Source organism: Hyaena hyaena, unplaced genomic scaffold, assembly GCF_003009895.1.
Source record: "Hyaena hyaena isolate Hyena2069 unplaced genomic scaffold, ASM300989v1 scaffold_144, whole genome shotgun sequence".
In the NCBI taxonomy this organism is placed as follows: domain Eukaryota; kingdom Metazoa; phylum Chordata; class Mammalia; order Carnivora; family Hyaenidae; genus Hyaena; species Hyaena hyaena.
In genome coordinates, this window is record NW_024080776.1 from 847,663 (window position 1) to 915,129 (window position 67,467).

General features: G+C 45.1%; 1 protein-coding gene across 1 annotated transcript; it reads left to right on the forward strand.

Annotated features, from left to right (window-relative positions):
- Positions 1-23,035: 23,035 nt before the first annotated feature.
- Positions 23,036-53,326, forward strand: RIMKLA (ribosomal modification protein rimK like family member A). Its single transcript, XM_039238721.1, has 5 exons — positions 23,036-23,329; positions 39,393-39,623; positions 44,558-44,644; positions 49,788-49,991; positions 51,311-53,326. The coding sequence occupies exons 1-5, from the start codon at positions 23,167-23,169 to the stop codon at positions 51,610-51,612; spliced, it is 987 nt and encodes a 328-aa protein (XP_039094652.1). The 5' UTR covers positions 23,036-23,166; the 3' UTR covers positions 51,613-53,326.
- The last annotated feature ends 14,141 nt before the right edge of the window (positions 53,327-67,467 follow it).

Sequence of the window (67,467 nt, forward strand, 5' to 3'; positions counted from 1 at the left end):
CACAATATCCTCAGTCTTTCTGTTGGAGTCCCATGGCTCTTCCAGGCAATTCTCTCGGGCAAGATTTAATAGGGTTTAAGCCAACTCTCCTTCCAAAGAGATCTTCCACTAACTCTTGGAGTGCAGGCCACTTGATATAATCATTTCCCCTTCTCCTCTGTGGTTTGAGCAGCTAGCCAGCCCATCTTTGCTCTTCCCATGTTCCAGGCGGGAGGCAGACACTGACCTACTACCTGAAGGAGTTACAGATCAACGTCTCCAGGTGGTCCCATTGAAATGGTTCCCTCTTGAGAATGGGAAAATATCCCCTAACCCTGCTCACTGAAAGAGGCGAGGAGAGATACAGCATAGCTGTCTTCAGAAAAGTCCCCTTTACAAAGTTTTACAGCAACCTTTATACCCTGGAGGGCGAGAGGGTTGAGAATGTGCAACTAGTTGTTTTTTTTTTTTAAGGGTATTTATTTTGAGAGAGGGTGGGCAGACAGATAGGGAGAGAGAAAATCTCAGGCAGGCTCCCCACCATCAGCGTAGAGCCCGATAGGGGCTCAAACTGCTGAACACTGAGATCCTGACCTGAGCTGAAATCAAGAGTCAGATGCTTAACCAACTGAGCCACCCAGGCAGCCCTGTGCAGCTAGTTTTAACCATTTACTTTGAAACTCCTATAAGATGGCTTGCTGACAACTTTGTTATCTTATATCTACTGCCTTAGGGTTTCTAGCTGAAACTTCCAATTTAAAATCCTATTACACTTACATTTGTGAGCTAAATGCTACTTGGATGTGATGGATTATTATTTTTACTATCCTAATGGATTAAATTTGTCAATGTTTTATTTAATATTATGGAATCTATGTTCATAAGTGTAATTAACTATACTTGTGCTTTTTCCGTACTGACCTTGTGAGTCTCATGCAGCAGGATAGAAATTTGCATACTATGACTCAGATGTGCCAAAGAAAATAATATTCATTATTTTCTACAATTAATTCTATCTTAGACTCAAGCCTCTATTCCTGCTAATAGCTTGGGAAAAAAACTTTTAATTATGTTTATATCTCTATAAGTTCAAATTGAGTTTAGTCAATTCAGAATTCTACTCCCTGCTGGCTGTTTCACCCCCTCACGACAGCAGGGGAGGGACCCCACGCTGTCCTGTGGCCTTCCCGGATCCCATTGTCACAGCCTGCTGAGGAAAAGCTAGTCCTACCTTATCCTTTGCTATATTGTCCTGAGATTCATCGTCTCTGCATTCTGCACCACCCCGTGCCAATGTCAGGCATGGAGAGAATCCAAATTATTAAGAAGGGGAAAATGCATCAGGAGGCATTTTCGAAACATTTTAACTAGCTTACTTATCTTTAAATCCAAGACATTTATTGTTCTTATGCTTTTGTGGCTAAATCAAGAATCCAATCACACAGACTAGTTCCCAGTTACATTGGTGGGGAAGCAGGCTGAGCATTCCTTCCAAGAGCTTTGCTCAGCTTCTCAGAATCCTCTCAGGAAACCTATGCTAATAACTATTATTTATGATAGCTCTGTCAGGTGCCTTACATGTATTATTTTTTTAATGTTCATTTTATTTATTTTTGAGAGAGAGACACAGTGTGAGCAGGGGAGGGGCAGAGAGAGGGAGACACGGACTCTGAAGCAGGCTCCAGGCTCTGAGCTATCAGCACAGAGCCCGACGCAGGGCTTGAACTCACGAACCATGAGATCATGACCTGAGGCAAAGTCTGATGCTTAACTGACTTGAGCCACCCAGGAACCCCTTACTTATATTGTTTTTAATTCTTGCTATAACCCAGTGGAGTAGATAATGCCACTGCCAGTTTACAGAAAATAAACTGAGGCACAGAGCGGTGGCTGTATTAGTTAGGATACAGGCTAAGCTGCTGTAACAAAGAGATAACAAAAGACAGTGGCTTGAACAAGTTGGAGGTTTATTTCTCTCTCACAAAACACAACAGAGGCAGGCAGAAAGTCCAGGGTGCAGGTGGCTCGGCTTCACTCAGTTATCCAGGGATCCGATACCTTCCTTCTGTCTCATTACTCCTCCACTGAATCATCCATTGTGCTGTCCTCATCTGCTTGGTAAAAGCTGGCTCTCACCACTACCCATGCATGTCCCAGCCTGTGGGAGGGAGGAAGAGAGGATGAAGGACAGGTAGTTCCTTTAAGGAAACTGCACACAAACACTTCAGCTCATGTCTCATTGTCCAGAAAGATCATAGTCACATGGCCAAAACTAACTGCAAGAAAGGCTGAAAACTAGAGGCTCTACTCATGCCTAGGTAAAACTAGTGTAGATAGATGTGGTAGTGATTCTATTACTAGAAGAAGGGAATCATGGGGGGTGCCTGGGTGGCTCAGTCAGTTGAGCGTCTGACTTCAGCTCCAGTCATGATCTCACAGTTGGTGGGTTGGAGCCCAGCATCAGGCCCTATGCTGAACGCTTGTTCAGAGCCTGGAAGCTGCTTCGGACTCTGTGTCTTTTTCTCTCTCTGCCCCTCCCCCACTTGCTCTCTGTCTCACTCTGTCTCTCAAAATTAAATAAATGTAAAAAAAAATTTTTTTTTATTTAAAGAAAGGAATCTAGGACACTGGGGATTGTTTAGACATCTCTGCACAGAATCTAATATGATTCCCTCCTTCCAAATTCGGAGCACTGTGTGCAGATGAAAAACTACAGTTCCCATTTGCCCTGCAGATAGGAGCCGCCAATTAGATATAAACAGAAGTCACTGTGTGGGCTTTCTGGAAAACTCTTTATTGTCCTTCTTCCCTTCACCCATCCTGCTGCTTAGAAAGCAGATGAGGTGACTAGAGCTTCAAATGCCATATTGGACCATGAGTGACCTGGAACTTGCTAAAGATGGTGGGGCATGCAGAAAAGAAACACCTAGAAACTTAATGATCTAGGAGCCATCATACCACTTAGCTCTGCACTTCTTTATTTTGAAGGAGAAATCAGCCTCTTTCACATTTCAGTTGCTTTATGACCTACATGCAATCAAATGTAATTCTTTACTGATTCAAATTATTCATTTAAGCAATGTATTCACAGTCACGCAGTTAGAAAGGTGTTTGTACTGAGATTTACCTGGCTCCAAAGCCCATATTCTTGCCCCTGCAGGATTAAATTAGTCTTTTACAAGGCAAAAATGGTATTCTTTTGTTAAGATCCTAGAATGCCATGAAGAAATAGTGGTAGGCTCCATCGTATTTAGGGAAAGGTATTTATCCTTTACATCTTGAGTCCTTTATGTGATATAGCATTTTGGCTAGCAAGATATTTCTCTGTTAGGTGTATGCAACATAAAATTACAGGAAAGCACCATGAGCTATCGAGCCAGACATGATTTGTTATTCTTATCTTTGACTTTTTCTATTAATTTTAATTGGCTTCCTATTCATTCCTTTTGTTGTCGGCTAGGATGTGCTGACAGGCAAGCGGTAGGAGGCACCAGTGTTAAAAGGAAGATTAATGGGGAACATTTTTGAAATGTATAACAATCTATTCATCACTGTAACTTTTTTTCCATTTGGAAAAAAATCCATAATTATTTAACTTTTAATTCTAATATATTGGGTCCACCTTATGGGACACATCGTTGGAGATTCTCTGATCTACATGATTGACAGATGAGCCTTATACTGCCAGGATGGAAAACACATAGATAAGAAACAGGCTGTGAGGGTGCCCGGGTGGCTCAGATGGTTAAGCGTCCAACTTCGGCTCAGGTCATGATCTCACGGTCATGGGTTTGAGCCCTGCGTCGGGCTCTGTGCTGACAGCTAGCTCAGAGCCTGGAGCCTGTTTCAGATTCTGTGTCTCCCTCTCTCTCTGACCCTCCCCTGCTCACGCTGTCTCTCTCTCTCTCAGAAATAAATAAATCGTTAAAAAAAAAAAAAGAAAGAAACAGGTTGTGAGAGTCACTATGGCCCTATGAGCCTGGATAAAGGCTTTATTCTTTCTTGACTGGAGAGCATTTGGTTAAAGCAGGAAATCAACTATATGGACTGTTTAACCCACATGTTCTAAATTGCTATTGGGGACGATACCACTAGAATTAGGAAAATTTTGCTACTTTTGGGGGGCAAAATACCAAAAAGTTGACATAAGTTGTTTAGAAGGGTTTATTAGATAATATTATTATTATCTCCTTTTGGGAAAAGGAGAGATGATTGCCAGAGGCTGTCAAAAATGTTTAGATTTAGAATGTCCTGTGCACTATAAAGGAAACAGGTAAGACTGTGATTTACCAGCAAGCGTCACTTTTTCATTGTAAGGGTTTGTGGTAGTTTGGAGGGAAGAATGACCCTCCAAAGATGCTCAAGTTCTAATTTCCAAAACCTGTGAGTCTGTCACCTTACATAGCAGAAGGGGTTTTGCAGATGTGTTTAAATGAAAGGTTTCTTTTTTTAAAATTTTGGGTTTTTTGTTTATTTTTGAGAAAGAGAGAGAGAGAGAGCAAACAGGGGAGGGACAGAGAGAGAGGGAGACACAGAATCTGAAGCAGGCTCCAGGCTCTGAGCTGTCAGTACAGAGACTGATGCGGGGCTCGAACTTACAAACTGTGAGATCATGACCTGAACTGAAGTTGAATGCTCAACCGACTGAGCCACGTAGGCGCCCCTAAATGAAAGTTTTCAAAATAAGAACATTTTATTTTATTTCCTTTTATTTATTTATTTATTTTGAGAGAGAGAGAGAGTGAACATGAGCAGCAGGAGGGGCAGAGAGAGAGGGAGGGAATCCCAAGGAGGTTCTGCGCTGTCAGCACAGAGTGCAATGCAGGGTTCGATCCCATGAACCGTGAGAACATGGCCTGAGCTGAAATCAAGAGTTGGAAGCTTAACCTACTGAGCCACCCAGGTGCCCCATAAAATAAGAATATTTTAAAGGTTGCAGAAGTCATGATGCCATGCTGGAAGGAGCCAGGAGGCAAGGAATGTGGATTGCTGCCAGAAGCTGAAAAGGGGACTGATTCTCCCTCGAATCTCCAGAAGGAGTGCAGCTCAGTCAACACTTGATGTTGGCCCCCAAGGCCCATCTCTGACCTCCAGAACTGTAAGATAATAAATTTGTGAGGAGCCTGGCTGGCTCAGTCAGTGCAGCATGAGAATCTTGATCGCAGGGCTGTGAGTTAGAGCCCCACATTGGGCATAGAGATGACTTAAAATAATAATAATAACAACAGCAACACCCACGTGCGCCTCAAATGAGTTCATTTTATATTCAAATATGCAAATCAGGATAAACTCTGGGTCCTTGGAGAAATGGCTGATTCTAGGAATGGGACAGGAAATATTCAAGATGAGCCTGAAGCATCTTGTAGTGCCAGAGAGTAATGGAGTGCTAGAAGACAAAATAACATAAAAAACAATAAGACAGTGATGGGGATCTGTCAAAGAGGCACAGGAAGCGCCTGAAAGGGCTCCTAATGGCCAATTTAAGCAACAAAATAAGCAAATTAGTATTGGGTTTTAACCCAATGTACAGAATAAATATCCATGAAAATTCAATGTGATTCTCTCCTAAATTCTGAGCTCGTGACCAGAAAAAAACAAAACAAAACAAAACTATATTTCCATTTCTTTCACAGATAGAAATAGCAATTGAATATAAGAAGTCACTGGGTGATAATGATTGAATAAATCAGTAAATGGGGGAGAAGAGACAAATGCCCTGTGCAAAAACATCCAAATAATTTATGTAGATACTCTGCCCTTAAGGAGGTGGAACAGAGGGGCACCTGGGTGGCTCAGTCAGTTAAGCGTCCAACTCTTGATATTAGCTTAGGTCATGATCTTATGGTTGTGAGATCAAGCCCTGTTTTGGGCTCTGTGCTGAGAGTGGAGCCTGGTTGGGATTCTCTCTCTCTCTCTCCCTCTCTCTCTCTCTCTCTCTTTCTCTCTTTGCTCCTCTCCTACTCATTCTCTCTCTGTGTCCCTCTTGTGCTCATTCCCTCTCTCTCTCTCTGCCCCTCCCCTGCTCGTTCTCTCTCTCTCTCAAAATAAATAAACTTAAAAAAAAAAGAGGTGGAAACATAATTGCCACCCTTGAAGTATGAGCTGCAGAGTGACATCTATCCAAAGAGTACAGTGGGGGGAGGAGGGGGGGAGTAATTTTACAGTAGAGGAGCCTGACAAACAGTACCTCAACCAGGTGATCAAGGTCAACATCAGTAGTAACAAGGCATAGTGATAGTATGTGTCCTTGACATAATATGGTAACAAACGGCATCTGTTAAAAAGAAAACCATAAGCCCAAAAAGGCATCACTTCGACCAACTCACCAAACCTGGGCTTCATACCTACCTAAATGCAGTTTCAACCTCCCCCAGGAACGTAGTCTTAACAGGTCAGTCAAGAATTTTCTGGGTTGCCTGGCTGGCTCAGTCAGGGGAGCAAGTAACTCTTATTATTGAGGTCATGGGTTCAAGCCCCATGTTGGGTGTAGAGCTTACTTTAAAAAAATGTTATTTTCTGATAAGCACCAGTGAGGTCATCTGTCACATGGGCCCTCTCCATTTTACCAACCCCTCAATCAGGGCCCCCTCTCCCATCCCCTGCAAAGGAAGAGGGAAGACTCCCTGCTCTTTCTGCTAAGGGACAGTGACCCAACCTGAAACAATCTTTTCTTTCTTTTGCTAGTAACTTCCTTGCCCCACCCTCCTTCCTCTAACAATCTTCTATTTTATACAACTCTTCCACCTCCTACTTGCTAGGTGGGGTGCTGCCCAACTCATGAATCACTTAATAAAGTGAATTAGATCTTCAAAGTCACTCACTTGAATTTTGTTTTTAAAAAAACAAATAATAAACAAGCGGAAGACTCAAAGATTATATGTTCTCCAAGCAATCCTCCCTAAATATTGCTTCTCTGAGCCAAACTGATAACAATGGAAAGCATTTTGATTCCTAACAAGTGGCGGGACGGAAGCTATTCTGCTCACAGCTAAATACAGACCCAGCTGGGAGCGGCACTGAACTTGCTTGTGAAAACTGAAGGGCTGGGCAGGGGCCTGGGGCCAGAGCCTCACAGAGGTGAGCAGAGCAAAGACGTGGCAGGGACAGGAATCTCCGTAGAAAATGGTTTTGGATCCATTCCAACACACGGCTATCTAGATGATGGAGGCCCCAAAGTTCTCCTCCAGTTAGTACTGACACGGGTCAGGTCCCAGAAGACACTGAGGGCAGGTGTGGCCATGCTCCCATCTCTGTCACTAAAAAACAAAGAAAATAAAACTCCCTTTGGGCAACTAAAAAATAAGTAAATAAAATTGGTTTTTTAACAAACCTTACCTCTTGTGGTCTTCCTCCCAAAAGGCAATAATCTTTGATTTTATAATAATAATAATAATAATAATAATAATAATGTATCAATATTTTCATATGTTCATATGTTTTCATTGTTCATACATTCACTATAACAAATATGCCATAGTAATATAAAACATTACTAATAGGGCAAACTGAACACGCCGGATATGGGAAATATCTTTACTATCTTTGTAAAATCTACATTTTTCTGTAAATCTTAAAGTTTTAAATTATAAAGCCTACTTAAAAAGAAGTAAGAATGTGGGGCACCGCGGTGGCTCAGCTGGTTAAGTGTCTGACTCTTGATTTCTGCTCAGGTCATGATCTCTTGGTTCATGGGATCGAGCCCCGAGTTGGGCTCTGCACTGACAGCATGGAGCCTGCTTGGGATTCTCTCTCACCCTCTCTCTCTCTGCCCCTCCCCTTCATGCTATCTCTCTCTCTCTCTCTCTCTCAAAATAAATAAATATTTTTTAAAAAGAAGAATGAATCTCAGTTTCTGATGTAGCATCTGTAGGGCTAACAGACCAACAATAAGCTAGTCCTTAATTTTGTGTCATGTTGAATCTGATATGTTTTGGAAGATGTCCTAACATCCTACTATACTGTCCGATTTTTCCTAGATCAAAACCTCCAGAATCACAACAGGAATTCAGCATCTAGCAAGTAATTATGCAATTCCTCAATAAGTAATTATTCAATTCAACTATCACCACACCCTATAGGAGCCTGATTATCCTAAATAAAGGAAGAAGGTACTCTGGACACAGAGCTGGAAGAAAGCAGGATGAACCTACTATTTCCTGCTAATTCTTTATCCCCTGCACCCTAATGAACAGTGTTCTGCTGGGTATTATGAACACTTAATTTGTTTGGTCCCAAGGGGTAGGTTAGATGCGCTGTTTCACTGCTGAAACGTTAGGCCTCCCTATGAGACTAGAAAAAGGCCTAGGACTTTGTTAATGGGAAGAGTGGCTGGTGGAACAGTGCTTCCTCTCGATTTTAAACACCCCTTCCATTTGGCAGGTGCAACACTATTAGCATAATACTGGGGAGAAGAGTACGTTATCGAATTGGTAAGTTTGAAAATTTTAATGTGTATTTATTTTTGAGACAGAGAGACAGAGCACGAGCAGGGGAGGTGCAGAAAGAGAGGGAGACACAGAATTTGAAACAGGCTCCAGGCTCTGAGCTGTCAGCACAGAGCCCCACATGGTATTCAAACCCATGAACTGCGATATCATGACCTGAGCTGAAGTCGGACACTCAACCAACTAAGCCACCCAGGTTCCCTCTGATTGGTAAGTTTAAAAGAAGAACCTGAGGCTGGGCAATCAGTTCCTAGACCTGTTTGAAAGCAGAAACAACACTATAGCTATTTTTTTTTTTTTTTTAGAGAAAGAGAGAGAGAGAGAACAGTCACGCATGCAAGTGGGGGAGGGGCAGAGGGGAAGAAAAAGAATCTCAAGCAGGTTCTATGCCCAGAGCAGAGCATGACATGGGGCTCGATCTCACCACCATGAGATCATAACCTGAGCCAAACTCAAAAGTGGATGCTTCACCTACTGAGTCACCTAGGTGTCCCAATAGTTGTATTATTATATTATTAATTTAGCTCCATGTTGTTTTGTTCCCTACTTAATCATGTGTTATGCATCTCTTAAGCCCTGCACACAACTAATCATTAACTGTGCCCTTTCAACTCTACCACTTGTTTGCCCATTGATTATAAGAATCTGGCGGGAAACAGATATTAACATTTGTCTTAAAACTATCTGATGTAGCAGGTCCTGAACAGCACCTCATTGTCTAGAAGCATGTATACCTCCAGACTGTTTCAAGCCCTGCCTCCACTTAAGATTTCAAGAAACGTTTCACCCTCCTCTCATGAATTCACCTTCTTCTCCAAACATACATAAGCTGTCCCTAGGCTCGGCAGGGCAAAGCAGCTTTTAGCAATGACCCTCTGACTCCTCATCGGACTGCCCTTCTGGTAACAAAGCTTTCTCTGCCTCAAGACCTTGGCTTTACGGCACATCATTTACGGCACATCACGTGCACAGACAAGTTTGAGTTCAGTGACAAAACTAGGTAGGTATGCACAGCAGAACCCCTTTCCTATCTCCTTCCTTCGAGAAGTGGGTCCGGCCACCGTTAGCAGGCTCTGTGCTCTGCTCCTTCACACTGTGTATTTTATACATGCCCTTCCCTTACAGAGGAGCCCTACAGAAATTCAGTGATTTCTCTGACCAGGTGGTGAGTCCATCTAACTCTAGGTTTCAGCATTAAGAAGACAGTTTGACCCTCACATCTAAGCCACATTCTCTAGTGTCATAGAAACTAAAATAGAGTATTTTGGCCTTCATCTACCAGCTCTTGCCTTGTTTACCAAGTGGTTCAGAACCTAGATGGAAAAGGGAAGTGTTAACCGTTACCCCTATAAGCCCTAAGCTTTGGAGTAATACTCCCCAGGGAAGTCAAGGCCATAGTGTATTGTGCTCAACTAAAAGCAAGTGAATGCCATAGGATGCCTTGATTCCAGGACTCTTGTGTTGGGACACAGGAATTGTACATAGCCTGGGACTCTTTTGCAAATGGTGGCATTCAGAAGGACTTCCTGAGTGTCTCACATGTCTTGTCTGCAATCTGTGGGGATGTGATACCTATTTCCAGACCGAGACTGAGCCTTGTCTCCTATAAGCCACGGCCCTCTCTCCTGTCTTGTAGACAACTAAGGGGGCATTTGGAACCTAAGTTGGGCCATCACCAAAGTACAGATCATATCTTAGGAACGTGAACAATACCATAGATCAAGCAAGGCCAAGGGGTAGCCAGTAACCTTTGGGTCACATTTGGGTACATCTAGAATGGCTACAACAACATAATTCTTCATGCTAGTGTTAACCACTGGTCTGTTATGTTGTGTACAGCCTCAGCCTCTATAGGTACCAGAAGAACTTAACTGTGTGAGTAGATCTTTTTGGATATATTTCTCTACAGTTACAATAGACAAAAGAAAAAAGGGCAAACCACAGAGAACATTTAGATGTATCTTATCTTTTTTTATTATTTTTTTAAATGTTTGTTTACTTTTGAAAGACAGAGCACAAGTGGGGGAGGGGCAGAGAGAGTGAGACAGAATCTGAAGCAGGCTCCAGGCTCCAAGCTGTCAGCACAGAACCTGATGCAGGGCTCGAACTCATGAACTGTGAGATCATGACATGAGCCAAAGTCAGACAGTTAACCGACTGAGACACCCAGGCACCCCTAGATGTATCTTAATCTCACACCTAGATCAAAGGGAACATTTAGTGAACTCAGGACTAAGTAGTTTCCCAGGACTGTCTGTCACGGCCCCTGTGCCCAGCCTTCACACAGCTCCCTGGAAAACAAAGGCAGACTTTGGAGCCGACTCTCTGACCTTCACCAGCATGGGCTTGTTTCCTCTGGTAGTTGGCTTAGTTCAATTCATTTACTCCTGGCTCCTGGTATTTGTCTATGAGTTTCTCGAATATCTAGTGACTATGGAATGAGACTATGGAATTACAGCATTGTAATTTATTTTATTTTATTTTATTTTTCAAAGACTTTAAGCAATCTCTGTACCCAAGGTGGGGCTCAAACTCACAACCCCAAGGTCGTGAGCCACACACTCCTCCACCAACTGTGCCAGCCAGGCGCCCTGAAAGCATAGTATCATACAGCTGGCTTTAGAGGTTATTTAATTTAAATAATGGGTTATCTAATTTAAAATTCTTCATCTTGCAGGTAAGGCTAGTGAGGGTTAAGTGACTTTTTTAAAATTCTATTTTTAAAAAAGGTGCGGTTTTTAAAATGTTTATTTATTTTTTGAGAGAGAGATAGAATGTGAGCAGGGGAGGGGCAGAGAGAGGGGGAGACACAGAATCTGAAGTAGGCTCCAGGCTCTGAGCTGTTAGCTCAGAGCCCGATGTGGGGCTCGAACTCAAGAACTGCAAGACCATGACCTAAGCCAAAGTCAGATACTTAACTGACTAAGCCACCCAGGAGCTCCGTTAGGTGACTTTTCTAACATCCCATTGCTGGCTAGATAGCAGTGCTAGCTTGCAGGACAAGAAGTTGGGTCTCCTAACTAATTCAGTAGTTTTTTTCCTATGACCTGTGCTGCCTCCCATGTAACCCATCTCTTTTTCTGCTGTATATAGTACACTCTCTTCTACTGGACATGACTAAATGACCTGATGCTTTAGCTGGTATCAAGATTTTAAAAATAATACAATCTGGAGGCTTAGGCAAGACGTGACAAAAGAAATACCGCACAGTGTGTTGTCCGATTCCCCGGCAAGAAGAGACAGAGTCAATTACTATTAGTGTTTCCAAGTAATGGGTGTGACTCATGCAACCTTTGCTTTTCACCGAGGGTTCAGTTCAGTAGGTACAAGACTGCTCTCCGTTGGCAAATCGGTTTGAAAATGAATTATTCACAGCTGTTTCACTCTCGTTTGTTTTTTTTTTCTTTCATCTGAGCAGTCAAATAGAAGCTCCTGTGCTTCAGGCCATCTATTTTATGTCCTTACCTTCTCTAGATTAGTTTCTTCCAACTCCCTTTGATGGATTCAGTAACCACCTCAGGACACACCCCTTCCACACCTCCCTCCTCCCCCGCTCCTATCATTGGCTAGAACCCCATCCGATTTAGTTTCATGGAGGATAACACAAAACTAACAGAATGACTGAGTGGCAGAGCAGGAAGCAGTCCTGAATCTTCAATTTTACGCCCTTCTGCCAAAAAATAAAGGCCTAGGGCAGCAGGAGGAGAGACACAGATTGCAAAATGTATACACACGTTTGACCAGCTTTGAGTCACCACTCCACAGGGCACCCCAGATGGCAACAGGTGCCACATTCTCCTCTATCCCTACTGGAGCGAGTGGCCACCGGGATGGAAGTGGGATCTGGGTATTGCTGGGATATAATGAGATGACACCTCTTCTAGTTTTCTGTTGCATTCTGTTTTGCCCAATTGTGAAGGAGCCTTCCAGGAAAAGAACTCAAGCCATAGCCACACTGTGCATGTAGATACGTCTGAAGGGCCGGGGGAGAGGAGGCAGGGGGAGGCAAATTGCAGGCAGGACTCCAGATTCCCAGGAGAGCACTCATCACAAAAGAAAGGGTGCAGGATCAGGGACCACATGCAGCATCGGGGCTACAGGTTTGGTTAGTACAGTAGTTCTGGCACCAACACGGTGGCTATTACCTAAACTTGTCAAACCCAGTCTCTCACCATTGGTGTCTTCTCTATGTTCTGGGGAACAGGAAAGGGCCAGGTTTAAGCTGCACATAACACTGAAAAGGCCTACCTTGGTACATCAGAGAGCCATCACAATCTAACAGCGTGACTTAAATGTGAGCATGGCTTACTCTGACATGGTGTGGTGGTCAGTACCTCCATGAGATGGTTCTCACAGCTATTTTCGTTTAAGTATTTTTATTTATTTTTGAGAGAGAGAGAGAGAGTGAGAGAGCGAGCAAGCAGGGAAGGAGGGAAAGAGAGAATCCCAAGCAGATGCAGAATTTGAACTCACAAACCATGAGATCATGGACCTGAGCCGAAATCAAGAGTCAGATGCTTAACTGACTGAGCCACCCAGGCTTCCCATGACAGATTTTCTTAGATTTTATTTTTATCTTGATAAGAAACGTACCAGTTTCAGCAAACACACAACCCCAAATGCTTCATAATATGCACAGCTCATGTCTGTGTGCTTTTGACAGCTCTGTCATATTTGTGATGGTTTTTCCTTATTTGTTTGCTCTGCATATTGAGAGGGCATATGAGGCTGTTATAGTTGGATGACAAGGTGGGATGTGCCTCTGCTCCCCGCTGCTCCCCCCATGTTCTGTTTAACATAGTGGCATTTCTTTCACACACTGGCAAACAAGAGAGGGAGCTGTTCCTCTGCTTTTCAGAGGAAACAATAGGAGCTGTGCTCCTGGTAGCCTTCAGCTGCCTAGGGGCAGTCACAGCTCCCAGGGACATGGCTCAGGACCCTGGTACAAAGAGAAAAAGAGCTTCTTCCTCCTGGAGAACACAGGTGGCTGGGTGGGTAACTCAACCTTAGTGAACTTCATTTCATGCTAGACTTTGGTCCCCATGTGTGCCCTTACTGGGTGCCATTGTACGCTGCTCAGCCTATACAACTGGACCTAACGGCACAATTCTCTGGACTGGCCCCTGTCAGATAATCTGGGAAACTCATGGGCACATCTCCAAATAGAGTACTAAGAGGAGGTGCAGGAAAGAAACACAGCACAAGGATTGGCCTGAGCAGCAGAGTGGCCCGCCATGGTCCAGCTAAGTGGTATCAACAATGTAAGTGGCAGGCAACCCAAGAGAACCCAGGAGCAGGAACCCACACAGAGAAGGCAAGCAGTGATCAGTGTGGAGCATTAAGAGCAGAAACATCAAAAGTATGACATGCAGCCTGGGCTGTTTGGTGGAAACACTGGAGATACTTAGTGGGGACTTTCAGTTGTTAGAAAGGAGAGTGTGGTGGACAGTTCTTATTTTATCTGCCCAGCCCATACAAATCATGTGAGTCTGGTGAGGTGCCAATTATCCCTCCCCACTTCACAGCCACAGGGCCCACCCAACCAAAGGGTAGGCCCATAGCCTTGGCTATGATTAGCCCAGGGTAGGCCAATCAGGTTATTCCTGGGGATTTTTTTTTCCATTTAAAGGAAGAAGAAAAGGCATCTGGCCTTCCATATAGAGTGTTAAGAATGTGCATGGGGGCCCTCTTCTCTGCCATGTCGAGGAAGGTATCTCTTGTAGAAGAGAATGGGTCAATGTAAGAAAGAAGCAGAGCAAGAGTGAGAGAAAGGAAGGGACAAGGATTGAAAGGTTGAGAAAGACCAATTTGGAAAATATGTCTTGGTTCCCTAGATCTAGCTGTGACCGAAGTCCACTCCTAGCCTTCCAAGGGTTGTGGGCCGCCAGCATGTCCCCTTTTTGCTTATGCTAGCTTAAACTGAATTTCTGTCACTTGTGAATTGTCAAATGTACATGCAGGTGTAACTCTTTAAAAAATTTTTTAAACGTTCATTTATTCATTTTGAGAAAGAAAGATTGCGCGTACACATATACACACACACACACACACACACACACACACACACACGTGCACTCAAGAGCCACGGGGAGAGGCAGAGAAAGAGGGAGAGAATCCCACGCAGGCTCCATGCTGTTGGTTCGAACTCATGAACCATGAGATCATGAACTGGGCCAAAATCAAGAGTCAGATGCTTAACTGACTGAGCCACCCAAGCACCCCCCTATCTCTTAACTCTTAAGCGACCTTTTAGAGTTGGGAACCTTCAGCTCGTTACGAACTGCCAATGCATCTTCATATCCTCACGGACGCGAGTTACCTGTGTCTCAGTTCCCTGGATATTGCCAAGGTCTTTGGATGATTTGACCAAACTCCTGACTTTTTATGGTTAAACTTCCTTGCTTCTGACTCATTGCTTTGATATACAAAAGGACAGAGTATGTGGCTGACCAATTCATCCACCTGAACTGGGAATTCTGCCTCACTGAACAATTACTAAAGTTCCACCAGAAGAGAGACATATTAATTCCTAAGATTCTACTGGCAAGTCCTTTGGTAAAATAAAACATATTTGCAAAATGAGTAACCTGCTTAATACACTGGTTTTGCATACTCAAATACTTATATTTTAAGTTATATATATGTATATATACACTTTCAAAATATTTATTTTGTATATTTTATAATATGCATTATAAAATAAGTAAAAATATATATACACACATACACGAGTAATTTTTCATCCAAAGAAAGTCTATATAAAGAACAAAGTATATATCACTTTGTGCCAGTGATATGCCACAAAGCTAAGACTTGATTCCTATCCTGAACCACTTATCTTTAAACAGAAGGTAGCAACAATACTTATTAATCCTAACATGGGCAAATTTATTCACAGGTCAGGCATGATAGAGCTTTAGCAGAGCAACCAGTGGTGAGTGGGAAATGGCCAGAGCCCACTGGGAACAGAACTGGGGAAAACGGACTTAGCTAAAGGGTCATTTGTCAATGTCCCAAGATAAGGAATATGCCAGGACTGAGTTCCAGCTGGTTTCAGTATCAAGAAGATGCATAGCAGGTGAAGCCTAGCAACGGAAGGGTCTAAGGTCAAAGGCAGCAAATGGCAGTCATACTGTGGTTCTAGGTTGGCAGCTAGCCCCTAGAAGGTAGCCAAAACAGGTCTTGGGCTTGCAAGTGACAGGAATTCAAAGAGCTGGAAGAGGGTCAGGATCTTAGACCAGCCTGGGTTTCAGGCTAGTCCCTCTGTCCAAATGGGAAGAAGAATGCCCACTTAGACATCCTGGCCATTATGGATGAAAGCTATACCTCAGTGGGCATGCAGGGGGCCAGGTGATAGCACAACTTATTTCACCCACAGGCGAGCAGAAGGAATTCAGCTCAACCTAGGTAGTAAGGACACAAATATGACTAAGACATACCATAACTGCTCTCAAATGGCTTACAATCTAGATGGAGACAGAGCACATGGAGATGATTTTACACGTGTGAAGATACTAGAGGACTTCGACAGGTGCCAAAGGATAAGAATGCAGTATGCTATGAGAACACAGAGAAGGGTCACTTATCCTAAACTAAGATTTAGGAAGACTTCCTGGAGAAGGTGCAACTTGAGCCGATGCTAGCAGGCAATGAAAAGTGAGAAAGATTTACCGTGAACAGTCATGGAGGGGGGGAGGGGCACAGAAACGCATCAAGTGAATCTGAAGAAATTGGAGATTACTAGAGTGGCATGTCTGTAGGGTCTCTTACCCCCACATAGGGGTGGGGAGGTACAGTGAGAGCTGTTCACCATCCTCATATCCATTTCTTCTCTTCCCTTCAGTAACAGAAGCCCTTCTCACCCTGCACTGAGTTTTACCTGGGCATGTACCTAATTGGCCAATTAGGGAGTATAGTCTCCAGCCTCTGTTGCAGTAGATGTGACTATGGGCCCAGGTTCTTGGGATGTGAATGGAAGTTAGGAGTGTAATGTTCGTGTTAAGTCATTCAAAGGCAGCCACTTGTTCTCCACTTTCTCTTTCCTCTCTTTCTCCTTCCAAAGATCTGGAACACAGATGTGGCCAAGAGAGCCGGGCCCAGACATGCCAGCAATGAGTCGGTGGCACCCTGGGATGGAAGGAACCTGGGTCCTGGGTTGAACCAGAGAAGCACAGCTACCTCTGCATCCCGGACATCCTCCTTACTGGACTACTAAGTGACAGAGAAGTTTCTTGTCGAGTCACTGTCTTCTGGGGTCTCTTTGTTATTGAGGATAGCCTGTACCCTAACATGACAGGGAAGGAAAGACAGTGTTAGGATTTCTAATATAATTCCCCACTTTGTCAGAAGAGGCTAAGGAGCTAGCAAAGGCTGAGGAAAAAACGGTCTTTAATGACTATGGCTGCATGAGGCTGAGGCTGACAGAGAGCAAGAGAATCCAATTATGTAGCCTTGTCTCCAGAGGGATAGGGAAAGCCCCTTGAGAACTATAAACTTCTACCCGGTTCTGGGAGCTTAGTTCATCCAGAGCAGCAGCCGGCAACCCCCTCCTCAATGTCTTCTTTGTACCCTGCCTTGCAGACCTGCGTCCGCTGTCCTCTTCAAAAGCTGGCTCCAACAAGCTTCACATGAAGACTTCACTGACAAACCCCTTCTAGTCGTTTGTGTTCATTAGCTTTACAAAAGAAAAATGGTATTTATAATCCCCTTCTATTTCCTGAAGAGGGAGGGTCCTCTAACTGGAAGAACTTGCTGTCTTGTTAAACGGTCATTTGTTGGGCACAGGTTTGGATGTAGAAACTAGGATAAAATACATTCCTCTGAGTAATGAAGGGTTGAGGGCAGGAAAGCTGGAGGCTGGGAGGTAGGATGGGGTAGGGGATGGGAAAAGATCCCTGTGGCAGAAGCAGAGGGTGCGTACTCTGGAGAAAGAGGTGTGTCCTAGTGGGTTTTCAGCTGCTGCAGCCTACATGACATAAATCACGTCCCCCCTTCAGCAAATTCTATCTTGTTCACTAAGATGCTGGTATGAGAGGGCGTAAGGGGTGTGAGCTTGAATAAGAGGTTGAGGGGAAAGCTGACACCTGGATTACATACAGCAGGGAGAGAAGAAACAAGAGCGCAGAAAATCAGAGTCAACACGGATGACGAACAGTTATAAGATTTCAGACACTTTGTTAGTCATTATTTCTATAATTCGAAATTATGTATACTGGACTATATATGTTTTTTAATGTTTATTTTTAGTTTTTGAGAGAGAGAGAGAGAGGGAGAGGCAGAGTGTGAGTGGGGGAGGGGCAGAGAGAGGGAGACACAGAATCTGAAGCAGACTCCAGGCTCTGAGCTGTCAGCACAGAGCCTGACAGAGGGCTCGAACTCACGAACCGTGAGATCATGATCTGAGCCAAAGTCGGACACTTAACCGACTGAGCCACCCAGGTGCCCCTGTACTGGACTGTCTTAATCTGAATTGCTATTCTCCTAGTAGCTACCCAGTGTTGATTATTGGAATAATCATCACTAGCATATACGCATCGCTCATGAAAATTCAGAAAGAGGGTGTTCTTTTAGCTGAGGGTAGGCTGAATTTAAGGAAGTCACTATGACAGGAATTGTATTTGAGCTGGGCCTAGAAGAACGGACAGGAATTGGTTATGCAAAGTCTTCTCAGAGTAAAGGAACAGCACGGATGATCTGATCAAAACTGAAGTCACACATTTTTTCAACCATACACTTAGCAATGTGCATGTGCGATGTGTGCCAGGCATTATGCAAGGTCCCAGGGAGGTGAAGATGAATTTGGCTTCATCGGCTTCTGTTAACATCCTGCTATTTTCTATTCACTCTGTTATTGGTTTGCCACATCTATCAGGTCTTTTGGCCACATTTCTGCCCATCCAGTTTCTCCCTCTTGGATTATATGTGTGTGTGATATGTGCATTTTGCTACCTAATGCATTTTAACCTGCCATCGATGACCATTTCTCTAATTTATCGAGGTCAATTGAATTTTGATCTTCTATGTACTTGGCACATCCACCTGCTTGGGGTCATATATAATATTTATGAAGACTATCACTTTCTTTCCACCATCCAGACCCATATCTCAATATCCGTTTGTGCCAGTCTATACTGACGGTTAAAAGTAAGATGAGAAAGATAGCCCCAGAATCCCAGGTTACAAAACCTAGTACGCTTGACCCTTGACAACACAGATTTGAACTGTGTGGGTCTACTTATACATGGACTTGTTTCAATAAATATAGTACAGTCCTGTAAGTATATTTTCCCTTCTTTCTGATTTAAAAATTTTTTTAATGTTTATTTATTTTTGAGAGAGAGACAGAGTGTGAGCCAGAGTGGGGCAGAGAGAGAGACAGAGAGAGAGAGAGAGAGAGAGAGAGAGAGAATCTGAAGCAGGCTCCAGGCTCTGAGCTGTCAGCACAGAGCCCGATATAGGAGGTAGAACTCACAAATCGCAAGATCTAAGCCCAAGTCAGACGCTTAATTGACTGAGCCACTCAGGCGCCCCTTTATTTTCTTAATAACTTTTTCTTTTCTCTAGCTTACTTTCTTGTAAGAATACTGCATAGAACACATATAACATACAAAATATGTGTTACTTGCTTGTTATCAGTGAGGCTTTGGGTCAACAGAAGGCCGTTAGTAGCTAAGATTTTACGGAGTCAAAGTTATAAATGGCTTTTCAACTGTGCAGGGGGTCAATATCTCCAACCCCTCTGTTATTCAAAGGCCAATGGTTTATCTGTAATTGACCACAGTTCTACCAACTGAATTTGCAATGATGTCTCTTAATGATGGTCATAACTATTATCAACAGATACCTGAGTACCTACTATAGGTAGAAACAATGATACACAATGCATTAGTAGCTGTTCTTAAGAGGCTTACAGTCTAGGATGAGGCAAAGAGATGATGCACAGGCCACTCTCCATCCGTCTTCCTACAGAGTAAGAACAGAAGTAAGCATGTGGGAACATAGGAAGGAATTCCCTTTTCTGCCCTGTCTTTTATTTATTTATTTACCTATTTATTTACTTATTTTGAGGTGGGGGAGGGGCAGAGAGAGAGAGAGAGAATGCCGTCTTCTTAATGGTTTCCTTCAAGAAGGAAGAATTTGTTAATCTGATTTGTCAGAACCCAGGACATCAGTGAGTTCACATTTTACACAGTTATGGTCCCTTTGCCTTCAAAGGTCACATGGCCATGTGTGCCGCTTTGCTCCCCGTTTCCTGCTAAGTAGCCCTGCTCGGTCTCCAGCACACACTTAGAAAAGTAAAGCTGGTTTGCTTCGCAGATCTGATCATCTTCTCCCCTCTTTCTGCAGGCATGCCCATGCATACTGGCCCCAAAATGCAGAGGGGGAAAGGGAACAGGGAATTAGGAAGTTTCACTGCAGCCTTAAACCTATGCCATGTCTTTCAACCTAATCTTCTGGAAGATTTCTGTTCTAGAGGTTATTGGGTACTAGCTCAGCCATGAACAAAACAATCCTTTGGTTTCAATTCCAATTTCTTTCTTGTGTATAGTCCCCCTGGGAACTCTAAGGAGAGGAGAGATAATTAGCAGAACAAGATTTGGCTATTTCTGATCCTTCCCTAGTGACGTCAGAGCTGGCCAGAAGAACTTGTGACCAAGAACATGTATCAGTTCCAGGAAGAAACATTAAGAACCAGTGTGGGATTCAGATGATCACTTTTCTTTCATGAGACCAACCATGTTCCAGAGAAGGGTCCAGCCTGGGTCCTAGCATAAGGACAAACTAGAATATAACCAAGCCCACCCGCCATGAACATGTAGGGTATTTCAAGAAAAGAAACCATTTTGTAGTTGTAAGCCACTTTGAGATCGTCTGTTACCATAGCCTAAGCTAGCTGATATAGTTACCTTATTACCACCTGTATTAACCTCTATTCTCCCTTCTTTCCTCCTAAGAAAACCTCCATTTTGCCCAGGTTATTCACCTAACTCTACTATGCGTGCCTGGGGGAAAAAATTCTAATTCTCAGCCTCAGGGGCAAGTCATAATTCATTTAAGCCATTCATGATAGTTTCTTCCTCCTTGATGGTGACTGGTTTAGATGTGAGCAGATGAGATTGTGGGAAGTTGGCTTGAGGGCCTCCAAAACAGGTTTTCCTTGCTACCAAAAAGGGATAGATGGGAAGAAAACAGTCTCTCTACTTCAGCCAGATGTCATGTGTATGCATGTGTTAGATGGAATTGTGGCAAGCATTTGGTGACTACGAGGGGCACTCACCTCAGAATGTCAGAGTGACAGAATGGGAAGAATCTGGGCCCCTGAGAATGTTATTTCACTGGTAAATGAACTAATTCCAAAGCTGCCCTACCTCTAAATTCCTTGCTCCCTGAGATAATATATTTTCCTTATTGGGTAAGAAAGTAGAATCAGGAACGGAGGGGAAAGGAAGGAGTTTGGCTTTAGGGATGCTGAGATGAAGGCAGGATGAAAGCATTCTGCTTTACATTGCTGAAGCTCAAAAGGTGTCAGGACTAAACTTGAATTTGGGAGTTATCTATGGAGACATGTTGCATAACGTAAGACAAGTGGGAAAATAATCCTAAACCTGAGACGGTATCTCCATGCTTGAGGAATTTCTGTAATATAACAAAACATTACACCTGTACAAGTATAGCCATCTCCTAACTGGATATGCCACTGTCCCAGGTCCTCACCTGTCACCCATCCTGGAAAGGGAGTGGTATTAACCTGCCTGCAAGGGAGAGCAAAGACCGTAAGGAAGCAGATCCTGTTCTCAAGCCTGCATATGCGTCTTCATCTTCACATGACTTAAGTATTCTAGTCTTGTTTTTTTTAACGTTTATTTATTTTTGAGACAGAGACAGAGCATGAGTGGGGGGAGGGGCAGAGAAAGCTGGAGACTCAGAATTGGAAGCAGGCTCCAGGCTCTGAGCTGTCCGCACAGAGCCCCACGTGGGGCTTGAACTCACACACCAGATCATGACCTGAGCTGAATTCAGACACTCAACCGACTGAGTCATCCAGGCACCCCAACATTCTAGTCTTATATAGATAACCATGAACATGGATTATAAGCAACTTCTAAATTTATTTGACTCTTCTATAGCTTTGAGTAAATAAGTGTTCCAGCAAACTACAGTTTACTGTCTCATAGACATCCTACCTGTGATACTGCAAAAGCCCCATAGGAAGCACCAGGGTCAGCAAAGTGAATACCACAGAGCATCAAGGAAACGGTCAGTGTAGAAGATGGAGCCTCTAGTGCCCAAGCTCATCTGTGGTTAGAAGGTATTTTTGGAAGTTACTAATCCATAGGTCACTAGTGTACTGATACTTTAAGAAAATACATGGTAGTAGGGGGGTGGTATTTGGCAACATAAAAGGATTTACTTAACATTGCTCGAAAAGGAATTAACTTTTGAAATTCTGTTTAGACAGAACTTTTCCAAAGGCACACCTAGTGGGGTAAATGCACACATCTGCATGATATGTACAGTGAAGCCTGTACCTTACCTGAGACATCTTAAAATGGGTTTCTAAGTCGTCACTGCTGGGCCTGCCTTGAAATTACTCTTGCTTCCCTAAGCCAAAAAAAGAAAAAAGAAAAAAAAAGACATTTTAATGAGCTGGAAGAGCAGTTGTAATCTTCAAAGATGGCTAACTTCAGTCTTGCAGTTATTTCGAAAGGATCTGGCTTCAAACATTGTTTGCAGGCAGAATATGCAATTGGCTAGGGCCACGAACAGTATTTAAAGATGACTCAGTTGTACGGCCTGGAGGTTGGGGGAAGGGGGGAGGAGGAAGACCAGTCAGTGGTCCCCTAAGAGGAGTCCTAGACCCGTTTTCGTCACACCGAGGTTCCAAGGCCCAGAACCGCCGCAAACTAGTTGGGGTGTCCAGTGCAAGAAAATCTGAGACCTTGAGAAATGCACCTTCAGATTATCTCAATAGGAGGCGGCTAAAATCCAATTCCCCTTAACACCCCTACCCCCCACCCCCACCCCAGCTCCAGGCCGGGATTTCTGCAGAGAATTCTGACGCCAGGGTCCAACTGGGGGCCTTCCCGGGTGACCTTCGCCAGGCCCCAGAATCCCCCTTGGGACGTCCCTGAGGCCTTGTCCGGGACTCTGCTGGGGCCCACTGGTGCCCCTCGGCCCCCGATGCTCGCTACCGCCTTTGGGACGCAGCCCGCCGGCCGCTGCGCATCTTTAGTCGCGTAGCGGGGACACCCTTCGGCCCCGCGGCCGCCGCCCTGGCCCCTCCCGCTGTCCAACCCCGGCCGGAGACGCCACGCCCACCGGGGGGTCCCGGGCGGGGCGGGGATGCCTTCCCGCGGCCGCGCCACCCCCCGTACTCCCGCGGCCCGCGGGCTCCCGGGAGCCCGACCCCCGGGCGCCGCCCCTCCCCCGTCCGCCGCAGGCCCCCGGCCCCGCCGCCCCTCCCGGGCGCCGCGCCCGCGGAGGCCGCCTCTGCAGCTGGCCGCGCGGCCGGCCCGCGCCCGCCGCCGCGCGCTGATTGGCTGGCCCAGGCCGGCGGCGGCGCTGAGTGGCCGGGCAGATTCGCTGGGTCAGGGCTGCAGAGGCGCCTGGCGCACCGGCGGGAGCGGAGCCCCGGCTCGCGCTCGCCCGGGACGCCGGCCGGCCGCCCGCCCGCCAGCCCGAGCGAGCGGCCCGGGGCGTCGAGGGGGCCTGCGCCGCGCCGGGCGCCGCCGCCCTGGCCGCCATGTGCTCCCAGCTCTGGTTCCTGACGGACCGGCGCATCCGCGAGGACTACCCGCAGGTGCAGATCCTGCGCGCGCTCCGGCAGCGCTGCTCAGAGCAGGACGTGCGCTTCCGGGCGGTGCTCATGGACCAGATCGCCGTCACCGTTGTCGGCGGCCACCTCGGTGAGCGAGGCGGGCCCCGGGAGGGCGGGGAGGCGCGCCGGGGTCCCCGAGAGCCGGCCGGTGGGCGCACGCACCCGGGCCTCCCCCAACCAAGTCTCCTTCGGGCCCCGCAGACCAGCCGCCCTCCCCCGCGAGCCCACCTAGGGTTGGAGAAAGCCCCTAACCTTGAGAGCTTCCTTTGACCACCACCGTCTGCCCCGAGGCCAGGATTTGAGGACGGAATTTCAGGTACTTAGGGGACTTTGTTTGGGGAGGAACTCGAATTCACCTGAAGCCGCCTGGAGGTCCGAGGAAAATCAAGCTACTAACCCCAAATTTGCAAATTCCGCCCGCGTCCTTACCCTGTCAGTATAGCTTTAGGGAAACCCTCACTAAATTTACAAAATTGCCATTAAGGTGAATGTTTTTAAAAAGTTTTCCAGGAGCGTGTAAGCGTCGGTAATGCACTACATAGAATATCATTACCAGACTAGGAACCTACACGGGGGGGGATTTACGATTGGAGTAGCCTCTTGAGTGTGTTAAGTGGGAGAGTAGACCGTTGGCGGCTTTTCTTTATAAACTCATCCTTCTTCCTAAAAGTGTTGAATTCTGATTCCAGAAAAGCCAAGCTTTCAGGTACAGACCATTCTGGCCTCACATTTCTCCATGCTGTGTCCAAGAGACATTTTCGGGTAAGACATGGTTACCGTCTGTGACCCTGACCTCAAAAGGTTAAGTATCTTTTTAGGTCTTCTTAATTATCTTTAATACAAGCGGTCTCTGACAGGAATTTGTGGCTTAGGAACCTCCCTCTGGTTTGCAGTTTGAGTAGCTCCAGCCTCCACTCTGGAAGTAATCCAGCTACTTCAGGGGGATCAGATGTAGGGCTGGGGGTGGGAGGAATTGGGGCCCAGTTCAGGATGCTTTTGGGGACACCATTCATAATGTTTCAGCCATACCTGGTTAAATAAGCTCATAATTCGTTATTCTTCTTTAGCAGAGGAAAGGGATCCCAAATTCTGAACAAGTTACTTAACAGGCATTTTGAATGTGACCTGTGTATAATTTATGTGTTCTAGATGCTTCCTCTATAAATTTGTCTAAACCCTTCATAAGTAATATCAGAGTATATAGCCTGCTGGAGAAATATACTATAAACATTAGGTGTCATACATTTAGTCTAAAACAGTGTGTCTATATGGGGTGCTGTCTCTCTCCTTGATTTGCTAAAACTCTTAACTTAATTAACATAAAATTCGATTCCTGAATAAGGGGTCTGCAAACCTGGATTCTTATCACAGACTTGCTGCTAACAAGTATGTTGGCTTTGCCTTGGCCAGGTCACTTTATGTCTTTGAATCTCAGGTTTCTTGTTTATGAAACTAAGTGGTTCTTCCTGCTCTAAAATTCTTGAATGGAATCATCTGTTATATTTTACTGATCTAGATCTAGTATACATCGTTCTACCCCCAGGGTCAGTTTGTTTGCACTTCATTTTATTTATTTATTTTACAGCTTATAAAGATGCCATTTTTGAGATACAGTCATTGAAATTTCACCTCATATTCCTGTTGTAAACCCATCACGCATTCTCTGAAAGAGCAGGGAGATGCTGTTTTGTATCTAAAACCCCATTTTAGGGGCACCTGCCTAGCTCAGTTGGTAGAGTATGTAGCTTTTGATCTTGAGGTCATGAATTTGAGCCCTACGTTGGGCGTCGAGATTATTTAAAAAAAATTTTTTTAAACATTTTAAAGTATTCATCCTAGAAAAAGAGAAAATAAAATTCTCAGTGCTGCAGAAAGCATTTAAACACTTTTGTTGAGCGTCTTAAAAGTTTATGGGAATTCGTGTGTGACTATATCTCAGTCTATTCACAAACCAGGAATTACTTCTTTTTAAACTAGAAGAAAATATACATAGCTATTTGCCTAGTTGATGGAGAAACTGAAGGCAGGTATTTTTGGAAGCAGTTTTAATCTTTTGCTAATTCAGAGATAGCCACACACAATTCATATCGCTTAAAACAAACCTATCAGATCACTATTTTCTCCATCCAAAGCAGTAAAAAGATTTATTTGTCACAGGGGTGGATTAATTAAAGCACAAGGAAGAAAGCTCTGTGTGAAGTGATCTCGTTTGCTTGTTCAGTGCTGTAGAGATGATCAGAATAGTGTCTTACAGTAATAGGCACTCAATATATATTTTTTGAGTGAATAAAGATATGCACTCTATTCCCCAGTTTCTTCTGTAGTCAAACTATAGAAAAGTCTTGGCGATTGGCTGAGCCAAGTCTTCCTCTGAAATGAACCCTAGAACTTACTGGCTTTGAAATACAGAAATAGTTACTGATATTAATGCCATTTACCATTTGAAAATTACTGAGTGAGAGCTGGGAAAGCCTTTGAGATCGTCCATCCTGACCCGTTCATTTCATAAACGAAGAACCGGACGCTCAAAGATACTCAGTGCCACCCAGCTAGTCAGCAGCTAAAGACAGTTAAAGACCTGATCTCCCCATCCCCAGCTCCCGATATGGAATCAGTCTGTGCTAGGGCATCTGCAGCCTAGGGTACCTTTTCCCATGGATGTGGACTTGAACTCAATTAAATTACAATGAGGCTAGAGCATGCCTTTCAAAGTGATTTTAAAGTTTAGGAGTTTCATGTCCCGCCTTTACAAGGTCTTCATTCATACCGTTGCTTCCTTCATTCCTTCTTGACATTAGTGTAGGGGGTTGGTGCAGGAGTCAGTATGGGCAGGACCTCAGCCAATTACTTCAGTTCTTTCCTGAGCTTCCCTCTGTGGAAGCTAGTAGGACCTTAGATCCAGAGACAGGAATTTTGGGTTCTATTCAGACAAGAGATAAAAAGCTTAGGATTTAAAGATTGCAGTTATTTTATTTTATTTTTTTTAAATGTTTTATTTATTTCTAGGAGAGAGAGAGAGAGACAGCATGAGCAGGGGAGGGTCAGAGAAAGAGGGAGTCACAGACTGAAACAGGCTCCAGGCTCTGAGCTGGCAGTCAGCACAGAGCCCGACGCGGGGCTCGAACCCACGATCCGCGAGATCATGACCTAAGCGAAAGTCGGAAGCTTAACCGACTAAGCCACCCAGGCGCCCCTAGATTGCAGTTATTTTAAACAAGATAATGCAGGTAAGCTGAAAATGTCATGCAAATGCAAGGTTTTGTGATGAGTGTTTTTTTAATGTTTATTTGAGAGAGAGAGGGTGAGAGCACAAGGCGGGGAGGGACAGAGAAAGAGGGAGAGACACAAAATTCAAAGCAGGCTCTGAGCTTCAAGCTGTCCGCTCTGAGCCTGATGCAGGGCTCGAACCCATAAACTGTGTGAGATCATGACCAGAGCTGAAGTCAGACGCTTAACTGACTGAGCCATCCAGGCAACCCTGTGATGAGTATTTTTAATTAGTGATCTAGCTGCCCCCCACCTATGTTTGGATGGGGTGAGTGGGAATGGCTACTGGGAAGAGTGGAATGACCTGCAGATGACTGAAGCAACCCTGTAGAAAACACTTCCCCTTCACCTTTCTGTGGGCTGTAGCATCATGAGAACCAGGTCTGTCTCTGTTCCTTCATTCATTCAACAAATATTTCTTTTTGTTGAGGTGGTGGTGCATATGTCACCAAAATGCACATAGTAATAGTCGGAGCAAAATATGCATAGTGTTCGTTGTGTGCCAGGCAGATGCTGAGGTTCTTTCTGCAAATTAACTCTTAGAAACGTCAGTAGGGTGTCTGGCAGATAGTACTGGCTGGCAGTGAGGACCAGTACCCAGGAATTCCGGTCTCAGCAATTTTTTTTCCTCTCTTCCACTCTGCCCCCGCATCACCTGCACTGACTTCACCGTGCCCCGCGCAATCAATTCCCTCAGCCCAAGGTGCCCCATCTGGTGCAGTTCCTCTTACATGGCAGACTTTCTTTTTTTCTTTTTTCTTTTTTTTAAGTTTATTTATTTATTTTGAAAGAGAGAGAGAGAATGCATGTGAGTGAGAGAAGGGCTGGAAGAAAGGGAGAAAGAGAATCCCAAGCGGGCTCCATGCTCAGCACTGAGCCCATCGTGGGGCTCAATCTCACGATTGTGAGATCATGATCTGAGCCGATATCAAGAGTCAGATCCTTAACAGACAGGAGCCCCTCACATGGCAAATTTATTCTTCCTTCACCCTCAGCTCACATCACTCACCTCTTGTATAGTCTTTCTTGAGCTCCCTCCCCTCCCCTCAGGCAATCTCTTTCCCACTTGCTGCCAGGTAACATGGTGCATCCTTCTAAAATAGCTTCCATCATTTTTTATTGTAATTTATCTCTTTACAAAGTCTGTTTTTGTCTTCCTAAACGACTGGGGTTCCCTCAAAGGTATTTTCCAAAGATGGCCTCCATACATAGTAAGCTTCCAAGTAATGTTTGGATAATGGAGTGAAGGGCATGAGAGGCTAATCTGAAGTGTATGAGACTTTACTGTAATTAGGTCCTGTTCGGGATATCATGATTGGAGGTGTAAATGTTTCTGTGATGAGCCATTCTATGAGGACAAAGCCACCAGCAGTAAATTAAGTTCTCTGATCACCCACAGGTCTTTACAGTGGTAGTTTATTGTCTCAAGACACAAGTAGAGTCACAAACTCAGGGATAGACATCAAGAGCAAAAAAATGCACCTGACCTGGAAATGAGGGTGTGTGACAGTTTGTCTCTTAGGAGCTGAATGACTCAGCATTCCTGGTCTTCCTTTCAGAGCTGAAACCTTGGCGGCCATATGGCAATTTCTAGGTCAGGTTCTTTAAATTAAGGTGTTCGGGGATATTTTTCCTTGGTTCTTTGTGGTAATCAGCTGAGTAAGATGTAAGTGTTCAGGTGGGGAGAATCCGAACTGAATTTGATGAAATGGTCTTATCGCAGCCTTCCAGAAGATGGCAGAGGCCTCACAGAGAAGGGATGGACTCCCATTGCTGCCCAAGGAGGTCCTAGCAGGCAAGGGTACATCCTAGCCTCGTGCATAGAGGTTGATCTTTGACCTCTCTCTCTGCCCAAAGCCTGGGCCTGACACTCTGTGATCTGAGTAAGCTACCATCCAGGACTAGTGGAAAAGTCTGAGAGTGGATGGAAGCATCTACCATATACTGTTTCTAAACTGACATGAGCGCTGAATGGATACGCCTTACCCCATGGGTCCACATTTCTATCCAGGGGCTAACGTCAGGGACTGAGGATGGACTAGACGTGTACATTATGATTCTAACAGTAGTTTTTAGGGACACTTCATGAACTGTGTTGGAAAGAATTCTAGAACCAGTACATTGGGGTCCTTAGTAGATCTCAAAGCCTTACTTACAGATTTCTGAACTACCTATTGCTGTTACCATAACACTTCCACCAAATTTGTTAGGATTGCCGGGTGGAAGGGATAGAGCCATCATCAGAGAGGTCCACGTTATCCCCCTCTACCCACACCTTCTCCAGTGACATCCAGGTAGTTCAGTGCTAGCCTCACCTCATCCCACTCCAGGGGTAGGTACACCACCTTATTATGGCTTTAATATGGTTTTTTTATGGGTTTATATTGTTTTCACACATGACTACAACATGATCTGAAATTTTTATCTATTCCCATTTGATCCTTCACTATTGAAAAGTAACTCAAGTGATGCCTGGGTGGCTTAGTCAGTTGAGCGTCCGACTTTGGCTCAGGTCATGATCTTACAGTTCATGGGTTCAAGCCCCACATTGGGCTTTACGCTAACAGTGCTGACTCATACGAGAGGTGAGTGATGTGAGCTGAGGATGAAGGAAGAATAAATTTGCCATGTGAGGGGCTCCTGTCTTGACAGTGCAAGCCTGCTTAGTATTCTCTGTCTCCCTCTCGCTCTGCCCCTCTCCAACTCATGTGCTTGCTCTCACGCTCTCTCTCTCAAAAATAAACATTAAAAAAATACAAGTAACTCAGGAAGACCCCCTCCCCCTTGAGAAAGTGGTAAATTTAAGTTACTTTGCATTGAGAGAACTAACAGGAATAATGGTTATTTCTGTAACTCTATTATTAATGCTTTCCTATCTTTTATGTGCCTTAATCTTCACAACAGTCCTACCCGTTCAACAACGGTTACCTGCCCATTCTGTGCCAGGCACTGTGCCAGTACTGGAGATGTAATGGAGAGTAAGAACAGTCTCCACCCTCACTGTTAGGATTTCATTTGTCCATTTGGTCAACAAATACCTGTTGACTACCTGCTATGTGTAAGGTATCATTCTAGGTGCCAGAACACAACAGGCAGAAATCGCTGCCTCTCCAGGAAATTAGAGTCTAGATGGGAGAGATAGGATACAGACAAGGTAAGTAAAATATAGGGGATGATGGTGAAAAAGGCTAGGGAGAAAGAAGCTAGGAAAGGGGATGTTTCTGGAGGCAGGGGAGGAGATGCAATTCTGGATGGGGCGGTGGGGTATTCCTCACCTAGGAGATGATGTTCAACTAATGACCTAAAGGAGGTGAGGAAGCAAGCCATTTAGATACCTGAGATTAGTTTAGGGAGGAGGAAGTAGCAAAGCAGTCAGTGTGGCCTGAGCAGAGTGAGCCAAGCTGCAAGCACTGAGAGAGGAGGTCAGAGAAGTGGAGGGTGAGGGGAGAAGAGCCAATATATAGGGCCTCGTGGGTCATGGAAAGACTTTGTATTTTACTCTGGACGAACTGGGAATCCATTGAAGGGTTTTGAGCAGAGGGGTGACATGACCTGCCTTATGGTCACAGGGCCATTCTGGTCACAGCGCTGAGAACAGATTGATGGTGCCAAGGGCAGAAACAGGGAGATTACTGAGGTCATTGCTACAATTCAAGTAAGAGATGACGATTGTTGGACTAGGATGATTTCAGGGGAGGAGGTGCAGAGTAACTGATTTGGGGTAGATTCTGAAGGCAGAGTTGTCAGGATTTGCCTACTGGATCAGATGTTGGATGTTCGGGAAAGACTAGTCAAGGAGGACTCCAATGTGTCTGTCCTGAGCAGCTTGAAGAATAAAGTTGGCCATTTACCCCCATGGAGAGGATGTAGGAGTAGCTTTGAGCAAGGGGTGAGAGTCAGGACCGAGACTGAGATGCCCATTAGACATACAAATGGAAGTGTCGAATAGGCAGTCTATCATATTGGTTGGGATACAGGGTGAAAGCCCTGGCCTGAAGATATCAAAAGTAGAAGCGTCACCATGTGCCTATCAAGGGAGTGTCTACAGATAGAAAAGAGAAGAGGTCCAAGGACTGGGCTCTGGGGCATCCAGTTCGTGGCTGGGGAGAGGAGGAGCAGTCAGGAAAGAAACCTAAATAGAAGGGATGAAGAAATCCAGGAGAGAGAGGTGTCCTGGAAGCTCAGTGGAGAAAGTATTTAAAGAAGAAAGATGTGATCAGACTGTCAGATTTGGCTGGTAGATCAGGATAGTTGAGGAATGACAATGAACCATTGGAGTGGAGTTAGCTTTAGTGTCCCTGATGACAGAAGCTTCGTGAAGTAATGGAAACCAGTGAATATACACACTGTCTTAGGACTTTTGTTATAAAGGGAAGGTGAAAAATGAATTGATAGCCTGCTATGAACTGAATTGTTTCTCCCCCAAATTTTCTCTCTCTCTCTCTCTCTCTCTCTGCCTTCTGAGAACACAGCAAGAAGGGCAGCTCTCTGCAAGCTAGGAATAGGGCCCTCACTGGAAACCAGTTGTGCTGGCACCCTGATGGTCAGACTTCCAGTCTCCAGAACTGTGAGAAATATGTCTGTTGGTTAAGCGCCCCCACCCCCACCCCCCAGTCTGTGGTAGTTTGTTGTAACAGCCTGAGCTAAGACCTTGCTTAGAGGGGAGATGGGTTTGAGAGACTTTCCTTAACAAAGACAGAAATAACAGCATCTTATATGCCAGTGCTAATGATCCAGTAGAGAGAGAGAGAGTGAAATTGGTGATGCAGGAGAGAGAGCTGGATTGCTGGAGCAGCGCTTTATAAGTAAGAAGAGGGGGTTGGGACCTATTACATATTTCAAGGAACTGGCCAAAGCTAGGAGCAGGGACAGTTCAGCCATTATAAGAGAGAAGGTAACGTATATAGCCCGGGTGCCGGTAGGTGGAAAGATGTGCTTGTGGGGGCTTATAAGGAAGTTCCTTTCTGATTGCTTCAGTTTCTCTCATTGAAATAAGGAGAAGGAGGGAGGAAGTAGCAAGAAGAGACAGTGAGATCATTCTCTAGGGTCAGGGAGAGTGAATGGACCAGGGAAATAGGGTGCTTGCCAGGCAGCAGTAAAGATGCCCTTGAGACCAGTCAGCAGGTTTATGTATTTTTTTCCTCTGTGTTCCACTGCACAGGAGGGCACGCGGAGTAGGCAGAGTTGGATCGGTCTCACCAGGGACGTGGTTTAGCCAAGCAAGAAACAGGTACAAGATCTGAGGATGTACCGTAGATTTGAAGAGGCATGCTATGGTGCTTGACTATGAAATTTAAATAGATTAAGATGGGAAATGAGGGTCTGAAGTTAGGGACAGTGAAAAGACGGGGATCCACGCATGGTAGTTCCTGGGGTCAAAGTTGGCTGGAGTTGGGGTACTAGAGAGAGTAAGCTGGAAAGATAGGAAACAGTGTTTGGAAACTGGAATTATGATGATTGCATCAGGTTTAGAATGTAACCCGGAGTGGTGGCTGAGTTGGGGTGGTGGACAGACAGCATCATTGGAGGAAACGAGGTCAGGAAACTGGCATGGACATCAAAGAATTCTGCACAAGGATACTGAAATCGCCATTAGCTGTGACAGCATTGAGGGGTCAGTGAGTCAGGAGCTAAAGCTTCAGGGACAGAGGGGGTGACTGGGTCCCTGGATGACCTGCACAAGTGGAGTGCTGTGCAGTCTGATGAGAGCTGAGCTAGGAGTTTTAAGGGAGAGAGGAGGAAGGTCCGGAAGCCACAACAGCGAGGAGCGCATCTCTCCCACTGGCAGGTTCAGGAATCCCAGGTGCGGGGAAGAGAGAACAGCCATTACTGGGAAGGGCGGTTAGGGAATCAGGTTACCTGGGGAGAGTTGGGGGCGAGCTGCCCTCAGGAAAAGAGGGCAAAGGGAACACTCGCTCTACAGGTTGAGGATGGGGGAGTTGCTGCCCGTTGAGTCCCAGAGGACACCACGAGGTGAAGGAGTGGAAGGTGGGAGTAGAAAAGACAGTGTCAGAGCCAGGTGGGGTTTAGCGTCTAGGGAAATGAGGTGGCCTCGGAGACTGGAGTCTTGGGTGACTGATATGAAAGGGATAAAGGGCTTGAGGAGTTTGGCCTTCGTGGTTTCAAGGAAGATCCTTTATGGTGAGGTGGGAGTGGGGAGAGTTTGGGAGAGGGGAGGTTGGTTTCCAAGTTCTGGGACCCTTCCATTTTACAGATGAAAAAACTGATACCCACAGAGACTTGTGTCTTGCCAAGTTGTTAAATGACAACAAGGAATTTTTTTAAGTTTTATATATTTATTTTGAGAGTGAGAGCATATGCATGCTCATACATAAGCGGGAGGAGGGGCAGAGAGAGAGAGCGAGAGAGAGAGAGAGAGAGAGAGAGAGAGAACCCCAAGCAGTTCCCATGCTGTCAGCACAGAGAGAGAGAGAGAGAGAGAGAGAGAGAACCCCAAGCAGTTTCCATGCTGTCAGCACAGAGCCCAACATGGGGCTTGACCTAATGAACCGCAAGATCATGACCTGAGGCGAAATTAAAAGAGTTAGACACTTAACCTACTGAGCCACCCAGGTGCCCCTAAAGGACAAGGAATTAAATCACGTCTCTGACTTGGAGGCCAGTACTTTATGTCTTTCACCATATCACCTTTCATCTCAAGTTGTCTTAACTTCTTGCAGTGCCTTTACAAATACATTCAGCCTGGGATATCCCTGAACTGCTTTTAAGATGCCAGACCTTGACCATGGATTTCTTTCTGAGAGGTAGACATGCATTTATTAGTTTTACACTTTTTCTGAGCCCAAAGTTATCATGAGTCAACATCTCCTTTCTGAAACTCCTTGATTCTCTTTCAGAGATTATCACTAACTGCTCCCTCCTCCTTTGCTGTCACTGTACCCTGATATACACACCTGTTAGACTGCTTGTGTTATAATCAGTCACCTCCTGTCCCCACCCACTACCCAAACCAGCCTGATAACTCTCCCTAACACCCAGGTACTCTGTACAGAGCATCAACAGCATTAACCACAATTGTGTGTCATCTTTCTTCTTAAATTCCAGGGATCTCATCTGTTTCACCCACACCCCTCCACCCCCATGCCCAGCCCTTAAGATGGTGCCTATTCCTTAGCTGTGAGTGGCCCTCCAATGTCGCTGTTGCCATTCCCATTTGATGGCACTGGGGCTCCACTTCTAACTATCAGCACCCAAATCTCTGAGGGCTATCTCTGATCATAGGAGGCCATTGGCCCATACATGCATGGCAAGCCAGAAGGGCCAGGAAATTAATAGCATGCCCCTGGAGCAGCTTGCAACCAGACTGAGCTGGTACACAAAAGTTATCGATTGTCAGCTGGGTCACCCCTCAGGTGGGATAACTGAGGTGTGTGCACTAAACCACTTCTTACTGTTACGCAGCAAGATTAGCCCCGTTTGCCAAGGCGGTCACTCACTTGATAACATACCCTATATTTGCCACATTCCCTCCTCTCCTCTCGCAGCCGTGTTTCCTGGAATTACCATCCTAATAATAAACTTCTTGCACTCGTCTCGGGACCGCTCCTGGGGACACCCGAACTAACAGTGGACTCACCCAGAGTAGCTGCTAAATAGATATTTGCTGAATGGATGTGTTGAGTGACAGACTGAATGAGTATTTACGTTGTGTCTGTAAGACTATAAGCTCCTCATCGGCAGAGATCACCTGGTTCAGCATGGTATTCCTGCTTCATAGTGTGTCTGACTCACCCCGACAGTTCACCAAAGGTTGAACTGAATTGAAAGGTTGACCTGAAAATAGCAGTTGGTGGAGAACAAAAGCAGCCACATAATGACTGTGGGTTTTAATGAGGTGGAGGTAAAACTTCTTTGGGCATTGTAACAAAGAACATTAAAAGGGAAGGAAGAGTGGCGATAGCATCTACTCCTTAGAAATAAAAATAACTTCCTTATGAGAAAATAACTTCCTTCTAGGGGGTGTATGGTAGAAAGACACAGGGAAAGCCTGGAGCCTTGAGAGGAGCCAGGTCATGTTTCAAATGACACATCTTCCTCATAACACAGTGAGATAATGTGAAGCACTCTGTGGATTATCCACTTACTTTACTTCCACTGTCGTTTTCATTCTGACAGCTTTCAGAGCTTTACTACCAGCCGCTGTTACACGATCCTGAGCCTGGAGGGCTTAAGCGGTGAAGTATCCGACTCTTGATTTTGGCACAGGTCATGATCTTGTGGTTCATGAATTTGAGCCCCACATCAGGCTTTACAGTGACAGTGCAGAGCCTGCTTGGGATCTCCTGTCTCCCTCTCTCTCCCCCTGCCCCACTAACTCTTTCTCGAAGATAAACAAACATTTAAAAATATATACATAGGGGTCCTGAAAGCTGCCCTGAGGTCCTTGCTTGCCGTCATCCTATAGCGTCCTGTGATTTTCTTATCTCTGCTGCTTCCTTTGTACATGGAGGCTTTTATCTAGTGCACTACAAACCAGTTTACTTCTTAAAAATTTTTTTAATGTTTATTTATTTTTGAGAGAGAGTGTGAGCAGGGGAGGGGCAGAGAGAGGGAGGCACAGAAACCGGAGCAGGCTCCAGGCTCTGAGCTATCAGCACAGGGCCCAACAAGGGGCTCAAACTCATGGACCACAAGCTTATGACCAAACGCTTAACTAACTGAGCCACCCAGACGCCCTGAAACCAGTTTACTTTTGAAGCTTTCTCTTGTGAAGCCAAGGATGTGTGCATTTGTGCACAGTGCTGTGTGTGCACATGTTGGGAGGTAAACCATTATGCGCCAGTTCCTTGTCAGTGTGCAAAAGTCGTATCTCAGGCACCTGCATGGCTCAGTCGGTTAAGCATGACTTCGGCTCAGGTCATGAGCTCACAGTTCGTGGGTTCGAGCCCCAAGTTGGGCTCTGTGCTAACAGCTCAGGGCCTGGAGCCTGCTTCAGATTCTGTGTCCTCTCTCTCTCTCTGCCCCTCTCCTGTTCGTGCTCTGTCTCTCTCTCAAAAATAAATAAACATTAAAAATTTTTTTAAAAAATTTTAATTAAAAAAATGAAGTCAGATCTAATTCAGGGATCCATATGACATGAAATCTTTTGTATATTTATTTATTTTTAATGTTTTTAAAGTAATGTCTACACCCAGTGTGGGTCTCAGACTTACAACCCGGAAATGAGGAGCTGCATGCTCTGCTAACTGAGGCAGCCAGGCACCCCAAGGAATTTTTCCTTTAATTGAGATAATATGTGTGAAAGTTCTTAGCAAAGTACCTAAACTATAACAGATGCTCAATAAAAATGCTAGCTGGATTCAGATCTGAGTGGCCTCGCCTCTGACTATCTGTGCTTCTGTTTCCTCCTATTGATGTGAATGATTGAAAATGGTTTTAATTTTTAGAGCCCTACTTTCCAAGAATGATTTGCTTCTTTCTAAAGCTATTTCTCTAGATTATGAAGTGCATATATTTGCTGTGGTACGTACAAATGCAAAAATCTAGTTTTGTAGAATTAACTTAATTGAGCCTGATCTGTGAGTTAGAAAAAAGCAGGCTCGCTTCTTTGGAAAAAGTTATCCCGTTTTCCTATCTTGTTTTTAATGCAGTAAAATATTTCCAAATGTAAATAACAGGGTTCAAAAGGAAATCAGAATATAATAATCCATGAAAGTAGATTATTCTTTTTAGAAGGAATATGAAGAAAACATTGTTATGGCTTTAAACAATTGACTTAGACTAGATTGGCTGTTGGTCACTGTACTAACTAGTTTGGGGTCTGATCTTTTTCATGTCTTACTGACCTGTTTGGGGACAGAATGATTTAGTTCTTAAAAAAAAAAAAAAAAGGTGGTTTGAGACTAAACAATAAATTTCAGGCCCAATGTAGGAGAGACCCTGGGAGTCTGGGAGGCCCCGACTATTCCAGAAACAACTCTGCTCCCTTCCTCCTGCCCTGTTCCCCTAAGTCAAGGTGATGCCCAAAAGCACTGGGGCACTTAGTCGCATGAATATCTTGTTATTTGTTATTTGAGGGCACGAGCCTCTCATTGCTGAGCGCTTTTCCTCCGTCTGTTGGCAGCCAGGCAGAGCCCTGCCCTCCCTGATGTCCTGCATCGGCTCTTCATTCCCTTGGCTTGAGGCCTATAGATTGCAGTAGGAATGGTAAGGACTCTGGGAAAGTTGATGCATTTAGGCTGCATCCTGTCTTTTAAGTTTATCAGATCCTTTCCTGAGAGCAGCTGTTTGAATGGGGAGAAGGGAAGCCATTCCTGAGTGGTCCAAGGTCTCAGAATTCAGCAGCAGGTTTACCAAGGGCCACCCTTAAACTCAAGTTGTTCTTGGCCTTGGCTGTGTGGAACTGCCATTTGCAGTGAAGCCATGGGTGAGTGGCAGCCTTTTGTCTACTACTTCTAGAAACGGCGATTTCTTTAGGTTTAGATGGCAAAGGGAACAGGAATGACCGGGGCAAGTGAAGATGCCCACGGCAAGGATCGCTGGAGCTGTGGACTTGGGCAGAAGAGGAGCTGGGCGTGCAGATGTAATTCCTTAACCTGTCCCACCCCTCCCGGCACAGAGCTAGAAGCCAGCATGGCCAGAGACCACAGCTGTCTAACTACTTGGTAGAGTCTTTTCAGCTATACTTAACCCCGTTCCATTCTTCATTTATTGAAGGCTTCAGTTGGAATGAGCCAGGCCCAAAGATTTACCTTTGGGGAAGCGAGATGGAGTTCTGGTAAGATTTCCTAGGTGTACGTGACTCTGCTTGAGGCCGCGCTGTCTCCGTCCGCGTGTGGTTGGTATTTCCAGAAACGATTGAATTCTTTTCTTCTCATCTAGAAGCTTCACTGTTCATGTGTGGCCTCGTGTTGAGATTTAAACACCAGACGGCTCTGCTGCTTCTCGTTTCTCTAGGTCACTTTTCTATTGCAAAGGCAGAGGGCACGAAAGCTGCCTAAGTTGTCCTTGCTGGCTTCGTCGAATGTGCAGTGATGGTGCCAACGCCTCACGTGTATGTGGTGCCGTATGGTGCGATGTCGTCTCAGGCTGTTGCTTTTGCCCTGCGTGTTTACTCACCATTTTCACCAACGTGAATATTTTTCTTTCTTTCTTCTGTCAGTTTTGAGGATGCTATAGAGGGTTTGCTCTTTTTTTTTCTTCTCCTTTTATATTATTTTCCCCAGTGGCTGTAAGTGGCAAAAGGAAAAAGCCGATATAAATGCTACTGTTTTCTGACGGCAAAGGGAAGGTAAACTGAATACTCTTTATAAGTTCCCCCTGAGAATTCTATTCTAGTTCCTCGGGTTCACGCTATCCGCAGAAGTACTAAAAACAATTCATCTTCGTGATTACACCGACCCCCTTTTGTGCCATTGGTGAAACATCTTCTAGAAGGCAGGGGAAACTGTGCAGGTTAGATCCGTGTAGTGGTTTTGTGGTTTTGGTTTCTTTGCTTGTTTACTTTTGTTTTGCTCTCAGCTTTTGTTTTGAGATTCTTCATTCCCCCAGTGGAGAAAAAGTGATTTCACCAGCATCTTTTGTGTCCTTTGAATTCCGTGCTTGGATAGCATATCACTTATGAAATAGAAGGCACTTGGGTTAAAGCCTATAAGACGGTTCTGACACTATGTTTGAAAGAATTTCTGTAGAGCCTTTTAGAGACTCCTTTAAGGTTCGCAAAGGCCGACCAAGTAATGCCCTGAACTCACTCCTCATTGCCCTCCCCATCCCATTTCCTGCCTCTGTGGTTCCAACCCTATTTCCCTGGGGCCTCTGAACAATTCAGCAGCCATCAAGTGCCTATCCTGCACCAGGCACTGCCCTAAGGGCTGAGGATACAGGAGTGAACAGACAGACAGATGGATAGCTTTATCTCTTGGGGTCAGAGAAGACAAATTAGGTAAGTCTTCTACATAGAGTCCTACAGATACTTGAAGACTGAACTCCTGGTCCTCTCGAATCTCCTCTCCAAGCCAGATACTCCCAGTTTGCCGTTGCCTTTACGTGGTATGGACCAGCTCTCTTCAGATGCGTTCTGGTTTTGTTTAACATTGAATTGATTTTTAGCAGATTTTTTTTTTTTTAAGATTTTTGTTGTCCCAAGGGGAATATGCACTTGGAGACACCTTGGAAAATGCAGATAAGCTGAAAATAGGAAATTACCTATAGTCCCATTTACCCATCATTAAAATGTTGGTATATTTCCTTCTAGTCTTTTCTAACTTGTATTTATAATTTTGTGTTCTATTTTTTTTTCCGCTTAACATTGGCATTTTTGCATCCATTATATTTATAAAAATCATTTGCATGGTTATATAATATTCCAGACAGACTTTTTTTTTTTTTTTTTAGTAAGCTCTATGCCCAGCATAGGGCTGGAACTCAGAACCCCGAGATCAAGAGTCCCCTGTTCCCCTGACTGAGCCAGCCGGATGCCCCTCCAGACAAACTTTTAAAGGTTAAGTCATAAAAGACTAGCAAGGATTCCTTAAGGGGGCTGCACTGCTTCCTTGTCATTTTGTCTCCAGCCTCATAAGCCACTCCCCTCTGAGTATACTCATGCTCCATGGAAGGGAGGTGCTGGACTCTGTTAATCTCCTGTGGATTCTTCTGACTTGGAGTATTCTTGATAATGCTGCTTCTCTTTTTCTTTCTTTTTTTTTTTCCTGTTCATTCTTTTGTGTATCCTCATGGTCATGCTCTGCCCGTTTGTGTGGAGTGCGGGGTTGACTGTAGCTTTCTCATTACTACAGGATATCCCAGTGCCATTTTCAAGGCCGTCTCCCTGCTGGGCTAAGCCTTGAGGAGTCGGTTGGAACCACTTCTTCTGATGGGAAGGGACCACGGCAAGTGCAGAACTCACTCTGGCCCTTCGATTGCAGGTCTTCAGCTGAACCAGAAGGCACTTACCACTTTCCCAGACGTGGTGCTCGTGCGGGTGCCCACGCCCTCAGTGCAGTCGGACAGCGACATCACCGTCCTGCGCCACCTGGAGAAGCTGGGCTGCCGCCTGGTCAACCGCCCCCAGAGCATTTTAAACTGCGTCAACAAGTTCTGGACTTTCCAGGAGCTGGCCGGACATGGGGTTCCCATGCCAGACACCTTCTCCTATGGTGAGTGTCCCTGGGATTGGAGCCTGACTTTCCACACCACCTGTGTCTCTAAGTTTTTTTCTTCGCAGAAACACTCTAGTATCTTGGTTTTCAGTGTGAATCTGTTCCTCTTAGGTGGTTCAATATCTTGAGTCTTTCATATGGTCGCTCCCTCTGTCTGAAAAGCCTTTGCTTCTTTCTGTCTGTGATTTACTCACTCTACATATATCTTGTACGTGCTATGTGCCAACCACCATACTAGGTACTGGGCTATAGCAGTCAATGAGACAGGGTCCCGCCCGGAAGGCGTTCCCAGTTCACCAGAGGTGGGGGATGGCTAGTACAGTGGCAGTGTCAGGGCAGTGTAACAAAGGCCTCACCGGTGCGAAGTGGTACGGGATACGCGGGAGGGCGCCACGTGCAGTTTAGGAGATGTTGAGGAAGGCTTCCTGAAAGAGAGAATATCTAAACTAAGCTGAAGTCATCCAGCTGAAGCAGCGGGGACAGAGAACAGGATATAGATCCCTACACAGAGAACAGGATATAGATCAACCTAGAGGCAAGCAAGAACGTGACAGATGCGTGGTACTTTGAGCAGTTTGTAGAACATAAGGGTGATGGAGTTGAGACTTAAACTTGAACGAGTAGGGGGCGCCTGAGTGGCTCAGTCAGTTAAGTGTCCAACTTTGGCTCAGGTCCTAGAATCGTGGTCCATGAGTTTAAGCCCCACATCGGGCTCTGTGTTGACAGCTCAGAGCCTGGAATCTGCTTCAGATTCTATGTGTGTGTGTCTCTCTCTGACCCTCCCTCGCTCACACTTTCTTTCTCTCTCTCTCTCAAAAATAAATAAACATTAAAAAAAAAATTTAAACTAGAACAAGTAGCCATATACGACATGGGAAGTAGATTAGGGTGAATCCTAAGACTAATAGGAAGTCACAAGAAGGCATTAAGCAAGGAGGTGGCCCGATCAGACTTTAGTATTTCATACTTTGGCTACAGTATGAAGAAGGAATCAGACAAGACCAGAGTAGAGACAAGGTATGTGGCAGTAGACTTTTTAAACTACTGAAGTGAGGGGCACCTGGGTGGCTCAGTCAGTTAACTGTCTGACGTGATCTCAGCTCACATCTTGATCTCAGGGTCGTGAGTTCAAGCCCCACATTGGGCTCCACACTGAGTGTGAAGCCTACTTAAAAATGAGTCTGTCTATCCATCCATCCATCCATCCATCCAAGTGAGCAGTGATGGTCTAAACTAAGGTGGCCATAGTAAGAATGAAGATAAGTGACCAGATTTAGGAATTATGAAAGAGATTTAAAAAAAACAGGACATGATGACTGGTTGGGTATGAAGAATATACAGAGAATCGAGAGTGACTCTGGTTTCTGGTTTGGGCAGCCAGATGTGAAAGCCAACATTCACTGCCGCTAGAAGCATGGAAGAGGAAAAACAGATTGGTGGGTGGAGGGGTGAGGGGTTATCGGACAGAGATGATAACCAGATGTCTCACCTCTTCAGTCTGGGACATATTCTTTCTGAGGTGTCTGTAGTATGAGCAAGTAAGAATATTCAGCAGGTAGGAGATTCAGGGATCCGGAGCTCTTGAGAGAGGGGTAGGCTAGGGAAGCGGATTTGGAGCCCTCCATTACGTTAAATCACAAGAACAGATGAAATTGCTCAGGGAAAACGTATAGAATGAAGAGAGGGCTGAACTGTACACCTAAAATGGTTAACATTTTATGTACATTTTACAGCAATAAAAAATAAAATTTAGTAAGAGAGTTCATGAGGAAACCCTTTAGAGAATGGGCAAAAGAAGAAGAACACATAGAGGAGACCAAGCAGGAGCATTTGGAGAGGTGAGGAGGGAAGGGAGAGGTGCCCGATGCCAGTGGAAAGAACATTCCAGAAAGGATGGCATAATCAAAAGTCTTGTTTGGTTCTGAAAGGACAGGTAGCGTATGCACTGAGACGTGTGTGTTGGACTTAGCCATGGGGACTCAAATGAATACAGGTCCAGTTTAGTGATAGGGAGACAATGCCATCAAGGGTCAAGGATGAGGGAGTGAATGAGAAGTGAGGAGATGGAAACCCATCTGGGTAACTGATTATAGTTAAGGGATGATACAGGGGCAAGAATGGGGATTTTGTTTGTTGGAGATGGGAGACGACTGGGCATGTTTTAAATGGTGACGGAACCAAGAACCGGGAGGCTGAAGACCCACCGGAGAGAGCACACTTAATGGTGCAAGAGCCCCAAGGAGGTGAGAGGGAGAGGGATCTAAGCACAGGTGCAGGGCTGGCCTTGGATCAGAAGGAGCCCTCCTTCTTTCACTGTTTTACAAGGGAAGGGAAAAGGATAGCTAGAGAGGAGTTTAATATGTCAGTGGATGTCAGGAAATAGGGATTTCTCTATTTTTTTTTTTTTTTTTTTTTTAAGGAGAAAGAAGTTTATTGAATACACTGCCAGGGAGTGGCCTGCAAACTAGAGAGACTGTGGGAGTTCCCTTCTAATAAAGTGTCGTCTTCGTGACAATGTTCCTGATTACCTACATGGCCTCATCGTGGTTTTGCTTTAATCATTAACACTTTTGTAAACAGGGCAGGTCTTATTAGTATTCCAGGGTATTTTGCTTTGCAAAAATTGATGAACTATAATACCACCTGTGGCAGGCAGACTCATGCCCCCCAAAGATGCAAATGTATAGAAAATCAAAGACGTTTATGAAATAATTTGGAAAGATTTCAGCATACATTATTATTCATATTTTTTAAATTAAGAATTATAGTATAGTAGAGGTAAGTCAGGCTTTTGAGCCATGCCTTAACTGTGGAGACAAATCCCCAGGCTTAGTTTCTTTGGGTATTGGTTTCCTTTTGTTGTAGAACAAAGTACTAAAAACTTAGCAGCTTAAAATAAGACCCGTTTAGGGGCACCTGGTCAGTTGAGCGCCAGACTCTTGATTTTGGCTCAGGTCATGATCTCAGAGTTGAGATTGGGCTTCACGTTGGGCTCTGCACTGGGCTTGGAGCCTGCTTGAGATTCTCACTCTCCCTTTGCCCTCTCCCCCTGCTCACGCAGGGTCTCTCTAAAAAAAAAAGAGAGAGAGAGAGACAGAGACAGAGATCCATTTATTATCTCACAGTGTCAGAAGTCAAGCCACAGCATAGCTATGGCTTTTTTGCTCAGGTCTCACCAGGCTGGAATCAAGGGACAGCTGGGCTGTGGTCTCACCTGAAGTCTGGGCTCACTGGTTGTTGAGATTAATTCCTTGCGGTTATAGGACAGAGGTGTCTACTTTCCTGTTGGTTATCAGCTGAGGGATATTCTCAGCTTTTAGAAGCTGACTGCTGGCCCTGTCACGTGGCCTTCTCAACAATATGACAGTTTGTTCCTTCAAGCTAACAGGAGAGTCTCTCTGACTTTTCACCTTCCTTTAAAGGACTCACCTGATTAGGTCAGGTCCATATTGAATCCTCCCCCTTTTTATCAACTCAACATAGACTGATTATTAACCTAATCACAGGAATGATATCCCATCATATTTACTGGTCCCTCCCAAACCCAAGAGAGGGGATTATACAGGGCATGTAAACCAGGTGGTGGGAATTTTAGGGCCATCTTGGAGTTCTGCCGATCACAGTCTTTTTTTTTTAATGTTTTATTTATTTCTGAGAGAGAGAGACTGTGTGAGCAGGGGAGGGTCAGAGAGAGAGGGAGATACAGAATCTGAAGCAGGCTCCAGGCTCTGAGCTAGCTGTCAGCACAGAGCCTGACGCAGGGCTTGAACTCACAAACTGTGAGATCATGGCCTGAGCCAAAGTTGGCTGCTTAACTGGCTGAACCACCCAGGCACCCTCTGCCACAGCCATTTTTTAAAAATTTATTTTATTTTTTTAATAGTTTATTGTTAAGTTGGTTTCCATATAACACCCAGTGCTCATCCCCACAAGTGCCCTCCTCCATGCCCATCACCCCCCTTCCCCTCTCCCCCAACCCCATCAGCCCTCAGTTTGTTCTCAGCATTCAAGAGTCTCTCCTGGTTTGCCTCTCTCCCTCCCCTCCAACTATTTTTCCCCTTCTCCTCCTCCACAGTCCTCCATCAAGTTCCTCCTAATTCTCCTATACGTGCAGACATATGGTAGCTGTCCTCTGTCTGACTTATTTCACTCAGCATAACACCCTCTAGTTCCATCCGTGTTGCCACATATGGCCAGATTTCATTCTTTCTCATTGCCATGTATATTCCATTGTATAGATAAACGATATCTTCTTGATCCATTCGTCAGTTGATGGACACTTAGGCTCTTTTCATGTTTTGGCTGTTGTTGAGAGTGCTGCTGTGAACATTGGGATACATGTCCCCCTATGCATCAGCACTCCTGTGTCCCTTGGGTAAATTAAATAGCTGTGCTATTGCTGGGTCATAGGGAAGTTCTATTGTTAATTTTTTGAGGAACCTCCACACTGTTTTCCAGAGGGGCTGCACCAGTTTACATTCCCACCAACAGTGTAGGAGGGTGCCCGTTTCTCCACATCCTCGCCAGCATCTAGAGTCTCCTGATTTGCTCATTTTAGCCACTCTGACCGGCATGAGGTGGTATCTCAGTGTGGTTTTGATTTGTATTTCCCTGATGAGAAGGGATGCTGCTACAGCCAATTTAAAGGGAAGGACACCTGTCCTGCCTATGGGATCGTTAGGAGGATCACATGAACTAAAGCCATTGCAGCCTTTGCCACGCTGAAATACCGGATACTTGCCGGTGTCCATATGTCTCTACTCCCACATATATTGTGGGTGCACCGTGCATGTCTGTCAAATGGAATGGATTTGAATTGCTTTAATCAGGAACAAGAGGCCTTGAGAGACATCCCGCAGAGGGGGCAGTGCTGGGCTGACCACTTCCGACCATCGGCCTTACCTTCACTGACATTTACCTTTTCTTGGCAGGTGGGCATGAAGACTTTTCAAAAATGATTGACGAAGCTGAGCCCCTGGGCTACCCCGTCGTGGTGAAGAGCACACGAGGACACCGGGGTCAGTGCCACCCTCCTGGGCTTCCATTAGGGCCGCACCTCTGCGGGGACAAGACCCTCACCGGGCACGGTGGAAGTGCAGCTTTAAAGTAGAGTGTCCCTCAAGGAGTCACGACGTAGTCCTTACTCTGTCCCCTTTCTCTCTGTCCCCACCGTCCTTGCTTGGTCCCCACCACCCTTCTCATCCACTCCCTGGACTCAGCAGCAGATTCCTGGCTTGACTCTGACTGGGCTCTCTAACTTCAGCGCCTGTGCACCCTCTCTTCCTTGGAAGTGATTTCTCTGAGACATCTGTTCTTGTCACTCCCTTGCTCAACTGCCCTCCTCAGAGCCCTGTTGCCTGTCAGACAAAGCCCAGATTTCCCCCTGGAGCTCTGAAGGCCCTGAAGCTTCAGCCTTCCTTTGTAACCTTCTCTGGCCACGTGAGCCCTCCAGAGTCCGCTGCAGACTACTTCTTATTCACTGGCTAGACCAAGCACTTTCTTCTCTTTAAACCTCCACCCTCTTTCCTTTGCTGGAAATGCCATCTTCCTCTGGCACCTAGGGATGCCACCGGTAAAGGCCAGCCCTGGCTATTGTCTCTTTCCTTTCCACATCCCCAATCACACCCCTTCTCTGCCAGGCAAAATTAATTGTTCTTTCGTGTTTGCATAGCACGTTGCCCACGCCCCTAGCACAGTACTGTGCTTTACGACAGTTACAGGTATATGTGCCTTTCCCACCTGCTTGGCTGCAGCAGGAAGTTCTGCCGCAGCGCGTGGGCAGGCACCCCCTGGTGCAGCCCAGGGGACATACTTAAATGCTTAGGGCATCTGCAGTGAGGGAGACACCGTGAACAGACGAGTCCTGGGCAGTTCCTGTAATGTAGGGACTGGGCGGTGAAATGAACCGGACACAGTCACTGCTCTCAGGCAGCTCCAGTGCCTAGAGAGTAGAGATTGTGGCCTTGCAGGGTGATGGCCGCTGTGGCAGGCTCATCCAGCACCCGCTTGCACCCAACAGAGGGGCCCTGGCTCTGCCACGAGGCAGGGCAGGGTTCGCTGGTGGGCAAGGAGACTTAGGCTGGAGTGTGCAATTCAAATTGGAAGAAGGAAGAGAAAACACACAAGCAGGTGTGAGCAAAGCAACTCGTGGGAACCAAGGGGTCCTGTCGAGGAGAAAGAGAAATGAATTTGGGGGACAAGGTGGGGCCCTCAGTGCTATTCAGAGATGCTACAGTGCTGAAGTTCAGCGTCCCGTTTTTTTCATTGTACTAATAAAATATACAGAATTTAAAATTCAGCTAATATGCATTGAGTGCCTACAGACTGCCAGGCACTATTCTAGGCTCTGGGGTCACCGAAGGGAACAAAACAAAAACTCCTGTCCTCAGGGAGCTTGTGTTGTAGAAAGGTCAGCTAGACAATAAATGGAAATTAAATAAAACTCATCGTACTGTCAAACATTTCAAAAAATGAGATGTAATTCACATAACGAACAGTTCACAATTTTTTAAGTGTACATTTTAGTGGATTTTAGTATATTCACTGTTGTGTACAACCATAGCCACTATCTGATTTCAGAACATTTCCATCCCAGAAGGAAACCCTATATCTGTTAGGGGTCAGTTGCAATTGCCCTTCCCCTCACCCCTGGCAACCACTTAATCTACTTGCTGTATCTATGGATTTGCCTATTTTGAACATGTCCTATCAATGGAATCATACCCTCTGTGGTCTTTTGTGTCTGGGTTCTTTGACTTAGCCTGATGTTTTCATGGGTCACCCATATTACAGCATGGAAGAGTATTTTATCCCTTTTTGTCCCTCAGTAATACTCTGTTATATGGATAGACCACGTTTTGTTTATCTGTTCACCAGAAGATGGACATTTGACGTGTTTCCACTTTGTGGCTATTGTATATAAGGCTGCTATGGACATGTGTGTATAAGTTTCTATGTGAACATACGTTTTCATTTCTCTTAGGTATCTGCCTAAGCATGGAATTGCTGGACCAATATGCTAACTCCATGTTTAACTTTAAAGGAACTGCTAAAGTGTTTTCCACATTGGTTATGTCCTTTTGCATTCCTACCAGCAGTGTATGAAGGTTCTAATTTCTCCACATCCTGTCAACCCATATTTTATTCATTCATTCATTTATGATTGATTTTTTGGGAGTACTAAATAAAACTTTTTGATTGTAGATATTAACTTGAAAGCTTGCAGCCTGAAAAGTGGGCAGGCTTACCTCTTAGAATACACATGTATAAATGTCTTTTTGCCTTGACAGATAAAGTAAATAGCCCCCATACTTCCACCATAAAAGCAAGCCACAAGCCAACATCCATATTTCCCAAGCATTAGTGATGTAGGGGCCCACTTCATTTATTTTTAAATGGTTTTTTAAGGTATGATTGATGTACAATAGAATATCAGCTTCAGGTGTACAACGTAATGATTCAATATTTGTATATATTGCAAAATGATCATGGTAAGCCCATTACCATACAGAGCTATAGACCTTTTTCTTATGATGAGAACTTTTAAGATTTACCCTCTTAGCGACTAGCAAATATGTGATTTGTTTTTATTCTTGTGGTATCTTATCACGACTTTGCTTTTGATTTCCCTGATGACCAATGATGCTGAACATCATGTGCTTTTCATGTGCTTGTTGGGCATTTGTAGCTCTTCTTTGGACAACTGTCTATTCAAATCCTTCGCCTACTTTTCACTTGGACTGTTGGTCTTTTTATTGCTGTGTTAAGAGTTCGTGACATACGAACATAATTGGAACAGATTGCCCCCCCACCCTGTAGCTCTTCATTTTCACTTTCTTGATAGCGTCCTTGAATGCACAGAAGGTTTTGATTTTGATGGAGTTCAACATGTCTATTTTTTTTTCCGTGGGCGACTTGTGCTTTCAGATGTCATTTTCTGGTGGTTTAATCCAAGGTCATGTAGATTGACCCCTGTGTTTCCTTCTAAGAGTTTTATAGTTTTCATTCTTACATTTGGGTATTTGATCCATTTTGAGCTTATGTATATGGTGTGACAAAGGAGTCCACCTTCCTTCTTCTGCATGTGGATATCCAGTTTCACCAGTATTACTTGTTGAAGAATATTCTTTCCCTCATTGGATACTTTTGTAACTCATGTCAAAAATCACCTGACCATCTGTGAGGGTTTATTATTGGCTCTCTATTCTCCCTTGATCCCTGTATCTTTTTATGCGAGACCACACTGTCTTCATTACTGTAACTTTGTAGTAAGTTTTGAAATTGGGAAGCATGGGTCCTCCAACTTTGTCTTTTTTTTTTCAAGATTGTGTTTGGATATTTGTGATCCCTTGCATTGCCATGTGAATTCTATGATCAGCTTGTCAACTTCTGCAAAAAAAGAAGTTGAATTTTTGGTGGGGGGACTGCACTGAATCTAGAGATCAGTTTGAGTGTTACTATCATAACAGAATTAAGTCCTCAGTTCCCTGAACATGGGATGTCTCTCCATTTATTCAGATATTTAATTTCTCTCAAAAATGTTTTATAGTTTTTGGTGACAAGTCTTGTACTTCTTTAGTTGAGTTCATTCCTAAATTTTTTTTGTTCCTTTTGATGCTATGGTAACTGTATTTGTGTTCTTAATTTAATTTTCAAATTGTTTGCTGCTAGTATAATACATAGTATCTTAGGGAAAATGGATTGGGAGTAAACAAATTATAGCAGCTATTAGACTTTAGTATATGGAAATAAATCTGAAGAAGGCAGTGGAATGGTATAGGCTGTGTCCTTGAGAAAGTTACTAATCTTGTAGACCTTTATTTCTACTGTAAAACAGTAATAACTCTCCTGTTCTAATGGCTTCCTGGGGCTAGTATGAAGTGTAAATGAAATCATAAAAAAAAAAAACAAAAAAAAAAACAAAGGGTTTGGCACATGGTAGATGATTAACTAGTCTTAGTCCTCTTTCCCACCCCCTTCCCCTTTTTCTCTGTGCCTGAAAACTGTAACTGCAGGCTCAGCCCTGAACCAGAACCTGCCAGGAACCAAGTCCCTACATCGAGCACCCATTTCTGCTGAAAATCCTACCTAATGTCCAGGGAAGCCCCAGTGCCTCTTCTCAAGTCCCAGCCATCTATTGTCAGATGCCAGATCTCCTGGTGCCAGGTGTCCAGTGATGGTGACATGTGTTGGAGGTTACTTCTCAGTCTCCTATGCCACTGGAGCCTGATACCCATCACTCTTTTTATTAAGATTTAAGAAGGGTCCCACTCCTTTTAAAGGTGGTGACCCACATCTTAGGAAACCCATGTCTTTTTTTCCATGTTTGCTAACAAGAAGGCTCAGACTGTGTATGCTTATGTCAGATTGGCAGACATCAGAAGCTCTTGCTCAGATCTGTTGGCTAATATGCAGAAGGAAAGCAGGTGCCGAATAGTTATAAAAGCAGTGGTGATCCAAGCAGAAAATAAAGACCTGGGAATCAAGAAGGAATGCTTTCCCTAGACAGCAGTAGAAGTATAGGTCATTCCTTTTAGAACTGAACAGGTAGAGCCAAATAAGAAGCTTCCTGTGTTTAAAGGGAGGAAGGAGTCTGTCAGTGACTCCTTCTTTGAACTCCCACAGCACTTTGCGTAGACCTCTATTAATGCTGTGTCATGCTGTGTTGTAGTTTCCTTTGGCGGGTCTCTCTCCACCGAGACTTGGAATTCCTCTGAAGTGTGTTCAGTTAATTACATTCCATAAGCAGTGATCGGCACCTGCTTTGTGCCTCAAGCCCAGTGTGAGGTTTGGGAAGATTAAATAAATGGGGTTGGAGATGGACTCTGCCTAATCAGCATCCTGGGGTGCTAGGAGATGCAAACTGCTTTTGGAACTGAATTGACTAGATCCTTAGGATTGGGTTTGGGCCCCTTCTCTGTGTCTCTGGAATACATTATTATTTCATCTTGAAAAAAAAAGTGGTCAAGGGAGAGGGACTTGAGTAAAACCAAAAGAAAATAAGATTCGGCCGCCATTTGATAACAAATGAGAGTCTGGTCAGAGAAATAGAAGGCAAGTTCAGGGAGAACTGACAGCTGTTCAGGGGAGGGAGATGAGAGGGCAAGGACGGGACTCAGAGGCTTCTGTAACTACCCCTGCTCTGTGTCTTTCTTCTTAAAGGAAAAGCTGTTTTTCTTGCAAGAGATAAACATCACCTCTCAGACATCTGCCATCTGATCCGCCATGATGTGCCCTACCTGTTCCAGAAGTATGTGAAGGAGTCACATGGCAAAGACATCCGTGTGGTGGTGGTCGGGGGCCGAGTGATAGGCTCTATGCTCCGCTGCTCCACAGACGGACGGATGCAAAGCAACTGCTCTCTTGGTAAGGTATAAAAGCTCACAGCCAGGGTGTGGGTTGCGGGAGGCCCCAGGATTTTTATTAGGATGTTTGCACCCATTCAGTAAATGTGGATGGATGGATCCCTCCTATCTTGTCAGATGCTCTACTAGGCACCAGGATCACAGAGAAGAATTAGAAACAAGCCCTTTCCTGCCACAGTGAGCAGTCCAAAAGAGGGACGGACAGGTATTAGTGCTATAATAGAGGTCAGGCCAGGGGACACCGAGGTTGAACCCTGTCCGGGGTGTGGGGACTCGGGTTTAGTGTGGGGGGTGACAGGAGGGTCCGTGTCTACACGTGGGTAGAGGAGGGATCGAAGGCATAAGACAGGAGGCAGGAAGATGAGTTCAGAAGATTATACTGTAGCTCAGGCAAGAAATAATGAAGGTTACACTGATGCATGGCAGGAGGAGAGTATAATCTGCTTTTACATTGTAAGTGAAAGTTGTGTTTTTCTTATACACACGACATTATTAGAAAGCTGCTGTTTATGTCTGGGTCAAATGCATAACCCCATCCTATGAACCTGTTGTTTTTTGTGGGGTTTTTTCCTTAATGTTTTTATTTATTTTTGAGAGAGAGAGAAGGAGAGAGAGAGAGAAGGAAAGAGAGAAGAAGAGAGAGAGAGAAGGAAAGAGAGAGTGAGAGAGAGAGAGAAGCACAAGCAGGCTCTGTGCTGTGAACACGGAGCCCGACACAGGGCTCCATCTTACAACCAACCATGACGTCACGACCTGAACTGAAACCAAGAGTCAGACCCTTAACTGACTGAGCCACCCAGGCAGCCCCAACCACAGTATCGTTTTGCATAGTCGTGGTCATACTGCATAGTCTTTCATGCTTCCAAGTGTTTTTCCAAAGGATCACAAGCTCTCTACAAGCATTATTATTAATGATGATTGTAAAATACGCTGCTTGCCTCTATTATGAGATATTTGCAGCTTTTCATTTATTTATCAACAAATATTTACTGAGTGCCTGCTCTATACAAGTATTTTGATTTTCCAGTATTTTAAATAACTCTACCATCAATTTGGTGCATAAAGCTTTTTTCCATTATGTAAGATTATTTCCTTAGTGGTACGATGAGTGGGTCCAAGGAAATACACATTTTAAAAACTCTTAGATAAGACATCATCCTATTGTTTTCCCAAAGGATGTTCTGATTTCAGACAGCCCTTCTGTGAGTAGTGGAAATGCCCGTCTCACAGCCCCTCCTCAGCATTCCCCTATCTCCTTTGAAGGGTCATGGTGTCCCTAGTGTCTGATGTCACCATTATGTCACCGTGCTTTCCCCACAGGCGGTGTGGGCGTCATGTGCCCGCTGACAGAACAAGGCAAGCAGCTGGCTATTCAGGTGTCCAACATCCTGGGCATGGACTTCTGTGGCATCGATCTCCTCATCATGGACGATGGCTCCTTTGTGGTGTGTGAGGCAAACGCCAACGTCGGCTTCCTAGCCTTCGACCAGGCATGCAATTTAGATGTGGGTGGCATCATCGCAGACTACACCATGTCCTTGCTGCCCAATAGGCAGACTGGCAAGATGGCTGTCCTCCCGGGACTGTCCAGTCCCAGGGAGAAGAAAGAGCCAGAGGGCTGAGCTTCAGCTCAGGGAGTTGCAGAGAGCGTCTACGCCATCAACAATGGGTCTACCTCCAGTGAGAGTGAGCCTGAACTGGGAGAGGTCCGGGATTCCTCAATGAGCACAACGGGGGCCCCGCCCCCCGTGCTGCCTGAACCCGGCTACAACATTAACACCAGGATTGCTTCCGAATTAAAACTTAAGTGAATTTCTGCTTTTTGGCAGCATTTAAACCAAATCCTACCGCTTCCCTATAGTTTTGAGTGAATAAAATCCGGACTAATGTGATTTCATTTGCACAGAACCTAGAAATCCCATCTGGGCACTCAGCATTCTTTCTAACGATGACTTAAGCAAACGGCTTAGCTTTTTGGTTTTTACGAAGACTAATCTAAAAACCCTCACCACGAGCAACATCCCGACTGATCAACTTGAGACAGACGTCTGCTGCGAGCACTTGGATATACGGCTGGCCTTTAAGGCACTGACTTCTGTGCTGCTGCTTCTGGCTGTGATCAGCAGAGCCCGTTAAGTCAGAACGGCTCCTGGAAATACTGTACTCAGAAGCCCCCACCGGACGGAGGCGGGTGCAGAAGAGACCGAATGTGACTGCGGTTATGTGTCCTCCATTAAGTGTGTGTGCGTGATGTGTGGAGAATACACAGTGAGAGGAAACACTATGAGAGGATCAGTCTCTGCTCCCCGTCAATCACCATCTTGGCCATATTTCTCTGACACTCAGGATATGGTGTTTTAGGGAGCTTCCTCTTGAGCAGTGAAGCACTTTGTAGAAAGCTCGAGATCGAACGTTCTTTGACTTCACTGGTCGGCAGATACCCTGCTGCATAACTGGGGCTTTCTACAAATTGCTTTGCCGCTCCAAATTTATAGACCCTGCTTCAACTAATGCCAGCCCCAGCAGCCTCTTGCGCCTTTGCTGCCTTTGGCCTCAGCTGGAAATGCACTTCAATGAGCTAGTGGCCACACACTTTATTTCTTAAGCGTGCACTAGATTCGAACACCATGAACTTTCTTGTCAATGGACTCTGTTCGTTTGTCATCCAGAATCCGGTGGGTTTTTGTCATAGAAGCTATTGGAAGATCATCATTCTTCCTCTTCTCTCCTGAAACTGTGTACTGCTTAGCTGTAGGAGGTTTTCTTGTATGCATTGGTGTTGTGAGACTGTTGGGTAGATAGAGCCATTGGAAACACACTCTCGTCCCCTTGACCTGCTAGTCCTTACCCATTTTTCCACACTGAGGAGACTCAGGTATTAGGAATTACCCATTGCACATTTAGGGGAGGTCGGTGTTGGGTATTGTAGACATGACACCAAGTGCTTTTCATTTTAACACTTTAAGCAGTAGATGATGATCCTTCCCTTGGGAGAAATTATGGCATGAGATAGAGTTTTCTATTTCTGCTTATATGAGAATGAGCAAGGCTCCCTTTTCAACCAAACACACTAAAGGATAAGCCCTCAAGAGTTACCATAACCTCCTATTTCCTTGAGAGATCATACTCTTGAGCTGTGGTGTTGCCTGTGCCAAGAACACATAGAATTCCTCTTTGGAATAATCTCTGAAGCCGTGCAAGGTAAGAGATTGCACGGTGAGACCTCATTTTTCACAACACTCCTCCCGAGAGGTAGTCCCAAGCTCTGTCACCCATTTTATTTGTCCGACATATCTTCTAATGCTCTTTGGCTCTCAAAAAAAAAAAAAAAAAAAAGCTCTGTCACCCATTTTATTTGTCCGACATATCTTCTAATGCTCTTTGGCTCTCAAAAAAAAAAAAAAAATCATTCCTCAAAGCATAAATCTGCCCGTAAAGGACAAAGACCTACCAATATTGAGGAAGCTCACAAGTGGACAGTTTCCAAGGAAGACTCTAGAAATAGTCTGACTTACAGTCAGCTTCACTTGGACTAAACCTCCCTCTTCCCAAGGTGACTAGTTTGAAGGCAGCGACACCCATCTGGGTGTAAAAAATTCCTGTACTTACTCTGCTATAAATGTAAAAATGTGTATAAAGTCAACACTATTACATTTTTTCACAACACATCTAAATAGAAATTGGCTTTTAAAATATTGTAGCTAAAAGCACATCTCACCAAGTAATACTTAGACAATTGAAAAACGTTTGGCTCCGTGTGTTGGAGATGATGCACTGCACCACCGTAGTCTAAATGCAGTTTAACATAGGGTGCATGCCACTCAGTTGTAACTCTAGTAAACTGTACAGTTGACGAATGATAACGCTTCACCTTTATACAGGTTACGACACTTACCTTATCTCTACCACTCAGGGTGGGTTTGGGAGGACAGTTTTAGGTCTGTTCTTGTTGAATTGTCCAGATGCTTTCTACATAAACATCTGAACTGGGTGATGACCTTCTGGAAGCTGCATTCGCTCATTCCCACTGTTCAGTGTAAGCCCAATCTCCCCACTTTATCTAAAAGGATGCTAGCGGGCCCTGTCCTAGGCAGAGCAGCTAGAGGGTGCTTCCGGATCTGTCACAGGGGGCTCCTCTCCCAGCTGCTAGTGACATCTAGAGTCATTGGCACCATTGCTTGAAATTTGGCCTGGCCTAGAAGCAGAGAAAGCTGGTCATGCACCTGGCTTGTAGCTCCCCTCAAGGATTTCCCCTACTGGCCATGGGCCCTGTGAGCCTCAGTCACGTGTCTGGGCCACACTTGGTACAGCTGCCTACAAGACCTGCTGGAAGGAACATGAGGCTCAGAGCAAAATCTCGGTTCTGGCTCTCCCCTTAAGCAGCTGACTGACCTTGTGCAGTCAGGTGGATTCTGCCTCCATTTTTCCATTCTGCTGATCGGGGAGATGCCGACTCTATTTACCTCTTGGGGGTGCTTTGAGGTTGACATGAGTTAATTAATGAGACGTATGTCATGTGGGAGGTGGCAAAAGAATACCTCCCACATCTGGTTTTATAAGTTTATCCTCACCCCTCCCCGGAGGGAGTTAAGAAAGAAAGAGGCCATGAATTCTTGGCAGCAGCACACACTGAACAGTGTCAGGGGGCCTACAAAAAAATGCAGCTTCTCAGAGTCCTCACCACCCGAAAGGAGGAAGGCTCTCAGTGTACTCCAACAGCCTTCTGGGTGTATCGTATATAACCTGAAACTCCTGACTCTCATGTCAACTAATGGTCTTCCTTGTATAACATAAATTGCAGTGTTTGTACACGGTCTTCCCATTATCTTGAAACTGGTCAAAACTTGAATGCCAATAGCTCAGTCACTCAGAATATATATGATCCTGCACTTGGGAAAAATATCTTCATGCTATCTGTCTGATTGCTGAGGGCATGGGGTTGCCAGAATGTGGGATTGGGGCTTTAGGTGTTTAAAATCCGATAAAACAGTGTATGTGGATCCTAAGCTCTTACTGTCACCATTGCAGACTCCCTGACTCCAGCTAAGAGAGGATTCCTTAACATTTGGGGGTGGAACGAGGAGGAAAGCGAAGGAGAAAGGTCTTGAATACTTCTGTGGCATTTCATAGGAAGGAATAAGAAATTGAGATCATGTGGAATTCCAGGGGGAAGGAAGAAGAAATGGCTCTTCTGTGGATTGTTTAAGGAAAGAATCATGCACATGTATTCATTAGAAGTAGGGATCTTTGCAACTCTTCTGTAGAAGGAAAATGAGATGCACGGATTCTTATCAACCCTGAGGAAGTGGGAGAGACATCCTCTAGCACTTTACGTCCTGATGAATGCCAGTCTTGACGCAAATCCAGTGGGGACTGAAGCAACTCACTGGGGACTCCAGGATCTCCTAAGCAACAGCTGGCCCTTCTGGAAGTTAATGACCAGAATACCATGTGAAGGCAAGCCCAGAGCCGCAGCTCTCTGAGGTGGGTCCAAGGAGCCATGTCAGTGAACCCAAAGCCAGTATAACAGGGCACTTCAGCTTCATACTTTCCTTTGCACCTGGAGGTGAGGCTTCTATTTGCTCTAAGTCTATGCAGATGTTTGGGGAAGAGCTCTGACAACAGCCGTCTTTGTCACTGTCCCTGAAGTTAGTGTTCTTCGATCTGCTGTTGCAGCTTTGCAGCAAACCTGGTCCTGTTTTTGCCTCTGAGATTCCAGATCAGATCACGACTTTAAAGTGTTTTTACCCAGAGAACCCCCATCTCAGGAACACACTGTTTGAATACTTCCTTAAAACTATATTATTCTTCCTTTCCAAGTCTACAGTCGGACCCTGCAGCCCTCCCTTCCAAAACTCACACAGCTGAGTACGAAAACGTTCCTTCAAGCTTTCCCGTTTCCCTCTCCTAGCGTGGTTCCTGTGCCCACATGTGGCACTCTCCGGGGCCCGTGTGCCAGCATCCCAGCCCCGGCTGGTGGTCTCACTGTGCCATTTCACGTTCACTGTGCTTCGAGGCAACACTGGGGAAGTCACCCATCAAGCCAGATCTGAGGACACAGGAACAACAGCACCTTGGACACCAGTTCAGTTACCCATGTGATAGATGGAGGATCTGAATCCCAGAGGCCAAGACCACTTAGCGAGTCAGCCACAGGGCTGGGGCCCGGGCCGTCCGGTTCCCCATTGTGGTTGAGCCTACTGCCTGAGGTGCCTCTGTTCTTCCCTGACACCCAGCACTTGCTCCCATCCTGGACTTGCCCTCTGACCTTTCTCCCGCTGAGCCTCTGCTCTGGATCAACACAGTGTAGATGTGCCAGCTCTGAAGGGTTCGGCTCTTGGATGGCTTGTAAATGAGAGCCCCGCAGGTGTGTATGAGATTCCCCATGGTGCAAGCTGGCATATGGCCTGGGCCTTCAGACTGGCTAACACCATTTAGCCCCGCCTCACACCATCAGTGAGAGATGAGAGGGGAAGGTTCCCGCTGAGCTGGCTGAAGGCTCCCTCAGCCCCCGTTTGGCTTCTGTTTCCTCTCTGTGGAATTTCCTGGATTTATAGAGGCTTTTATGGGCCTCCGTGGAAGCCAAGGGCTTGAAAGTCCCGCATTTCTCCCGTCAGGCACCCCTGACGATTGGCACACATGCTCCCGCTGTAGTCAGCCACAAAGTCAAAAGTGCGCTCCCACTTCGTACTTCAGCCCCACGGTGCAGCCACCTGCAGCCAACCACCGGGCCAGGTCCCTACCTCTTGTAGCCCTCCTGTCAGCTGAGGACCGTCTACCCCTGGAGATCCAGACAAGTCTGATAACCAGGCCTTGGGATGTCTGCGATTTCTAAGGCGCTTACATTGTGGCAGCCACAAATGGCCCCAGACGTCTGCTACCTCATTTTAAGCAACGATGGAGTCTCATCCCTGCAGTGCATCGGCTGATGCGAAGCTCCGTTCTGTTCCCTGTTTTCACATACAAAAAATTCAAATGAGCCAGTGTGATGTGTATGTGTGTGTGTGTTGTATGCACACACACGCGCATGCGTGCCCATGAGTGTGGTTATGTGTCTTTCAAGGATGTGAGAGGAAACTGCATTGCAGACGTGGCACTCCCATTCATTAAATGCTCTTTTGAAACGCTACAGAGGAACCCATCACCTTCCACGCCACAAGTACCTGTCTCCCTTCTTGGGAGAGACCCCATTCATTTATGTTCTCTGTACGACAGCATCGCCAGTCCTTTCCTTAATTTGATTTTGGCCAATGCCCTTACCTTTAAGATTTTCCCTTCTCCAACAAGGGACTTATTTAAAAAATTCTTTTTAATGTTTATTCATTTATTTTAAGAGAGAAAGAGCTTGAGCAGGGGAGAGACAGAGAGAGGAGAGAAAGTATCCCAAACAGGCTCCATGCTGTTAGCACAGAGCCCGATGCAGCGCTCGAACTCATGAACCGTGAGATCATGACCTGAGCTGAAACCAGGAGTCAGACACTTAACTGAGCCACCCAGGCGCGCCACCACTGGCTAATTAAAGGTATTTCCCTGAACAAGGATAGCTCCCTCCTCAAGACAAACTCGAGTGTCATCTCTCAAGGTGATATTTCATTCCCATTCTGCTAGCCGGGCATCACCACAACTAGCTGTCAGGATCGTCACACTTTAAGGAAGGCAACGAGGACTAACGTCAATGGTGTCAGTTGGGATGGACATCCCCAGTTCACACCCCGACTTCTAGCTTGTGAGACCTCAGGAAAGTCACTTAAATCTTGCCAAACCTTTGTTTCTCTCCTCTACATGTGATAAATAAACACAATCTTGAATGTGAAGCACTTAGCCACATGCCTAGCCTTCAGCAGCTTCCTTTCCTCTTGATTTCTTCCCCGTCAGCAATCACACAAACAGCTCCTGCCCGTGACCATGGCTCTGTGCCAGGAGATAAAAGCTGGCAGACAGCAGCTTTACAGCTGGGAGGGCGAGGAGGGCTGGCAGCTGCTCAAGTTGCCATGGCTTAGGCTTAATAATTGGAAGGTCCCATCCGTACTTGAGATTTGGTGATGCTAGAGTGTAAGATGTAGGTGGTGTATTTGGCTTAGTCTTGTATTTGGGGAAGACTGCCTCAGACAACTGAGAGGCTGGGAAGCTGGTGAGCAGACTGACCTTGGATGATTTAGCACCTGTTTCTTTGGCTTTTCCTGTATCAGGTTTGCTGCCCTTGCATCAGATGGAAGGAGGAGGTGCAAGGGACTTGAATTAAATCTGTCAAACAGAGGGTGAGGGGAGTGCAGAAGTCCAGGGTGGTGCAGGGAACTCCGATGGCCCAATGGCACCATCTGGACTTGGCAGGGATGACAGCCCTGAGATCAATTGGAAGTAGCCTGTACAGTGGCTAAAATCCTGCTGTCCTGGGTCTGTCCTGAATGAGACTCCCAGAATCTCCTGTCTACAAGGAACGCTTGTCTCCTGTAAGGGGAGCTGGGGCTCTCGAGCCTTCTGCAGAACTAACAAAGGTCTCTGTGAAGGCAGGATTGGGCAGGTGGCTGGTTCGTTTTAGTCCCCCCCAGAAGTCCCCAGAGTGTTGGAGGTGTGCTGGAGCCAGCCCACACTGGCCCGTGAGAGTGGACTGTTACCTTTTCAGGAATTCGGGGAGCTGGTTTTTAAACACGACCATCATTGAACATTAAATTCTATAAACCTACAATTAAAGCATATTAAAAGCATAGGTAATAAATACTCAAAACTCATCACTTCCTAATTAGTTTACTACATTTTGCTGTTCTCAATGCTCGTGAAGTTACGCTGTCTGTTGTAGCCGTGCAGTGGAAACGCCATGCGCGTCTCTTCAAACGCCCCTATTCAGGGACAGCATGTTGGCAACTTGAAATCAGCCATAATGGGATATGTACCCCACAGAGATGCATCTCCAGTTTTTACCCCCGGAGGGCTGGTTGGTCAACATTCGTCAGCACACCACCGCCATTGGGTGACCAAGAAAGAAACAGCCACGTAAGCACTGGCACGCCTAAGTCCAAAGAGGTGGCCTGAGTGATGTATTTCTCAGACGTGAACGTACTGGTCTACCGTGCAGAGCTGGCAAAGAAAAGCACTCGAAAACGCTGCTTCTCTGCGTATTTTGTCTTGCCTCTATTTCTCACGCGTGAACAATGTGTTTAGTTTGCTCCTAAACCTAACAGAGTCATGTGTGAAGTTCCGTCTCACCGCGGGCTGGGCTTCAGCTCAGTTCCCTCCAGGAAAGTGAGTTTAGTTCCTCCATAATTGGCAAACTGGAAAATGTGCTCAAAGGGATATATCTTAACTAGGCACCAAAGGAGCTTATTTCCAAGTGGTTTCTACAGCAATAACAATGTTAACTTCTCCGACAGGGAAGAAATCATTTCTAAATGATTGTTTTGCTGTCTTTGCTTTTTATTAAAATTAGTACCATGGGACAAAATGCTTTGTTTTCCTTTGTTCTCCAAACTCTGTGCCTTTTTCAGTGAGAACCACATGCTGAATCTACATTTTGTTGTTTTCATATCATAAAAGGAGGGGGAAAGCTTCACAAAAACTTCATCCCATTCACTGGCACACCAGCTGCATTCTGAAAAACCATAATTTTCCTTTCAAGTGCCGAGTGTCATCTGAATTGTAATATTGCCAGCTCTCAACTGTCAAAATGATGGAGGAAAATACTAATGCAGATGGTGGGCGCTTGTCATGGGGCCTGCCTCTCGCACTCTCCTGGGCTGACATTTGAATTAAGATTCAAACAGCAAGAGAGGGCTGAAAGCCATTAACAATGGCCATGAGGTGCAGTCGGGGTCGCAGGAGAACTGAAAGGATCTGCGTACCCATCTGAAGAATGCTCCCAGGTCAGGCGGAGCCAGAGGCACCTATGTCTGCATCACACTTCACAGGGCTTCCTGGCAGAAACTGTGTTCGGACCTTTAGGAACTCCCTGTGGTCAGCACGAGGCCTGAGACCCTTGAACCTGGGCTGTTCTCCTCAATTTGTGAGGGGGAGGGAGCCCAGGTTGGGGCAAGAGAATGGCAGGGGTGATGCTCCATTGTTGGAGCCAGTGATGATTTGGGGATCACTACTGTCATACCATACCTGTGCTTCGACCCACACGCTGGGGAACGTGACCTGTGTTTCCTTTTATATGAACATCTTCAGAGGTCACAAAAGTAGAGAAAATAGTAAACCACCCAGATTTCAAATTATCACAATTTTCTATTTTTACTGCATCTACTCATTTCTTTTCCTTAAGCACTTAAAATAAATCCCACGCACTACATCTTTTCTCCTCTGCGTTCTTCAGCATGTATCTCTTCTGTGAAAGAAGGCATTTCCTTACACCTTTACCACATCTAAAAAAAATTAACAATTCCTTGATACCACCCACTTTCATTCTTTTTTTTTAATGTTTATTTATTTGGGGGGGGGGAGGAGCAGAGAAGGGGACAGAGGATCCGAGGTGGGCTCTGCGCTGACAGCACCAAGCCTGATGCAGGGCTCGAATTTATGAACCTGAGATCATGACCTGAGCCAAAGTCAGACAGACGCTCAACTAACTGAGCCACCCAGGTGCCCCACCCATTTCCCATTCTATCTCAAACTCCCCAAGTTGTCTCAGAAAGAATTACCTTTAGCTGAGCTGCAGACCAGGGTGTCTGATGGGGCAGGAGGTACACTGGCCCGATTATGGCCCTGGCAGAAACCATGGCACCAGTGGAGACACTCCTGGAGGGACACCAGCTGGCTATAGACACCCTCCCCATTTGTTGGATCTTGGGATTTCCTCTCCTCAAGGAATAAACCTATGAAGCTCCCCTTCTCTTTTCCAGGGTCCTGTGGTCTTCCTCTGAGACTTCCCCAGCCTCCATGCGCCCACCTGGCTGTCACTCTGGTACCCACCCCCTGCTTCTGCGGCTGTGTCTTTCATTGCAGGGATTTCCTAAATCAGGGAAGAGGCTTCTCGCAAGGATAACCTCTTTCCCCAACCTCAGATCTATTGTACCCTCAGGGAATCACAACCTTTCAGATCTCCCAAAGATCTTTGGCTTCTTCATTTGTTAGAACTTTTTGGCTGAGGGTCACCTGGGTGGCTCAGTCAGTTAAGCAACCAACTCAGCTCCGGTCAGGATCTCACAATTCACGGGTTCGAGGCTTGTGTCGGGCTCTGCGCTGACAGTGTGGAAACCTGCTTGGGATTATCTCTTTCCCTCTCTCTCTGCCCCTCTGCCACTCATGCTTTCTCTCTCTCTCAAAAATAAATAAACTTTAAAAGAAAAGAAAATTTTGGCTGGATTTCTCATGAGACACTGAGAGGACATCTGAGAAGCAGCTCACTGTGTCACACCCGAAGGCACACCTCTGATCAAAGACACAGGGTAACCGGGGCGCCTGGGTGGTTCAGTTGGTTAAGAGTCCGACTTTGGCTCAGGTCATGATCTCACGGTTCGTGGGTTCGAGTCCCACATCGGGCTCTGTGCTAACAGCTCAAAGCCTGGAGCCTGTTTAATATTCTGTGTCTCCTTCTCTCTCTGCCCCTCCCCTGCTCGTGCTCTGTCTCTCTCTCAGAAATAAACAAACATTAAAAAAAATTAAAAAAAAAAAAAAAGACACAAGGCAACCAATGCACTACCTGCTCTGGGATTTTTTTTTTGCTACTAAGAACATTAAGACAATTGGTGAAATCTGAATAAGGGCTGGATCTTATTGTCTGATAGTATCAGATCAGTATTAATTTCCTGATTGTTATGATTGCGCTGATGAATGTATGCAAGAGCGTGTCCCTGTTTTTAGAAAATAACACATTAAATGTTGGGGAGGTAAAGGGGCATCATGTCTGCAACTTACTTCCCAATGGTTCGGAAAACAGTGAATATCTAGAGAGAAAAAAAATAATAAAGTAAATGCAGTATGAAGCGTTTGGGGAATCTGGATGAAAGCTACACAGGAATTCTCTGTATAAACAGTCTGAAGAAATCTGAAATTACATCTGCCTCCTCTGCTGGGTTCACTCCATTAATCCTTCAGTTTGGGGGCATTTCCTTTTCTCTCTTCTCTCTCTTTTCCACAGGAAATCTCCTTCTTTTCCGTGGTATTAATTACCATCTACATGATACTCTCAAATTTATCTAGGGCTCAAATTCATGAGATCAAGACCTGAACCAAAGTCGGACGCTTAACCAACTGAACACCCAGGTGCCCGTAGGCTGCTTTTCTTAATGTCAGAACGCATGCCCAGCTGCCTACCTTTCTATCCTCAAATGTCTCACCTGTTTCTTGGTCTTGCCCTGCCCCAGTCTGAGTGCCTGTTCTTCTCTCTTCACTAACTCCTCTTCCAGGGCCTCCCCACCTGAGTGCATGATGCCAACTGCTTGCTCAAACCAGAATAAAGTAAGGATGCCTGGGTGACTCACTCAGTGAAGTATCCAACACTTGGTTTCAGCTCAGGTCATGATCTCACAGTTTCATGAGTCTGAGCCCCACTTCAGGCTTTGTGCTGACAGCACAGAGCCTGCTTAGGATTCCCTCTCTCCCTCTCTCTCTGCCCCTCCCCTGCTCACACTGTCCTTGTCTCCCTCAAAATAAATAAATAAACTTTAAAAAAGAAAAAAAAAGAAACAGAAGAAAGTGAACCACAACTCCAGTACTTACTTTTGGCTACTATCTTCCCATCCCCCATGTACACTTTTATTTCTTGCGGTGAAACTTGACTTTCAAATTATGAATGGTTTTTTTGTCACTGAAACCTTTTTTTGCCTTGTTGATTAAGATGTTCTGGGGGATCTATGATCCTTACAAAGGTTTGCAACACAAACCTTTTATATTATATTATATTTATTATATTATATTATATTATATTATATTATTTTATATTGTAAAAGACAACAATTTTATAATATATAATCCTAGGCTTATAATCTGGTCCCAATAGTAAGCTTGTTCATATGCTTTTAAAGCCTGCTGATGCTTTCTGAAGACTTTGCAATGTTTGTAGACATCAAAAAGATTTATCTCCATCACATTGCCATCAATACTGATGAATATCAGGAATGACATACTTTTTCTATCAAACAAAATGATGACATGGTCTGTCATTCAAGTAATGGCTCGTTATCTTTTTTTGAAGTATTTACTTTGTCAAACAATTGTTTCTCGTGACCTGTTATTCTTGAGAGATGTCACACTTCATTGGGCCATTGTGAATACAGAGACCCCTCACTTGCCTGTACATGTACCTCTGCAGGGGGATCCACTGGTGCTAAAGCAGTTTGTTACTAAGCTTGGTCATCTGAGGACCTATGACACAGCCCCGCTCCACAGCTGTCAGTGATTAAAGGTCACATAGGAGGAAGGCAGAGCAACTGCTCAAAGTGAATTTCTGTTAAGGTTCATAGACAACATGATCAGATTTGTAACAGTGAACATGTACTTGCTGGTAGAAAAAATTTCACTAGACCTTTCAAGGGGGATTCCTCAGCTCCATGGCTGCAAATTCTGCTGAAGATGCATGGGGAAGATACGGTAACCTGGCGGGAAAGACCAGAGACACTCTGTGGAGGACACAGAGCATCACCAAAACTCCTGGTTCTCTTTGACCTGATTGTAGTAAGCCACACTTCGCAGAGATCTCTGGAATTGAGATTATGTCCTGCATCACTGTATCGCATATGAAGATGAAATACATTTTCATTGAAGAGTCAAAAGAAATGAGGGCAAAATAAAACATTTTCAGATTAATGAAAGAAGGAAAATCTGAGAGTTTGCCATTAGCACACCCTCACTACCGGAAATACTGAAGGATGTATCAATAATGTGAGCCCAGATCAAAGTAGGAAAAGCAAGAAGGATTATGATGACTTTATAGAATAATAATAATTGTGACTTGTGGGCTTTTTAAAAGGTGTATTTATTTTGAGAGAGCGGGAGAGGGCGTGTGAGTGCTTGAGATGGGGGAAGGGCAGAGATGGAGAATCCCAAGCAGGATCCGTGCTGTCAGTGCAGAGCCCATCAAGGGGCTCGATCCCACGAACTGTTGAGATCATGACCTGAGCGGAAATCAAGAGTCGGATGCTTAACCGACTGAGCCACCCAGGTGGCCCATAAAATATATTTAAAATAAATAACAGTAATAATGTATAAGATAGGGGGCAGTAAATGGAATTAAAAGGTTTTAGAGATCCTGTATTATTCAGGATGAGAGTAAACATCCTGAAGAATTTGAGACTTTGTTAAGTTAGGGATGACTATCTGAATTTCTGGGGTAACCACTGAAAGAATGGAAACACGGTACATACCCTACAATCGAGTAGAGAGGAGGAGAAAATAGAATGAAAAAAATGTAGTCAATCCAAAAGAAAGAAGAAAATAGAACATGCAGAACAAATAGAAGACACAAAATAAGATCGTAGCTTTAAACTCAAATAATTCAGTGTGTAAATAAAATGTAAGTGGCCAAATGCTTCTTTAACAGTTGCCAATATAAAAATATCTAATTATAGTTTTACAAGAGATATATCTAAAAAGTAAGGATACAGACTGTTTGAAAGTAAAAGATTGCAAGAAGAAATATCAAGCGTTTCAGTCAGGATTTAGTTGGGAAAACAGAAGCCTCTAGGCGTTCAGAGTAAAGGGCTTTATTTAATACAGGGAATCAGAGGCTTCAATGATCTTTGTTTGAAACAGCTGGGTGATAAAGATCAGGGACCAAAGGTCAGCAAGCTGCTTTCACAGAAAATCTGCTTTCAGGAAAGCAACTGGGTGATTTTCAGGAGGATTAATAGCTGCTCCTTCTCATCCAGCTTCCAAATCCTGTGCAGTTGTCTCTCATTGGCTAAGTTCAATACAGAATCATAAAGAAAAGAGATATGGGGAACTGTACAGTTCCAAGCTTCCCTTTGGAAGCAGAGGTAAATGCTGAAGGAAATAATGAGGATGCCTACTTGAGATTAAGCACTCCAACCCAAAAGGAAATATGTGAATATCAGATCAAAGTAGACTCTAAGGTCAAAAGTATTACTAAAGACAAAGAGAATTGCTTCATGATACAAAATAATAATAAAGATTCAATTCACTGGGAAGATCTAATATTTGAATTTGCACTTATCTAATAACAAAGTGTCAAAATATATAAAGCAAAAATTGACAGAACCACAAAGAGAAATAGATACACCCACAATGATATTGGATGGGTTTGATATACTTCTCCCAGAAATAAACAAATAATTCAACAAGGATATGCAAGATTTTAAAGTATGAACGAGGTCAACTTAATGGACATACATAGGGCGATGTGCTCAATAATCCTTTTCTAGCACACAAAGAATGTTCCCAAATATTGAGCATGTCCTGGGAGATAAGGTAAATCTCAACAAAGTTCTAAAAGTCAGAGTTGTACGCAACTGACCTCAATAAAAGTAAGCTAAGGGGGCGCCTGGGTGGCTTAGTCGGTTAAGCGTCCGACTTTCGCTTTGGTCATGGTCTCGCGGTTCGTGGGTTCGAGCCCCGCGTCGGGCTCTGTGCTGACTGCCAGCTCAGAGCCTGGAGCTTGTTTCAGTCTGTGACTCCCTCTCTCTCTGACCCTCCCCTGCTCACGCTGTCTCTCTCTCTCTCTCTCTCTCCTAGAAATAAATAAAACATTAAAAAAATTTAAAAAAAATAAATAAATAAAAGTAAGCTAGGAATCAACAACAAGGAGGCAATTAAGGTCGTCTTGTTTCAAAAATTAAGAGTCATAGAACATAAAAAATTAAGAAGTATTTAGAACAAAAACAGGGGTGCCTGGGTGGCTTAGTCGGTTGAGTGTCCACCTCTTAATTTTGGCTCAGGTCATTATCTCAGGGTCATGAGACTGAGCCCCACATTGGGCTCCATGCTGAGCATGGAGCCTGCTTGAGATTCCCTCTGTCCCTCTCCCTCTGCCCCTACCCAGCTTGCGCTTATGTGCTACCTCTCTAAAAGAAAAAAAGGGAAATATTTAGAACAAAATGACAATTAAAATACTGTAACTCATACTATGTAGGATAAACTAAGGCAGTATTTAGAGGGAAATGTATAGCCTTAAAGGCAAGTGTTTGAAAAACAGAAAGACTGGCAATTAAATTACTAAACATGTGAAAAAGGAGATTATAGCCCACGATCAAGAGGAACATCTGTCAAAAAGAACAATAAACTAAAACACTCTTTAATTTAAACAATTTTATAAATAGATTCGGGGGGGGGGCACCTGGGTGGCTTAGTCGGTTAAGCATCCGACTTCGGCTCAGGTCATGATCTCACGGTTCGTGGGTTTGAGCCCCACATGGGGCTCTGTGCTAACAGCCAGCTCAGAGCCTGGAGCCTGTTTAGGATTCTTTGTCTCCCTCTCTCTCTGACCCTTCCCTGCTCATGCTGTTTCTCTCTCTCAGAAATAAATAAAAAACATTAAAAAAATAAACAGATTCAGTGGGGAAGGACTCATGAACAAGAACTCCAGGGTGGAGAAGAAAGAGAACAGATATCAGAGGGGAGACAAAAGACAAAGGGGCCTTTGAGTATGGCTGAGGAGAGAGCTAGGTTCAATGAAATGGATTTGGCAGACTTCTTCTGAATAGGGAAGTTCCAATATTTTCTTTTCAATTATCTGCTGAAGAGTTGTTGACCCCCCTCCGCACCCCTCCAACTCTTCAGCAGACATCTGCTTGAAAGAGTGGACTCGTATCTGGGGTCAGGGGCTGAGAGTCAAGCAGCAGGAGTGCGTTCTGGGAGAGAGGAACCAACAGTTGTGAGATGAACTGCGCAGAGGACGATGCATCCGGAGTGCCAGGCGTGTGGCAGGAAGTAAGGCCCTGCGACCTTAGCCATGGTGGAGAAGCAGAAGAAACCCACAGGTATGGAATGGGGGTTCCAGCAGATTTTCCCTAGGCCTGAAGGGGCAGCATGGCACACCAGACATATGTTTATTGTATGTACCGGGGTGACTTAATTTACAGGGAGGGGCATAAAGCTGTCCCACAGCAGGGCACCTGGGTGGCTCAGTCGGTTACGCAGCCAACTTCAGCTCAGGTCATGATCTCGCAGTCAATGGGTTCAAGCCCCGTGTCGGGCTCTGTGCTGACAGCTCAGAGCCTAGAGCCTGTTTCAGATTCTGTGTCTCCCTCTCTCTCCGGCCCTCCCCCACTCATACTCTGTCTCTCTCTGTCTCAAAAATAAAATAAACATTACAAAATTTTTTAAAAATTAAAAAAAAACGCTGTCCCACAGGTCCCCGACATCTTCTCTCTTGGATGTAGATCAACCCAAGATGCAAAGTGCTAATGGGTAGGCTGCTTGGCAGATCTGGAGGGGGAAAAAGGATGTGATAAGTGACCAGGGTCATCAGTGGGAGGAGCCAGTACAGCCATGGTCACACCAGGACCATTTTACAACAATAATGGATGAGGTTATGGGGGGGATCAAAGTGACAAAGCTACTAAAGTGAGAGAACAGGGCTTTGAACCCAG

Coding starts and splice junctions, on each gene's coding strand:
- RIMKLA (XM_039238721.1), top strand. CDS start 23,167: ATGTGCTCCCAGCTCTGGTTCCTGACGGACCGGCGCATCCGCGAGGAC. Junction 23,330..39,392: donor CGTTGTCGGCGGCCACCTCG/GTGAGCGAGGCG, acceptor CTTCGATTGCAG/GTCTTCAGCTGAACCAGAAG. Junction 39,624..44,557: donor GCCAGACACCTTCTCCTATG/GTGAGTGTCCCT, acceptor TTTTCTTGGCAG/GTGGGCATGAAGACTTTTCA.